The sequence below is a fragment of the Musca domestica genome, unplaced genomic scaffold, assembly GCF_030504385.1.
Source record: "Musca domestica strain aabys unplaced genomic scaffold, Musca_domestica.polishedcontigs.V.1.1 2, whole genome shotgun sequence".
Classification (NCBI taxonomy): Eukaryota; Metazoa; Arthropoda; class Insecta; order Diptera; family Muscidae; genus Musca; species Musca domestica.
Window position 1 is genome coordinate 26645873 of NW_026712249.1, and position 72089 is coordinate 26717961.

At 35.1% G+C, this 72089-nt stretch overlaps 2 protein-coding genes across 2 annotated transcripts; one reads left to right on the forward strand and one right to left on the reverse strand.

Moving 5' to 3' along the window:
• Window positions 1–224: 224 nt before the first annotated feature.
• Window positions 225–18457, reverse strand: LOC101887378 (innexin inx2). Its single transcript, XM_005176291.4, has 2 exons — window positions 16775–18457; window positions 225–1330 (listed from the first exon to the last, which is right to left on the reverse strand). The coding sequence occupies exon 1, from the start codon at window positions 17946–17948 to the stop codon at window positions 16851–16853; it is 1098 nt and encodes a 365-aa protein (XP_005176348.1). The 5' UTR covers window positions 17949–18457; the 3' UTR covers window positions 225–1330; window positions 16775–16850.
• A 34455-nt stretch (window positions 18458–52912) lies between these two features.
• On the forward strand, window positions 52913–61990 carry LOC101887204 (innexin inx7). The gene is made up of 4 exons (XM_005176290.4): window positions 52913–53428; window positions 53493–53673; window positions 60934–61465; window positions 61529–61990. Exons 1-4 carry the CDS (start codon window positions 53195–53197, stop codon window positions 61827–61829), a joined length of 1248 nt encoding a protein of 415 aa, XP_005176347.1. The 5' UTR covers window positions 52913–53194; the 3' UTR covers window positions 61830–61990.
• Window positions 61991–72089: the final 10099 nt, after the last annotated feature.

Consider the following 72089-nt stretch of genomic DNA (forward strand, 5'->3'; position numbering starts at 1 on the left):
GTTGTTTGTTTTTTTTTTTTTGTTTATTAGTTCGTCTTTCTTTATTATTATGATTGTTGTTGTTGTAGATGTTTATTCAAATGTTCGTTTTGTAGTATAAATTTAAAAACTATAAATATATATAAACTAAACTATAAAAAATAAGAAAAAAAATTGTTTGCACTAAAAAATATTGAAATTGTCGTTTAAGAAGTATAGCAGGCAAAATTTAAATTATTTTAAAATAATAATAAAATAAATGACAAAAAAATATATATAAATATTAAAAAAATAAAAATAAAAGAAAGATCCTAAAATTGTGTTATTTTTTCATAGAACTAAGATTTTTGTTAGAAAAAAATTCTCTAAAGTTGTGGGGTTTTTTTGAGTTGGCGCTTAAACTAAATGCAAAATAATTGAAATAAAAAAATTGAAATTAAATAAAAAAATATTAAATGCTTTCTGTCTTGTTTAATTAAATAGCAACTAATGAAAAATGGAAATATAAGTTACAGAAATTAATGTGTTGGAGGAGAGGGTGGATCTAGTTCTGTTTTGACGAATTGCAAATCTGCAGAACTTTTATGTTAAATTCTTTAATGATTGTCTTCAATTCGACTGGCTTGTTTGACATTCGCCATACAGAACCTTATATCTCTAAAATCATTGATTTTATTTTTTTTTTGTATTTTTTTCTTTACTTTTTTCTATTTTTTTCAATAATTTTGTTTTAAATTCTATATAAAAAAAGAACTATATAATAAAATTGCTAAAATTATTTGATTGCTTAATCAATGATCACAACTCTTATTACAAATATAATTATGTAGTTTATTTTTATTATTATTATTAAAAAAATAATATTTTTTTCGTTATATAGATTGTCTTTTTTATGCGTTTTGTTTGTTGCTGTTGTATAAATATGGTAAATATAAATCATGCCGTATATATGTTTATATATTTTTATTTCATTTTTTTGTATTTTCGAAAATATAATAATAATATTTTTTGAATATTTATTATTATCACTTTTCAAAGTGTTTATATCCCTCACAATACTCATATGTTTGTATGTATGTGTGAGTGTCGTTTTCTTGTAATTTACAAAGAAGTAGTTGCTACTCATCTATGATTTACATGGAATTTGTATTTTTGTAAACCTTTTTTTAGAAAATATTGGTCTTATCAAAAATATTTTTCAAAAATTCATTATCATTTTTCAGTTTTTTTTAGTATTATCGCCACACACTTCTAGTTTAAGATTACATTTAAAAAAATATTATCTTTAATGATTGGCAGAGTTTTTTTTTTTTTCAAAGGCAGATACTCTGAAGGCAGCTCACATAGTAATCTGGAAAAAAGAAGAAAGAAAATGTGGAATTTTAGTAACATATTACATCACTGATGAACTTGAAATCAAGGTTTTCAAAAAAATATTGTTATTATACTAGGGTTCATATCTACAAGTGCTACTCAATCATAAAACAAATAAAAAACGGCGGCAAGTCGAAAATTATATAGCCAAATTGACTGGAAAATTCTAAAAAAATTAGGAGTCTCGTTACGACATATCACAAAAAAAAAAACAAAAAGAAATAGATTAAAAAATCCTGATATAGTGCTCAACTCATTTCGAACCCACGAGGGGCTAGGCAAGGACCTTTAAACCTCCAATATCTGGGGTATTGCTTTTAATGGGGAACTATTCCAAAACCTGGACCTATAAGATTGGAGGCCCATTACTTTTTTTGTCTTGAAAAAAAAAAAACAAGTAAAAAAGCTGTAAGTTCGCCCCGGGCCGAACTTTGAATATCCTCCACCATTTGGAACGAATTTGGCAATTCTCAAAAACATTAAAATCTTTTAAAAATTATGTTAAAATCCTAAAAATACCGAATGTAGCTATTATTTTAGGATCTATACGATGACATCGACGTTCATAGATAACTTTTGCCATAAGTCATCACAATATTCAAATGCGAAACTTAAAAAAATCGGTGAAAATGTCGCCAAAATCACAAAAATACCGAATATCGGGAGGTACCGTTATATGGGGGCTATACAAAGACGTGGGCCTGAACAGACAATTTTCTGTCTTAGGCTGTAGTATCCATTTCGAATTTCAAATACCAAATTTGAAACAATTCCGGTGAATAATGTAGCTCAAATCATCAAAATACCGAATATCGGGAGGTACCGTTATATGGGGCTATACGAAGACGCACAGACAATTTTCTGTCTTAGGCCGTAGTATCCATTTCGAATTTCAAATACCAAAATTTGAAACAACTTCGGTTAATAATGGCGATAAAATCATCAAAATACCGAATATCGGGTGGTACCGTTATGTGGGGGCTATACGAAGACGTGGGCCTGAACAGACAATCTCCTGTCATAGGCTGTTGCATCCATTACGAATATCGAATACCAAATTTGAAAGAATTCTGGTGAATAATGTCGCTAAAATCAACAAAATACCGAATATCGGGAGGTACCGTTATATGGGGGCTATACGAAGACGTGGACCAGCACAGGCAATTTTATGTCATAGGTTGTAGCATCCATTACGAACATCAAATTCCAAATTTGAAACAATTTCGGTGAATAATGTCGCTCATAAAAATACCGAATATCGGGAGGTACCGTTATATGGGGGCTATACGAAGACGTAGATCTGCATAGACAATTTTATGTCATAGGTTGTAGCATCCATTACGAACATCAAATTCCAAATTTGAAACAATTTCGGTGAATAATGTCGCTCATAAAAATACCGAATATCGGGAGGTACCGTTATATGGGGGCTATCCCAAAACGTACATCTACATGGCCCATTTTCAATACCAAAAGTCCTGCAGACATAATATAAATTTGAGTAAAATTTTATCAATCTACTTTATTTCATGCGGAAGCTAGAGTGATTTCCACAGATGGACGGACATCGTTACATCGACATAGAATTTTATGCTGATCAAGAATATATATAAAATGTATATTTCGAGGTGTTACAAACGGAATGACAAACTTAATATACCCTCCATACCGGCTACTTACAAGAAGTATCATATATATAAACCTTTGCTTAGAGTTAGCCGGTGTGGGACATACTCAGAGAAGAAAATCTCAAGCCCTAGCCGAAGAACTGCCACTTGCAAAAAGTATCAAATTTAGAAAACTTTGGTTCGTATTAGCCAGGGAAAATCTCAACCCCCGGCTCTCAACCATCATCATTTTAATGAACTAATTAGACAGGTTATGCAGGTTCCAAGACCCATATCTCTGGACCCAGAATACATAATTGTAGCCTTTTGAGAAAGTAAGAGTGTCAACTATAATTTGACATTAATTTTGTAGACTTCCATAATGGGTCCTTTTTTGACTAATTGGGGGTTTAATCTAAAATCCGTGTCCGAAAAATCGATAACTTTGCTATAACTTCCGAATACCTTTAAATAAATCGATCATGTGACATTTTGGATAAGCATATTCATAAGCTTTCAAACGATACCTATTCTAAGCCGGGTATTGCATCCGGAAATTCAGGTAAAAAATCAGGGGTGAATAGTTTCTTCTGGTACACCAAACGCTCGAAGTAAGCCAAAGAAGCTTTCAACTCTCTTCAAACTTCAAGAAACTTCTCCTCTTGTATTAAAGGTAAAGGCTGAAAGACAAGCGTTTTTCTCGATTTTCGTATCATCGATTTTTGTGTGAGGTTACTTAGTGTAAATTTCTTTCAAAATTTTATTTACAGAAGTTCTAATTTTTCATTATCGTGAAATATTTTACAAACAAAATTCTATGCTCTGAGTCATATACATATTTTTACAAATATTTCAAATGTTTGAAATAATTTTAAAAACACAAACACCGACCAATGGTCAAGTTCACTTTCATTAAAAAATGTTTTATAAGACGCTAATTTGATGGTTTCCGAAAAACACTTAGACAACAACAACAGCAGCAAAACATAAAGCAGCGAACGAATTAAAAGAAACTTACAACAACAACAAAAAACTAATAATAACCGCGATAACTAGTCGAGTTTTAATTTATTTTTAATTGAAGCTATATGTGTGCAGGGCAATAGGGATGACATGATTTGAATTGTTTTTAAGATTTTTTAAAATTTTTTTTAAATACCTAATTTTATGCGAATTATAATTTGGAATGACAGCGCCGATATGAGTGTTTTAAAGATTTTTTTTTAAATTTCTAAAATTGTTATTTTTTTAATTTTAAAGATTAAATACCTAAATTTATGCGAATTAAAAAATATATTTTTTGGCAAAATAATAGAGGCAGAATATGTGTCAAACGAACGCGCCCTTCTTATTAGATGTTCTTATGATTCGGAACGTGGTTATGGCACTACTGTAGTCATAATTCATTGCTCTTTTACCTAATTCTCGTGGTTATATTTGTCGCGATTTTTTTTTTTGAAATTTTATTCAATATCCCAAATTTTGTGTTTTTTTTTCTTTTATTGACATCCCTACTGGGGAATCGCCTCCAGTTACCACAAAACACGAAAAAAATATATTTCTCATGGAATTCTTAATGCCGCTATGCCATGCTTATTTTACGGTATTTTTCATTACGAATTAATTATTATTGCTATTGAGCTCAACGTAAACAATTGTTTTTTTTTTTTTTTGTCAAGAAACGACGAGGAAGTTATGTGGTGCTGTTGAATTATGAAATATTTAATAATCGAACGATATTGGCGAGAGAATATTTGTAAAAAGATCGTTGTCATGGAAAATACTCAGAATAGAGGGATATAATTAAGGATTTTCAATAAAAATGAGATAAGGGGAGTATAACAATTTCAGATAACTCACTTATCCCTAAATGTTCTCTCGAGGAGTGAAATTCCTCTTGGACTTAACGCTACAAATAAATAACTATTATAATAAAATTACACTATGCAACACAATAAATAATTACAGGGAAAATTGTGCAAATTATGAAAGTAGAGCTAAAAATAGGAGACACATGTATCGACATTTCGAAAGCATACATCGCAAAAAGTACCCAAAACAATTAACCCTTTCTTCCACATTTTTAAAATAAAATGAAGCTATTGGACCTGGACATATACAGGGTGAGATGAAAAACTGCAACCAACTTCAGACTACTGTCATTTCTAAGCCACTCGTCCGACAGCTGTTAAAATTATTCCAGTGACAGCACATTATATTTTTTAAAAGCGTACAAAAGCATTTTGGTCAGAATTTTCCAGAAAAAAAGTTGTTCGTGATGTAATTCAAGCGTGATAGTGTGATTTCTTTGGACGGAAGAAAACAGCAACACCAGTAGAAATGGTTCGAAAAGTAAAGAAGCGACTTGATCGAAACCCGCGTCGCAGTGGCCGAAAAATGGCTCGTGAGCTGAACATATCTCAATTTTCCGTTCGGCAAATATTCAAAAGTGAGCCATTGAAATTCCAAAAAGTGCAAGAACTTACACCGCAACAGAAAGAAAATAGACACAAAAGAGCTAAAGAGCTGCTTCGCTTAGCCGAAAGTAGTGAACTGCCGAATTTGGTTTTCTCCGATGAGAAAACATTCGTTGTCCAGCAGTTTGTTAACAAACAAAATGATCGTGTTCACTTGCCAAAGAGATCAGCTGAAAATGTGGTGATGGTGTGGGCCGCCATAACAGCCGATGGTCGCTCTCTGCTCGTATTTATCGACCGTGGCATCAGAATAAATGCCGAATATTACCACGAAAATATTCTGGAGGGTGTATCAAAACGTTGGGCACCCAAACATTTTTGCCGCAGACCTTGGACATTCCAACAGGACTCAGCATCATCGCACAATGGCCACCAAAATCTCCGGATACCATTCCTGTGTTTGGAGTATTTTGGAAAGCAAGGTTGACACTAAAAAATGATAAAGTGTCGATCACCTCAAGCAAGCGCTTCGCCGGGAATGGACCAATATACCACAAAACAAAATTCGGGCAGCGTGTGACAGTTTCATTGGCCATTTGTAGGCCATAATTCGTGCCAAAGTTGACCAATTCAAACAAATCTAAACTTATTCTAAAATTTGATGCTATTTCCGACATTTTTTGCTTTTATTCAATAAAATTTAAATTAAAATTATGGCATTTTACTTTGTTGTCAAATTTGTAGGGTGTCATATAGTCGTCCCCTCCCAACTTCTGACCTTTCTTTTTTCTTTTAAAATATTTTTTCGTGAATTAAAGAAATATTTTTCCGAGTATTTTTTTAAGTTATTTTAATTTGGGGAGTTTAAAAAATATTTTTTTATGAATTGTTAATTTTTAGGAATACTTTAATGGCTACCAAGATTATAATTGAACATTTGTTTTAAGGACGACTTTTGAGGGACTATAAGAGCTTCAATCTTAGGTTTTTAGAAATATTTTTGAGGGTCCATCAGAACTATAATCGTTGTTTTTATTAATGTTATTGAGGGATTATCAGAGCTATGTTTTTTAATATTGTTTTGAGGGCCCTTTAAGCGACAATCTCGAGCTATACCGAGCCAACAACCTGAACTTTTAAAGTTTATTTTTCTTACTTTTTTCAATATTAACAGAAGATGTAGACAAGACTATCCGAGCTGCAGCTTCAGCTTCAAAGTTTTTTTAAATTTTTGCCAAAGACTTTTAAAGCCATAGTTCAAGAGATTTTAATTAAGAGTCTCTCCTTCTTATTTTACATTTAATTTACAAGCAACAACCTCAACGTAATATGCAAATGGTGTAACTTTTTTTCTAAGCTACTCGAGGAACAATTAAGAAAATTTATTCTTATCTGAACGAAATCTTATTCATCCGGAAAATAAATTTGTCTATTGAGAGAATAAAAAGCAGCAACAACGACTACAAAAACAATTGTACAAAATTTTCTAAGCATGATAGGCATAAATCGTTTAAATGAGACCATATTCTCAATTAAAGTTTAGCTTAATTGGCAACCTGTGTCCGACTGCTATCCATATGCCGCCGCCAGTGTCTTGTAATAGACAATTTCTCATTTCGTTGAGTTTATCTCGTTTTGAAGATCATTCTGTTGATCAGATGGGAGGATGAGGAAAAATTGAAGATGAAAATGATGATAGCCGTAGCCCAACTGCGGATTCTTGACGACATTTATGAGAAATTAAGACAATGTATGCGACAGTCGATTATGACAGTTTTTTTTTTGTTTGTTTGTTTTTGATGATGACAATAATGATATTTTAATAACAAGCCAAGTTCAGCCGCACAGCCGGCCAAGTGCGTGTCTGAAAGAGGCGTTCGGTAGATATGTGTAAAAATTGTCACTTAATACTGTTCGTCATTGTCATTTTGTTGGTGTTGTTGTTGCTTTTCTTAATAATTTTTAAATAACAATGGAATAACACCGAAGGAAGGGTGGGCGGCAAGGTTTAAGTGAGGCTTTTATGAGCCAAGGTGTTAATTAAGCGGTGCAGTAAATTTAAACTTAAATACGCGGAAGATAAAAGGTAAAAGTGGGTTTTTAAAAAAATTGTTTCTTAATAATATTGTCAGCTTAAATTGTGTCTTGAAGGTTAAATATGATTTGCCAGATCTTCATGAAACGGACAGATGAAGCGGCTGAAGTTAGAGTCCTGAAATGTCTTGGGGCGTGGACCGAGATAAGGCTAATTTTTAAAGATGCGCCCTATATGGGCACCAAAAACAAAACGAAAGTACAAAGATGTACTACAGGCGGCATTGGGAGAACGGAAAGGGGTTTTGAAGAAATTCGAACAAAAAGTTACGAAGTGTACAAAAAGCTACTAATTTAGTACTATGATGATTTTAAACAGATAGAGCTAAAATCTATACAGGGTATGATGAAAATACTACAACCAACTTAAGACTGCTATCATTTCTAAGCCACTCGTCCAACAGCTTTTAAAATTAGTCCTGTGACAGCTCATTATATTGTTTACAAGCGTAGAAAAGCATTTTGATGAGAATTTTTCAGAAAAAAGGTGTGATATTTGGCTGGCCATCGTTAGAGCACTCCAGCATTTAAATGTAAATAAATCTTTTGTGTTTCGCACCATCGCTCTTTACCGCGATACTAGGAGCGTAGACCGACGTCAAGGAAGTGGACGAAAGAAAACACCAACATCAGCAGAAATGGTTCGAAAAGTAAAGAAGCGACATGATCGAAAACCGCGTCGCAGTAGCCGAAAAATGGCTTGTGAGCTGAACATATCGCAATATTCCATTCGGCAAATAAAGGAAAATAAGCTTGGGGTAAAGCCATTGAAATTCCAAAAAGTGCAAGAACTTACACTGCAACAGAAAGAAAATAGACTCAAAAGAGCTAAAGAGTTGATTCGCTTGGCCGAAAGTGGTGGACTGCCGAATTTGATTTTCTCCGCTGAGTCAACATTCGTTGTTCAGCAGTTTGTAAACAAACAAACTGATCGTGGTTACTTGCCAAAGAGGTCAGCTGAAAATGTGCACCTTCGGTTGGCCACCAGAACTCAAGCGCCGGCTATGGTGATGATGTGGGCCGCCATAACAGCCAATGGTCGCTCTCCGCTCGTATTAATCGACCATGGCATCAGAATAAATACCAAATATTATCGCGAAAATATTCCAAAGGGTGCCTTGAACACGCAAACATTTTGGCCGCAGACATTGGACACTCCAACAGGACTCAGCACCGTCGCAATCAGCACGCGCCACCCAAGAATGGTTACAAAATGAGGTTTCTGGCTTCATTTCCAGCGCACAATGGCCACCAAAATCTACGGATACCAATCCGTTGGACTATTGTGTCTGGAGTATTTTGGAAAGCAAGGTTGGCACCTCAAGCAAGCGCTTCGCCGGGAATGGGCCAAAATCCGCAGAGCAACATTCGGGCAGCGTGTGACGGTTTCATTGGCCGTTTGAAGGCTATAATTCGTGCCAAAGGTGACCAATTCGAACAAATCTAAACTTATTCTAGAATTTCATGCTATTTCCGACATAGTTTGCTTTAATTCAATAAAATTTAAAAAAATGTAAATATTATGGCTTTTGGCTTTGTTGCAGCTAGTCCTTGAATATATTTTCCTAAAAAAATCAGAGTTATTGTTCTGACTGTCCTTGATACAAATATTTTTAAAATATTCTGACGGTTTTTGGAGAAATATTTCTTAAAAAAATGAACCATTATGGTTGACTTCAAAAATTCCGAATTGTTGCTATGACAGTCGCCCGAAAATTTTGTCTTAAAAATTTAGTCTTAAAATTGAAGATTAGGATATGATAACGTTAGGTTGCAACAGAACGGTGCTACGTGCCAAACAACTATGTTAAGAAAAAATAATTTTTGGGAAAAAATCATAAAAAAATTATTAAAATTAAATTACTATTCTTAAAAACTTTACTAATATTTAATTTAATTTATCATTCATTTTTGACGGACCTTACCTATACGTCACCCCTACCTCCCCATGATTGACAAGTCGTTGTGTGTTTGTCAAAAGTGAATTTATCTTGTTTTTTAATTGTTATTGTCAGTTAGTTGCACGAGCAACCTCAATATCCATTATCTTTAAGTAAATTTCGAAACACCACATAACGAAGAGGAGAAACACCTTAATTTTTTTTTTCAAACATTTATTGCTCCACTTTTATGTTGAGTTTGAAACATGTCTACTACGAAGCGCTTTCAACATATGTCGTTTGAAGAAGATGTTTTACAATCTCTTTCGATAAGATTAGATATGAAATTGTAAGTGAACAAAACAATAAAAAAAAGAAATTGAAATTGGGTTTGAACTTCTGTTTGACAATAAATTCCAGGGTGGCATAAAATTACAGTGAAATCAAGAAGTATGTATAATAAAATCACGTCACGTAAAGTCTTGGTTATTGAGCGTTGTGGCGAGGTGTAATCATGTTTTAAGGTGTGGAATCTGAAAAATGTATGCAATGAGCCGTATGGAAATTTTAGAGAAAATTGGGAAATTTGTCATAAAACGTGACGTAAATTGTACCAGCCGAGGATTAACCACGTGTTAGAGTGCCGAACCTGGGTAGTGCGCAATATGTCCTCCATTCCAGGAAAAAATGGGAAATTTAAAAAAAATACCGACTAGAAAAGAAGACATATAATTGGTGGGTGAAATTTATGCTAAAATAAGAAAAAAAATATACCATAGAAAAAGCTTTGAATTCTGAGATCTCGTCGTTATGCCAAATACAAAGCTAATATTGAAGATTATTTTTAGAAAGAATTTCTATATCCAGATAATCCCAAATTTTAAATTATCGTACAACATTGTGGTTATAACGCCATGAGGACATAGCTTAGCTGCAATCATCCCATATATATAGAGATATTTATATCACTTCCTTAACGGATCGTAATTAATTGATTATTAACAGAATCACAAACTCTTAAATCCCATTCATGGTGTTGAGGACATGGAAGCATGCTAGTATTTAAAATGTCATTTATCCAACGTTTTCGTATTCTTCGTCCACAGACACTACCTGACAACCTATCAACGTCAGCAGTTGGTCTTATCGCTCTAAACAGATCTTTATCAAAAAGAAAAAGTGATATTTTTGTTTATATTGAACCCATAAAGATTCCGACAATCACTTAGAGACAATTGTTGTGTCTGAAATAAAAAAGTGAAACCTATTTAATTATAGTTTATGGCAACAATTTATTTTTTTTTTTCCTATGGATTTTGTTATTTTGTTTTCTATGCACTTTTTTTTATTTTAGAAATAAAAATAACGTTTTCGGTCCAAATAAAGTGGAAAAAGAACATGTAGAATATTTGGAATTCCAATAAAGCTATTGACAGCAAACTTGCTAGCCAGATGGGCTTACGGGTCGCCTTATATAGGCCTTGGTATAGACCTATGGCAACTGGCAAGCCGAGCATGAAGGTCATGGTTTTTTATATCCTCCACTAGAACTCCGACATAAAAGATGAATAGATATATGTCATTTGCGACGCTTCTTTAATTTTTGGTATTGAAAATGGGATATATGGGTTCAGACTTAGATATAGTCCCTCCTATAATGGTACAATTTCGAACGGAATCAACCCTAATATATAATGGAGAAATATTATTCTGCCTCTGCAAAAAAATTTTCCTTATGAGTCCACCAGCCATATATATTTTCGGCCGATTTCGTATATTTGATGGATAAAATTTGGAATGTGTTATGGAATTTGGTGCAAAAATTAATTTGTCAAATTATATTGGAATTGGTTGTATTTGGATATATTTCGTATTTGATGTAGCAAATCAACTATGTATCTCCAATTTCAATGAAGTTTGGAAAATATAACGGAATTTGGTACAAAAGTAAATTTGTCAAATTATATAGAAATCGGTGCAGATTTGACACACACACAATATGTATGTCCGATTCCAATGAAATCAGAATGTGTAACGGAATTTGGTATAAAAATCAATTTACCAAATTACATTGAAATCGATTCAGATTGGATATGGTTCTCACACATGTTTTCGGTCGATGTCTTGTATTTGGTGAATGAAATTTGGAATCTGTGATGGAATTTGGTCTACATATTTATTTGTCAAATTATATTGAAATCAGATAAGGTTGGATATAGCTCTCATGTATATTTTTGTCCGATTTCGTGTATTTGATGCTCAAAACAAGCTATGAATTTCAAATTCCAACAAAGTTTGGAAAGTATAACGGAATTTGGTACAAAAATAGATTTGTGAAATCGATTCAGATTTGGATATAGCTCTCATATATTTTCTCATTCAATTCAATGTAATTATTTGCTATAAAGGGGCTTTAGCGGCACCTTCAAATGCTCGGTATTTAGAAAGTTTCAGTCGCAATTTTTAACCGAATTCGTTTGAAGTTAGGTATATAGGTATTTATAATTTATTTTTTAGGTATCTAGTTGTTCGAGCTGTTAAACCCATATGGAGGAGGTACCAGAAGTGGTGGACTGATATCTATCCTCTTTAAAATCAAATCTTGTAGTAATATTGGAATGTATGAAATTACGGAAGTATCAGATGCTTATTTCGCATTTTATGACCCTTTTTTGGGGGAGGTACCAGAAGAATTGGATTGATATATATCATCTACATAACAGATCTTGTGAGGTTCTGAAAGGAGTGGGCCGATATATATTCTATATCTTCACACCATATCTTGTGTTAATGAAAATATTAGGATGTCTAAAATTCGAAGAGATTTGAAATTTATAGTTTTTACCCGTTATGGGTATAGGAACAATAAAGAGTCGCCCGTTCAATTCGATCTTTATGTCATGTCTTGTAAAAGTGGAAATTGACGGGAATTCCCGATTCTCTCTTTTTTCTTAGAGATTTGAAAGGCCTATTTTTTCACAAAAGACTATAGGGAAATTATTCGCAAAAATACAATTGAATAATTATATAGACGACCAAGTTTATCTATATACATAAAAAAGAGTAGCGAAATTGCTGACGGACTGAGAATCAACGCCAAGACCAAACGAATGAAGCTAGAATCTTGCACGAGTCTTTTTGTCAATTTTGATACGTAGGCCAGTGATAATACGATTTGGTATTGAGTGAACAGATAGTGCTTGAAATCTGGTATTAGAGCCCCTGTTCATGTGTAACCTGGTGGTGGTTTCGGAAATCTGTACTAAAATTGTACGAAATGTACTGAATTGTACTATATTTGCTATTGGGTGAATGAATAGTGCTGAAATACTCAAATTTGATATTTAGATTACTGATGGTATCTGTGTGTGAGATTTGGAGGTGGTTTGAAAATGTTTCCTAATTTGTACAAAAAGTACTAAATTTTGTATTGGGTGAATGGATAGGGCTGGAATGCTGAAATTTGATATTGACGTCACTTTTGGTATCTGAGGTTGAGATATGGAAATGTGTACTATAATTCACAAAAAGTACTAATTAGTACTAAATTTAGAGCTGAAAGCCTGATATATAGTCACTGTCTGTAGTGAAGATTTTGAGTTGGTTTCGGAAATGTGTGGAGGTGGTTTTGAAAATGAGTGCCATAATTGTTCGAAAAGTGGTAAGTGTAACTAAATTCATTGGCTGGAATCCCAGAATTTAATATCGAGATCACTACTTAAGTCTAAGGTGGAGATAAGGAGCTGGGTTTGGAAATGCGTACTATAGTTGTTCGAAAAGTACAAAATTGAACTAAATTTATCTTCGGGTGTAGGCACAGGACTGGAATACTCAAATTTGATATTGAGATCTCTGTTGGTATCTGAAATTGAGATATGAAGCTGATTTTGGATTTGGCTGGAATCCCGGAATTTAATATCGAGGTCACTGCTTAAGTCTAAGGTGGAGATAAGGAGCTGGGTTTGGAAATGCGTACTATAGTTGTTCGAAGAGTACAAAATTGAACTAAATTTATCATCGGGTGTTGCACACGGCTGGAATACTCAAATTTGATATTGAGGTCTCTGTTGGTATCTGAAATTGAGATATGGAGCTGATTTTGGAAATGTGTACTATAATTGTTCGAAAAGTACTAAATTGTACTAATTTTGTGTCACTGTTGGTGTCTAGGATGAAAAGATGTTTTGAGTGAGTGTATATAGCTGAATTACCGAAATTTGATATTGACGTCAGTGGTTGCTTCTATTGTTTACATATGGAGACGTACAAATAGTTTTGAACAGAACATTTTACTAATATCCTTCACCATAAACTTCAAAATGAAAAAAAAAAAATGTCAAGACTTTTTTGGTGTAAAAGGTAATGATTTTCCTATTATTCTTTCCGAAAAATGGAAAAAAACTTGAATAATATGTAACACCTTGTAAGTCTGAAAATTTAGTACGATCATTAAAAAAAAATGTCAAATCAAACGAATTGTGCTGTTGGAACGAATTTTAAAATTTTCAGCTGGTCTTTTTGCTGACGTAATAGCGAGCTCTTGCTAATAATCAATAAATGAAAAATAAATATGCAGATCGACTTTTAGTAATGAAAGGTCCTCAAGTCGAAATCCACAAAGTCGATCTTCGATATTGATTTTGAGATCATGCATGTTTGGTGGACTTTTTCAATTTCATACAAGCCACATAAAATGAAACCATTTGCGTATTTTTTAGTCCTATATTACATATTTGTAACAGTAAAAATCGAAAATCGTAATTGGATAAATTCGAAATATTAAAAAGTAGAACTTTGAGTTAAAGGTGATATTGGACATACCAATTGAAATTTATTTGAACTAGAGATACCAAAGGCGGCCTTAAATTAATTGTTGGTACTTAAAATTCGAATACGACTATTTGTTAAACCACCAAAATACTTTTATCTTTTGGCGAAAGGACTCCTCAATAATCTAAAATCTACTTTGGTTTGAAAGTCAAAATAGAAAATCGACTTTAGACTAATTCGACAAAGTCCAATTGCATTTTTATACCCTACACCACAAGGAGGTCAGGGTATTATGTCTTTGTGCATTTGTTTGTAATAGGCAGCAGGAAACGATATAGACCCATAGTTCCTTTTGATGATCTGCATAGAATCACCGTCCGTCCGTCTGTTCATGTATTTTGGTAAACAAAGTACAGTTCGCATATATTGCCCTATCCAGATGAAATTTTGCACAACTCAGTTGTTTGGACCAAGGACGAACCCTATTGCAATTGGAGATAATCGGTCAAAATTTAGATATAGCTCCCATATATATCTTCGTCCGATTTGGCTTTTATTGTGCACCAAACGTGTAATGTCAGTCCGAATGGTATGGAATCTTGCATATACACCCAAATTAGTCGGCCCCGCCCGACTTTAAGACTTTCTTTACTGGTTCCAATTTAGAATTTAATTCAAAAAAAAAGAAAATCTTATTTGGATTGCTGTTTTCATTTGGCATTCACTTCTTAACGCCATACAAAAACTGGCTCTGAAAGATCGAATTTTTATTGAAAATCAAGAAAATCTAAATAATATTTTTGACTTCCTTAGCCCATAAAGTTCTCTTAAATCTTTATTCGTCTAGATTGAAATTCTTCTCATTTCTTCTGGATTTTATTTCGATTTTATGGTCAGCTATTTATCTATCTCTCGTTCTCTGCCCATTAATACCAAATTGAATTGAAAACCTGTCTTACGTTGTGTTTCAGTTGAATACAGGTAGCCCTGTGGACAACAACCTGTATTACGTTTCGATGGGTTTCGTTTTTTTGTTTTTCGTTCAATGGGCGGCTGATTGGTCCCGACCAAAGTGTGCTGGTTTTCAGATCTTCTTCCCCCATTGCCCAGCACTTAACAAGAATTTGGAAATGAAAGAAAAGAAACGAAAGAAAATAAATTATGGTCCGGCCAGAAGAAGAAATACCATTATATTAAGATGCAAATAGCCATGAACTTGTTTTAAGATTTCGTTTTGGGCCTTTTGTTTTAATGTTTTTTTTTTTTTTTGGTTTTGGGGGACTAGAGATGAAGAGCTATGTGAAAACAAATCACAGTTAAAGAAATACCTATGGAGAAGTGAGGAGGGAGGGGGAGATATATATAAAGAGAAGCTTGTTAAACCTGTTTTGTGATGAAGACTATCATCGTCGGCACGACAACGACATTGTGTAAAGAAGATCTTTGGCCATAGATAGTTCACCTGGAAACAAGCAGCCAACCTCGTGAAGCCAGCCAAGATCCATTATATTTATGTGAGTCTTTTGTCTCTCTACATATTGTTATGTGAGAGTGTGCGTGTGTGTGTAGAAGATAAATAGGGTTCCATTGTTGTAACTAGTTATTCATTCTGATCAATACAATATGTAGATATGGTTTGGCTTGGCAAGAAGCAGCAGAAGTGTGGCAAGGCGCATGCGCAGCCATATTGAATTTCTTAGTTGGCTTGTGTGTTTTTTTATCTGTGTTATAAGGTAAGAATGCCTGGCCCATGTAATGCCAAGCCAAGCATTATAGGGTTTCTTCGAAACCAAATTCGAAAACAATAACAACAACAACAACCATGGTTTGTGGTTGTTGTTTCTGAATTTCGAAAGAGTTTTTTGTTTTCCACTCTCTCCCTCTCTCTCTCTCTCTGGGGCTAGCTTTCTCTTGCCTTGATATTGCTAGCAAATTGGGAGTAACAATTTTCATGTTGCCTCTGCTTTCTCACTCTCTCTCTCCCTTTTTCCCAGACTATTTTTTATTATTATTTGACTCAAGTGACTTGAGTGAAATTTCTCTCTCTCTCTCTCTCTCTCCGAATTTGGAGTTTAATTTTTGAGTTGTTTTGTGTGGTTTGCATGAGGCCTTCCCTCCTCACAATTTTTTTTAGCATTTTTCTTTGAATTTGAAAAAAAAAATAAAAATTTAGATTTTTTGGATTTTTTTTTAATTTTTTTGTTAAATTTATACAATTTTTATTAGGTTTTTTTTGTTTGGGGGTTGGTATTCTCTTAGCTTAATTTAAAAATTAGGGGTATTTTTGCATGTTTTGTGGCATTTCGATTTTCTAAAAATTATTTTTTTATATAAAAAATATATTTTTTTCGTTTCGTAAAAATTTGTTATCTATAAAAATTGTTGTGTCTTGTGGTCGGTCGTCTTGTCTTACTTAATACTTCTAACAAAAAATAGAAATAATTAAAAAAAACCTCACAGCAATTTTGTGATATTTTCCTTTTTGTCTCGTCGTCATTGTCTTTCCCCAAAAAATTGATGTCTATCTTGTCGTTATAGCTCCCGCCCTTTTTTTCCGAGTTCGATTTTAAAAGTAGTTCGTTTTTTGTAAAATTATTTAAAAAAAATGTCTTTAAATTAATTTAAAAATTACTGATATCAAAGAAATTCATACATATTTCATGTTGTGGTTGGTTGTTAGGTTGGTTGGTGGTGTTCGTTGATGATGGCGTCGTTGCTGGCACACCCACTTAGGGCTCCATGCGTTGCTTGAGACTTGTATTAACACCCAATTCGTGTGAGAGATCAGCTATCACTTCTTTGTAGATCAAGGGATCGATGTTTTTGCCCAACTGATAGAGCAAAAACCAATCGCCAATGTTGCATTGTTTGGCCACAGCCTCCACTTCATCGACTTCGGCCAGGCGGGAACGGGCACGCAACAATAGATGTCTCAATTTGGGACCCATTACAACGGCAATGCGATAGACCAAAGAGATGCCAGACAAAATTGACAAAATGATAAACCAGAACCACAAGAAGACATAGATTTTCTCGTTGACAATGTTGAGGGGCAGCACACAGAGACCATCGAATTTCTGCACCGAACCGGAAGGACCATATTTGTGGAATGTACATTTGGTGACTTTGGGAAAGACTCGGGCCATGGGGTCAATGCGCTCATCCGGCTCCATTTCGGTGAATTTCAAGACATCACTGCCATAGGTGGAGAATTCGCCATCCAAAAAGAAGTCCACAAAATAAATCTGGCCAATGACGTTGATAAAGTTTAGGGCCTCGCACAGGAAGAAACGGAATGCATAGAAGTTGTGGCGATTCAGATTGTCCACAAAGTATTGGACCAAAATACGTTTGCGATCCTTTTTACACTCATCATTGACAATGGGGCTGTTCAGGTCCATGACCAACATTTTCAAACGTCCACCTTCCCAGGACTTCCACAAATAGCGCGGCACATAGAACAATATGGCCTGGAAGAACAGCACAAAACACACCCACTGATAGTATTTGTGGTACTTCACCTCATCCTCGCCCTCAACATGCGAGCCCACACCGGGCTGCACAACATCGCGGCCCGTCACACCCGTCAAACGTTCTGGCACCGTAAATGTGGAGTAAATCCAGCAATAGGTGTCCATAACACCCAAGGGGATCTCGTCCACAATACAATCGATGGGGTCACCAATATACTGGCGGGAGGTCACCAGCAATGAGAAGGCAATCAATATGATTACCGTCGCCTTGTAATGCATGCGGAAGACATTGTTGTCGATGCAGACCTGATCGATCTTCAGCAGCCCCTTGACGGAGCCAAAAACATCAAACATCTTGCCGTTTGGGTTTTAAAACAAAAATCACAGAATAGTTTTTCTTTCTTTCGTTTGCACAATTCTCCTCAAGTCTCAGTCTCTTTTTGCTTGGCGGAACAGTGTTTGTATTCCCTTAGCCACCGGTGGATTCTTTTTCTTTTCCCGAAAACAAAAATTCGAACCAAAAAAAAAATTAAAACGTAAACCGAACAACGTGGGTCTCTCACTTAAACTTCATATTAATAGCGGGTTGGTTTGGCAAATTCCGATATCTTCTTCTCCAGTTTTAGACCGACGCGCTTCGAAAATTTTGAAATTTTTCTTCTCAACAAAACTTCATTTAAAAAACTGCTAAATTATTCTCTAAAACGAGATAATCATTTGATGGAGATAATTTCACTTCTTGTTGTTTCTATTATTATGATTTTTGTTGCTGTTGCTTTTTTGTTTATTAGCGACGACGTTAGACGGACGCTGTCACACCGTCACTTAAACGCTCTGTTCGAATAGAAGATTTCAACTGGTTGACTGGATCTCCAAAGAGTGGTTATGCGGCAATTTTACTTATCACACGAATTGAGTGGATTTTGTTGTTGCTGCCGTCACACACACACTCACTCACAGCTCTCTCGCTCTCTTTGGTGTCTGAAACACACACTCAGGCAAAATGCCTTGGTGTGGGTAAACAGCAGAGAGAAATATAATCTACAAATGTGTTGGTGCGCGTCCAACCTAACTCATGGCTCAGCAAACATGGGCAAACAACAGGTATGCACTCCTTTTTGTTCAAAACACACAGATACAGCATTCGGAGCTGGTATTCTGTGTATGAGTGTGTGTGTTCGCGCTGGCCTGCAACATAAATTCACTCATCCTAATCTCATCTTAATGTACACACTTTTATTGCATTGTCTGAGCCGCGGGTTTTTTCTCACATTCTTTAAGTCCCACACCTCAGGTACCCTAACGAACGAATGGCTTGGGTTATTTTTCATCCATGGTGTACACAAAAATTTCCTCACATCTTTCCCAAAGTACACATACATATGTTGTATGGCTGTGTGTGTGTGTGTGTGATTTTGGTGGGGTGGATCATGTTTAGGCTGCATTCCGTGTTGTTGCTATTTTCAGAGATGCCCAAACCTAAGGTCTTATCTCATAAATATGAATACCTATTACCCGACCAACCAAAGGTAACTCCTTAATCCTGTTATGCTTAATGGTGTGACCGGCCAGGATTTACACTGATTTATTTCACATTAAATTATGTGTGTTCGAGGATTGTTTTTATGACCGACCAGCAAATGCATTTCACAGGAAATAAAAACGCTCAAATAGAAATGGGTTCAAGGTCAAGGACCTACATAACTTTGTCTTCCGAATTATGCTCAATATTTCGGGTGTTACCATATGGGATATCAAAGTAGAGGTTTAAGTGATGGTTTCAGTAAAAATCGATTATATTACCAACAGGAACAAGGCCTTTCGATTGCATCGATTGATTTATGAGTTACTGCCTGTTTCATAAACGGCCAGAAGAAAGGGCTACGATCTTGGTGTAGCACTTAGTACTAAAACGTGTCTACTAACGGGTCTAAGGTCGGTGGGAGGAGCTTTTAATACCCTTAATAGTTTGGTAGGAACTTTGAAAATATTTAAAACAGTTGAAAAATGGCCCTAAAATTATTAAAATACTGAATATGGGTAGGAGAGATATATGGTGAAATATGAAAATGCGAACCTACACAGTCAATTATATACCAGAAGAGAACTCCAAACACGACATTTAATACAATTGCTTCGAATTATGTGACTTAAATGATGAAAATTCCGAATATCGTAAGGTATAGCCAATTATCTGCCAATGAAGGGGGGGGGGGGGGGGGGTGCTTATGGCGGGACCCAAATACTAATGTTAAGATAATACTGTTAAAAATAAATTTTCCAAACAATATTTGTTTGGCCCAAGGACGAACCCTATTGAAATTGGAGATAATCGGTAAAAATTTAGATATAGCTCCCATATATATGTTCGTCCGATTTGCCTTTTATTGTGCACCAAACGTGTAATATCTGCCCGAATAGTATGAAATTTTGCACATACAACCAAATTAGGCCTGAAAATAAGTATGCCAAATTTGATCGAAATCGGTTCAGATATAGCTATAGCTCCCATACAGATTGTTCATCTGATTTGTTATTTTTGTCCTCCGCAGCCGTAATATGCAGCCGCAGCCGTAATATGCACTCTGTAACAACAATATTTGGGGAATATATCAAATGCAGCTCAGAAATACCTTTGCTAAATTTTATCGAGATCGGTTCAGATTTGGATATAGCTCCCATATTATAACTTCGTCCGATTTAAAATTTATTGTGCACCAAACGTCTAATATTTACCCAAATGGGATGAAATTTAGCACATACGACCGAATTGAGTCTAGAAGCTAGTATAGCAAATTTGGTGAAGATCGGTTCAGATATAGCTATAGCTCCCATATATATTGTTCATCCGATTTGTTGTATTTGTTTGGTTAAAATCATTAAAATGCCGAATATTGGGGATACCATTGTATGGTACCGATTCCATGAATGTTTCCTACATATCGGGAACATAAAATGTCAATTTACAACAAATTCGGGTCAAAACTATAACTAAATTCTGATCAATCTAGTGACGTAGGTTAGTTCGGAAGCTAGAATGATTTTCACAGGCAAAGGGATGAGCTTAGCTAAATCGACATTGAATTTTATACTGATCAAGAATATATCTACTTTGTCGGGTCTAAACCTGTTTTTAAGGAGTTGATGAATCAATATTTGGGGTGAAGTACATAAGCAGTTGCCCACTTTTACTCCTGACTTAAGGCAGATATAACAAGTTAAAAAGTATCAGTCGGGTTTACCGACAGATGTATACCCTCAGACTATGTTCGATTATTTAAATATATTTCGACGTTTGTTATGATTATTGAAGGTGTTGACCCTCTATGGCGTAGGTTCCGAAGGAATGGTCCAGTAATAAATACTGGGTGAGATAAAAAAAAGTCACGCGCCATAATTTTTACATTTTTTTTAAAATTTTATTGAATTTAAGCAAAAAATGTCGAAAATAGCATCAAATTTTAGAATAAGTTTAGATCTGTTCTAATTGGTCACCTTTGGCACGAATTATGGACTTCAAACGGCCAATGAAACCGTCACACGCTGCCCGAATGTTGCTCTGCGGTATTTTGGCCCATTGCCGGCTAAGCGCTTGCTTGAGCTGATCGACAATTTGGTATTTTAGGGCTAACCTTGCTTTCCAAAATTCTCCAGACACAATAGTACAACGGATTGCCATCCGGAGATTTTGGTGACCATTGTGCGCTGGAAATGAAGCGAGGAACCTCATTTTGTCACTATTTTTGGGTGGCACGTGCTGAGTGCGATGGTACTGAGTCCTGCTGGAATTTTCTAGGACTGCGGCCAAAATGTTTGCGTGCCCAAGTCTTTAATACACCCTCCAGAATATTTTCACGATAATATTCGGCATTTATTCTGATGCCACGGTCGATTAATACGAGCGGAGAGCGACCATCGGCTGTTATGGCGGCCCACACCATCATTTTAAGCTGACCTCTTTGGCAAGTAAACACAATCATTTTTTTGTTTACAAACTGCTGGACAACGAATGTATTCTCATCGGAGAAAATCAAATTTGGCAGTTCACCACATTCGGCCAAGCGAAGCAACTCTTTAGCTCTTCTGAGTCTATTTTCTGTCCGTTGCGGTGAAAGTTCTTGCACTTTTTGGAATTTCAATGGCTTTACCCCGAGCTAATTTTTCAATACTTGCCGAATGAAATATTACGATATGTTCAGCTCACGTGCCATTTTCGGCCACTGCGTCAGGGGTTTTGATCAAGTCGCCTCTTTACCTTTCGAACCATTTTAGCTGATGTTGCTGTTTTCTTCCGTACACTTCCTTGACGTCGGGCTACGCTACCAGTATCACGGTAACGAGCGATGGTACGAGACAAAAAAGATTTATTCACATTTAAATGCTGGAGTGCTCTAACGATAGTCACTTGTGGTTTTCCAGTCAAATATAAATAAATCACACTATTACGCTTGAATTCCATTACCAATAACTTTTTTCAGGAAAATTCTCACCAAAATGCTTTTGTACGCTTGTAAACAATATAATGGGGTGTCACTGGAATAATTTTAACAGCTGTCGGACGAGTGGCTTACAATTGACAACAGTCTGAAGTTAGTTGCAGGTTTTTCCATCTCACCCTGTATACAGTGACCTCAATATCAAATGTCAAGATTTCAGCTCTATTCCTTTACCAAATACCAAATGTTGTACCTTTTAGTACGTATTTCCAAAACCCCCTTCAAATCTCAAACCTATATACTAACAGTGATCCGAATTCCAGATTTCAGATTTTAAGCAGTATCCGTCCATCTAATATTTAATTGTGTACCATTCATTACCTTTCGTACGCTTGCTGAATACATTTCCACATCCAACTCTTCATCTTAACCCTATCCACCAACATTTTACATTTCCAGATCAGTCCGTTTAACCCAAAAGCAAATATACCGTTTTCAGTACAATTTACCAACCGAGCACATATTTCAAAAAAAAAAAAAACACTTCCGCATAACACCCTTACGTATCAGCTTAATTATGGTACCGTTCTCCATAATGTGCGAAATTTAGGGCGCTTCTAGTTTGAATTTCCAAAAATCCAGACCTTTCTGACCCTACCCACCATCATGCCAAATCTCCTGAGCGTTGATGCGCCTGAGCGTTGATGAATCATTCCGTCAGTCACTAATTTTTTTTATAAGTGAGAGATCGTGCACTCAAAGTTCTATACTACAGCCGAAATGGTTGAAAAATTAAGGAACTGGAAGCTATACTAAATTGTAGACCCAATAGATGTAGCAATTTAGCAATTAATAGCAATTTCAAATTAGGAATTTAAATGGCTATACCACACTCAAGAAAGAACAAATAGGTCGTGTTCATAGATGTTGATAAACCTGCAGGGTTTAGGGGGGTTTAATTTCAATCCTTAGAACTTAATTAGACCCATTCTAACATAGGCATCTGTGGTCTGGCTGGAATTTAAGGAAATAAGGAACATTTTTAAATATTGCAGAAAGTCCAGCAAATGTATGGCTGGAGCATTTGCTGAGCACTGAGGTCAACACAAACTGGGGCATCGGAGACAATTTTTCATATTCATCCAATAGAAATTTGGGTTTGACAAAATCACAGCAGAAATATCTGCAAACCGGTTCTGTCTGCCAAAATAAGGTGATATTGATCGATTCGACATAATGTGAATCAGTTACATTTCGAAATGCACCTCGTATTTATGAGAATTGTTTTTTTTTTTTTTTTTTTTTGTTGAAGTGTATCTTTCTCGTTTGGGTGTACCAATACGATTATGGCTTTTTTGTTTGTCAAAGAGTAGTTTTGATCGCGTGCATCTATGTGCGGATGGATGGATGTACCGATGAATATTGGCATACATATTCTCTTCCCCAAATCTACACACACACGCCCATATCGTGTGGTGTACACCTTTAAATTGAGACCAGTTTTTCGATGACAAACATAGAGACATACAAACACCATAATTTTTATGGATACCAACTAAACTGTATTGTATATAAGCCACCGTTTTTTTTCGAGTTTGGTTTAGTACAAAAGTACAATGGCTTTTGAACGATTTTTCTTCTTTTTCTACTTCGTGTTTGTATTATATATTACAGGTTACACTCGAATTGGAGAGCGTAATGCATGCCACATTGACGGGAAAATGTTGGGTTATTTTGTCGTTGCCAGATTTTCTGCAGGGGGTTACAGTAAACTCACTATTTAATGTATAACATATATTTCACTTTGCTTTATGGTATTCTCATTGCATATTTAAACCATTAAATATTGCAGATCAAAACACAAGGATTGTTTTAATTGAATTAAACAAACGAGATACCAAGTGGGCCTCTTTGGTCCTTTATAGGACGCAATTATAGACCAATCGAAGCGGAAGTTAGCATGGAGCTAGAGCTTAGGGCTGGGTTGATGGTCATCGGGTAGTATTTAGTGGGTGAAATATTTGTGTTAAATAAAAATCAAATTTTCCATTAAACCGCGAATATTTTTAATCCCGGCGAAATCACAAATAGACGAACAGGCCAATTCTGAACGTTACGTAGATGCCAATAGTAAATATACCGGATATATATAGAGAAGATTTTGGTGGTCTTTGTGGAAATGAAGCGAGGAACCTCATTTTGAAACCATTCTTGGGTGGCGCGTGCTGAGTGTGATGGTGCTGAGTCCTGTTGGAATGTCCCAAGGTCTGCGTCCAAAATGTTTGCATGCCCAAGGCTTGATACACCCTAAAGAATATTTTCCCGATAATATTCGGCATTTCTTCTGATCGATTAATACGAGCGGAGAGCGACCATCGGCTTTTATGGCGGACACTGTCCGTCTGTCTGGTTGGTGCGCACGATAACTCTCGAAGGGACTATCCGGGACAAACAAGGTACATAGTAATATTAGTGTCAAACTTAGGTCGAGTTTGGAGATGGGCCACAAAAAGTCGAAATTTTCAAAAACATATTTTACTGCACAGAAAGAGAAAGAATAATCCGATTTTCTCCAACTTTACAAATTCAAATTCTTGCATCACTGATAGGTCAGGTGCGAGAATGGATAATATCGGTCCACTCCATCATAATTTTGAATAATTATGACTCTCATCAAATGTGACGTAAGACACCCATTATCTTAAATTTACACACATCACACTGGAATATATTGGAATGGAATATATATCGGACGGAATATATCGGTCTACTTCTTAGGGTACCTCCCCTTTATATTCATGAAATTAATATCTGATTTAATTCAGACTTGGCACATCTCAATATTTCTATCAACGCAAGATTTGTTATATAGTAGAGATCGGACAATTTCTTGTGGTACCTCCCTCATAAATAGTCAAAGTTTTGAATACCCAAAACGATTATAAAATCCGAAATAAGCATCCGGTTCTCTTCATATTTCACATATCCCATTATTTCTACTAACACAAGATCTGCTGTAAAGATTATATATATCTGCGAACCCCCAGACAATTTGTCAAAATTTTGAATATCCATGAAGCTCATAAAAAGAGAAGATTGACATGGCACATCTCAATATTTCCATCAACACAAGATCTGTCATAAAGATGGTAAAGGTAGCGCCATTTCTTCTGGTACCTCCCCCACAAAGTGTAAAATGTTGAATAACTCAAACGATCGTAAACTGCAAATTGAGCATTTAATTCTCTTAAAAATTCACACATTCCTATATTTCTATGAAAACAAGATCTGGTGTGAAATTGACAGATTTCGGCCCACTCCTTGTGGTACCTCACCCACAAAGGGCTAAAAATTTTGAGTCACCAAAGAACTCATAAAATGCAAAATATAATTCATAATTCCCTGACTTTCCCCCTGGTAAACATTACCATCGTTCTCCACTTATAAACAAACAATGTTTTTATAAAAACAGCAATAATGCGATTAAGCCTTACCATTTTGCAAAAAAAAAAAAAAAAAATAGATTCTCTTCAAATTTTGGATATTTCTTTCGATTCGTAATCAGATGTGAAGATGATAGATGTCGATATCCCCTTCCGGTCCTCCCCCCATAAAGGGTCATACATTTCAATGCTTACATCTCTCATAACTTGTGACACATTTTTTTCAAACTTTGTGAATCTAAATATGTCTCTCATTTGTAGATCCGAATATTTTTATCCGTATTCGGCCCTTTACATCTGGTACCTCAGGCACATTTTAACATTTTTCAAAAAAATATCACATATCTCATATAAACTGAAGGAAGTAGTCAATATCTGACACGTTGTGATATTTATATCAGATATAGATCAGATACGGAATGGATAATATTGGTAAACTCCATCGGAACCCCTCGTTAAGGGTCAAAATTTTGAATAGTCATAATGCAATTCAAATTTAATTTAAATAAACGGACATTGGCTGAGGGTATACATTTGCCAGAAAACCTCGACTGAGATTTTTTAACTTGCTGAAACTTGTTAGCTTACCTTCTATGTAAGCACTTACTAGTGCAAAAATTGATTAATAGACCCATTACATGGTAATGAGTTTATTTTTATCTGGATGTAGCTCTACACATTTGTGCTGGGTGCCTAGGTCAGAACCATACATTGAACTTCTCATACTCAATTACATATCTTGCGACATAAACTATTTCGAAATTCCCATCTCTCTCTCTGGGCGAAATTAACATGTTTTGATTTGTTCAATTTAATATGTAAATTTTCAATTCTGTGATTGAATTCTCTAAATTGGTCGCATACACGAGCAATTATACACCTTTTGAAGAAGAGTTCAATGGCAATCAGCAGATTCTCACGTTGCTTTCAAGTGATTTGCATTCATCAAAAGTATTTTGGAAAACGAGCGAGTCAAGCCAACTGGAATTGCGGAATGGCACAGCTATTGTGTGTCACTTGTTGCGTCATTCATTTTTTTGTGAAAATGATTTATTCTATTTTTTTTATTATTATTAATTTTTTATATCGTTTGTCAAATTTATGGGTAAGCACAAAATTCTAATTATTGCTGATTATGACAAATTTATTACGAAATTCGCTCTATAAAGAGACAATTTACTTGATAATAATAATGACAGACAATTGCGGAACATAACTATTATTTATATACTTTTTAATTTCCTCAGCAATGACGATTTATTGGCCACCATAATCACAAATGAGATCTATCGAAACAAATAGGTTACCCTAAATTAAAATCGAATTAGAATTGAAAGGCAAATTTTTTTTATTATGGCAATCACGTGTTAATTGCTGTTAAAGAGGATTCAAATTTTTATTTATTACCGAAAAAAACCACAAAAAATTTTAGTTTTCGGAAGAATTTAAGGCATACAATCCCTTTTTTTCGAAGCACGTCTGCATGCCATACGCAAGTAAGAGTACTTATCTCATTTACAGGTGCGTCATCAAATTCACAGGTAGATGATGTGACACATTCAGTCCTCGTGTTGTGTCTCACCGATAGTGGAATGTGTTACCAGACAATGTTGACGTCTTCTTCCAAAGAAATCCCAAAATAAAACGTGCGATTTATTTTTAAAATCGTTCACTCACATTCTCGTCAAATCGTTAGAAAAAAAATGGTTAATGATGTTTGTTTTACGATCTCCCCTCATAAAAAATAACTGAAGCCTGGTGTTGATAACAATTGACAAGCAATAAAAAATGTGAAAAGAAATATCAATACAGAGTTTCGACACCATTATTATTTTGAAGATAACATGAGATGGGAGATTGATTTGCAATTAGTGACAATCATTAGTGGAACCACCAAAATTAACTTGGAGAAAGAATATAATTTGAGAAGGTAAAAATCATTTTAATTTTAAAACCAATTAGTGCATTTTGAAGATTTCATCTGAGGACTCGAAAAGGAAATAGATAACATAACAAGTAAAAAGGCAGCTAAGATCGGCGGGTCGAAATTTGATCTACCATTTGCAAGAAACTGGAAAAATTTCAAAAAACAAAAAATCCGAAAAATGACCTTTATACGGGGGCTATACGCAGAAGATTTTATCTGAGGATTCGAAAAGGAAATAGATAACATAACAAGTAAAAAGGCAGCTAAGTTCGGCCGGATCGAAATTTGATCTACCATTTGCAAGAAACTGGAAAAATTTCAAAAAACAAAAAAATCCGGGGGCTATGCGCAGACATTGACCGGCATAAGAACTTTGCTGTCATAGGCTGTAGTGCCCATTAAGATCTTCAAATATGAAATTTGAAACAATTTCGGTGAATAATGTAGCTGAAATAGTCTAAATTTCGAATAATAATGCCTTTGGAAATTTTGCAGATAAACACGCGAGAATTATTTTGGTCAAAAATGTTAACCCTCAAGTCACCAAAGGGGCCTTTTTCGTGTTTTTTTTTTTCAAATAATAATTAAAACAAATTGAAAACCATCAATCGGTTTTGCCGAGAGGTGTATACCGTCAGTCAATGTTCGATTACTTAAATAAATTTTGACTTCTGTTATGAATAGTCAAATTGTTGACCCTCTATGAAGTAAGTTTCGAAGGAATGGGCCAATATTATTTGGACTATATTGGTTCTTCTTCCTTCACTTTTATGACCTAAGTTATAAATTTTAGAAAATGTTGCGTCAGGTACCAGGACCAAAGTATTCAATTTTCATACCTCATCTAAATTTATTACAATTACAAAAAAAAATCGAAGCATACAGGGTGAGATAAAAGAAAACAAAGTCAAACGCCATAATTTTTACTTTTTTTTAAATTTTATTGGATGAAAGCAAAAAAATTTCGGAAATAGCATCAAATTTTAGAATATGTTTAGATTTGTTCGAATTGGTCACCTTTGCCACGAATTATGGCCTTCAAATGGCGAATGAAACCATCACACGCAGTCCGAATGTTGTTCTGTGGTATTTTTGCCCATTTCCGGCGAAGCGCTTGCTTAAGGTGATCGACACTTTGGTATTTTCTTAGTGCCAACCTTGCTTTCCAAAATACTCCAGACACAATAGTCATACGGATTGGTATCCCTATATTTTGGTGGCCATTGTGCGCTGGAAATGAAGTGAGGAACCTCATTTTGTAAGTATTATTGGGTGGCGCGTGTGAGTACGATGGTGCTGAGTTCTGTTGGAATGTCCAAGGTCTCCGGCCAAAATGTTTGCGAGCCCAAGGCTTTACTACACCCTCCAGAATATTTTCGCGATAATATTCGGCATTTATTCTGATGTTATGGTGGCCCACACCATCACCATGGCCGGCGCTTCAGTTCTGGTGGGCAATTGAAGGTTTTGCGGTGTAAGTTCTTGCACTCTTTGGGATTTCAATGGCTTTACCTCGAACTCATTTTTCAATATTTGCCGAATGGAATATTGCGATATGATCAGCTCACGAGAAATTTTTCGGCCTCTTCGATCAATTTTCTGGTTGAAAGCAATATTTAAACATAGCAAGTTGTAAAGATAAAAGTATTGAAAATTTTGCTCCTATGTGGGTGAGGCAACAGAAGGGGTTCGCAGATATATGTCATTTTTACAACATATCTTTTGTTAACAAAAATGAGTGTATGTGTAAAAAATTCAAAATATTGAAACCTGTATGAGTGCGGTACCAGAAGAAATCGTTCGATCTCCACCATCTTCATAATAGATCATGTGTTGATGGAAATACTGTGATGTCCAAGTCTGAATGGAATGGGAAGTTCATTTCGCGTTTTGTGATCTTCATGGATATTAAAATTTATCCTTTGTAGGGGGGGCACCAGAAGGAGTAGACCGAAATATGCCATCTTCACACCAGACCTTGGGCTAATAAAAATATTGTGGTATGTCTAAATTGCAGAGACCTGGATGTTTTTTTTTTTTTTTTTTTTTTTTGAATTTTATCGACGTTTTGGTTATTCAAAACTTTCACCCATTGTGGAGGAGGTGCTAGAAGGAGTATTTTGATCTCTACTATCAATATAACACATCTTGTATTTATGGAAATATATGTGCCAAGTCTATATGGAATCGGATAGTAATTTCTCATTTTATAAGCTTAATGGATATTTAAAATTCCGATCTTTTGTAGAGAAGGTAGCAGAGGAAGTAGACCGATATATTCCACCTTACTACCAGATCTTGGGTTTATAAAAATATTGGGATGAGTGAAATTTAAAGACAATCAGACTCTTACATCACATTTAATAAGAGCTGTAATTATTCAAAATGTTGACCTTTTATAGGGCAGGTACTTGATGGAGTGGACCGATATTGTCATAGCACTGGGGCAAATATCAGGATTTGCAAAGTTGAAGCAAAATCGGATTATCCTTTCTCTTTCTGTGCAGTAAATTATTTCCTTTGTAAATATTGAAATTTTGTGGGGGAGGCACCACAAGGAATGGACCGATACTGTCCATCTCCGAACTCGATTAAAGTTTGACAACAATATTACGATGTACAAAGTTTGGGTCGAATCGTATACTCCCTTCGAGTGTTATCGTGCACACCAGACAGACTGACGGACGGACATCGCTAGATCTACTCCAAATGTCCTGAAACCGATTAGGGTCAAAGAGACCTAGGGTCTAAGACCGTTATTTCGATGAGGCACGTTTAAGCCAAATCAACCCTCTATAGCCATATGGCTGAGTGTATAAATAGCAATATGGCTGAGGGTATAAAAAAAGCTTAACAATCATTTGAAAACTGACTGGCATTTTGACGAGTCACCTTAGTCTACAGGCATATCTGCACAAACTAGAATGTGCCGAAAAAAGCTACATCAGGGGTGAGGAGAAGACAACGAATTGTTGCAACACTTTTTCTGTCATTGCCCAGTGTTTCCGAATTGATACCATACCGGATATTGATCTAATAAGGTTAAAGGTTTATGGGTTTAGGACTATGATAAACACCTCAACGGCAAACAATTCTTTAGAGCACACCACGGGCTTACGTTCAACAACTGTTCTCTTCAACTTCAATTTTTAGTGAAAGTTAAATACCTCTCCTTACAACGGTCTTCTAAATCTATCAACACTGTCGCTTTATACCACTCAGGCGGGTGTTGTTGAACTTTATTTTTTTTTCTTGGCGATTTCATTTCATTCCAATTTTATTTATTCATTCTTTTGTCCTTACCTTGCCTTCTTGTGGAATTTGTTTCGAAATGTGATTTCTGTTTTTTTTTGACTGCGTGATGATCGTCGTGACATTTCTCATGTTTGAATTTGAAATCATAAAACAAAATGCGTTGGTTTTGAGATTTGTTGTTTTTCGTTTCGTTTTTTCAACTGCTTTTCCCATTTGATAAACGCTTTGTTTAATATTTTTTTATTCATATCCATACAAAGTTATTTGTTTATTGTTTTTTGTTTTCTCAGTTCAACATTTCTTATCAGCGTTAAAAAATTCTAAAAAACAGGTTTCGTTTTCTTCTGATTGAGTCTCGGGGTTTCTTTTTTTTGGGTTAAGGTTCGTTCGTATCGTTTAGCCGCCGTCGTTAGAAATCATTCTGTCAATAATGTAAATTTCTTTATCTTTACAAAATGGGACAGATATCTTGTGGCACTTACCTGTCATGCTTGGCGTATTATTGCTTTTATAGTTATTGTTGTCAAACAAATGCCATGTAATGGAATTTCTATTTTCAAAGTAATTGTTGTTTGAAGAGTCCACTTCAAAAAAAAAAAGAAAAAAAAAAAAACATGACACAGTGGGGGTAGAATTCTATTAGCAGGTTAATGGAGATTTTCGAAAATAAAGGGGTGAAATGAAAATGTGCGGACGAAGGCAGTGAGGGACATCAAAGTTGATTTCCTTATTACAAATGCTTATAATTTAATCTTGAAGTTTAATCAATAGTTAATGGTTGGCCGTAGTGATTTGAATAGATTCTCAGATTTCTGGATTCAAATGGTACATTTCGGAATGTACACACCTCAAGGGGTTAAAAAGAAACGAAGAAACGAATTACCGAAGAACCCAAGGGTTTTACGACATCTCAAGGGCTTAATTCTCGAGGAACCCAAAGGCTTTACGACACCTCAAGGGCTTAATTCCCGATAAACCCAAGGGCTTCAACCACCTGAAGGGGTAAACATGAGACGAAGAGACCCGAAGGGCTTTAGACACCTTATGGGGTTAATTACCGAAGAACCGAAGGGCTTTACGACACCTCAAGGGGTAAGAAACGAAGAACCCAAGGGCTTTACGACACCTCAAGGGGTTAAAAGTGAAGAGACCCGAAGAAGCCAAGGGCTTTACGACACCTCAAGGGTTTAAAAACGAAGAGACCCAAATAACTCAAGGGTAACGAAGGCTACATATTTTTTTGAAATTCAACTTGGAACTGGAGATATAGCATCAGAATTGGAGTTACCTCCAATAAATTTAGTTTTTGCATGCACAAATTCGATTATATTGGTTACTTCTTTGAATTTATATGACCTTTTGTGGGGGAGGTACCAGAAGGAGTGGACCGATTCCATCTTGGCACTAGACCTTTGGTTAATAAAATTATTGTGAAATTTGAAGACATTCGAACTCTTACATCACGTTTTATAAGAGTTGTTATTATTCAAAATTTTGACCCTTTATAGGGGAGATACTTGCCCTCGACATATTTAGATTACTTTGCGATTCTGTTTAAAGGAGTACTTTTAATCTGCGATATTGCCAAAAATACGACATACCTAAAATCAATAGATTCCAAGGAATCCAAATCCGAAATTTTTCCAAAAATGTAGAAGAGCGGTGAACTTGCCCTCGACCTATTAAGGTTACTTTGCGATGTAAACTTTCAAAACTCCGATACACGTGTCTTCATTGTTTAGCTCTACTTTCCCAATTATCCCTGTAATTATTGAAAAAACAAAAAAATTGAATTTTGTCGCGCTGTGTTAATAAATCTTCTCATATTGGATCTAAGCTACAGGGTGAGATGAAAAAACTTCAGACTGCTGTCATTTCTAAGCCACTCGTTCGACACAGCAACAGAAAGAAAATAGACTCAAAGGAGCTAAAGAGTTGCCTCGCTTGGCCGAAAGTGGTGAAATTTGGTTTTCTCCGATGAGATAACATTCGTTGTCAAGCAGTTTGTTTGTTTACGAACAAAATGATATTGTTTACTTGCAAAAGAGGTCAGCTGAAAATGTGCACCTTCCACTAGAACTCAAGCGCCGGTCATGGTAATGGTGTGGACCGCCACAACAGCCGATGGTCGCTCTCCGCTCGTATTAATCGACCCTGGCATCAGAATAAATGCCGAATATTATCGCGAAAATAATCTGGAGGTTGTGTTGAAGCCTTGGGCAAGCAAAAATTTTGGCCGCAGGACCTTGGACATTCCAACAGGACTCAGCACCATCGCACTCAGTACGCGCCACCCAAGAATTACCGCCAAAATCCCCGTATACCAATTCGTTGGACTATTGTGTCTGGAGTATTTTGGAAAGCAAGGTTGCCACTAAAAAATACAAAGTGTAGATTACCTCAAGCAAGTGCTTCGCAGGGAATGGGCCACAATACCGCAAAGCAACATTCGGGCAACGTGTGACGGTTTCATTGGCCGTTTGAAGGCCATTATTCGTGCCGAAGGGGACCAATTCGAACAAATCTAAACTTATTCTAAAATTTGTTGCTATTTCCGACATATTTAGCTTCCATTTAATAAAATTTAAAAAAAAATGTAAAAATTATGGCGTTTGACTTTGCTGCTGTTTTTTTTATCTCACCCTGTATTTACGATGCCTGAGCTCCAATAAGCTAAGTATCTATATTTTATTCCTCCAATGGCATGATATATTATTGCTTCCCAATCCCCATTTGCATTCCTTATTGTTTTTATTCTGAGACCTTTTTTACAAGTTTCATTTTCCATTTGCCTTTGGCATATTCTAACTACCCAACTCTCGAAATAACATTGCAAGCGTTTAACTCGTTGATTGGTTTAGGATAACCCAAAATTTTATTTAATTCTTCTTCTACTTCTTCATCATCTGCGTCTTGTCTCTTAGCAAATGACCAGCGCTTAATGATATTTCTGCAATTAAGTGGCAAAGGGAAAAAACGAAAAAGAACCGAAAATTGAAATTGCCTGAAAATCGATCGAATTTCTTGGAATTCATTAAAGATGAGCTACTCATGAGCACACATGATCGCCGGTGCTGTGTTAAATCACGTACCAATTTGATGTTATTTTTGTAATTGTACCAATGACCTTTCTCATACAAAAATGAGTTACAATTTCGTGCATGTACATACATATGACCGACCAATCGACCGGCCACTGTCCATGTAAGTCCATATGATCAATGTCTGGTGTCCGTAAAATTTGACGGTGTGCAGCTACTACCTGAATTTGTTGAAATGCTTCTCCGGTTACGCTTCGAAATTTTGAGTTATTTCTTTCTTTGTTATTGTTTTCATTTTAGGTTTTATTTCAATTTTTTGTTTTGGGTAGATTTTTTTGGAACCAAGAAAAAAGCAATTTCAATCAATAATAACCTAAAAACGCTTAGGGTTACAAAAAATTGTTATTTTTGTTGAGTTTGGAAAATGAAAAGAAAAAACAAAAGAACCTCAGCTCGAAGAGCGTGTTGTTGTTATTAGTATTCCAGGTACTTAAAAGAATCTTTTTGCTGATAAAGCACCTTTTTTTCTTATCTCGTGAAATAGTTATTGTAGTTGACCAGTTTAACACTTTATCACTCGCATATGGGACAAATGTTTGCGTTCAATATTTTTAAATTTTTCAGAGTGGAGGAACTTTTTTTAAGAATAGCATTTAAAAATTCGTTTCTTGTTATAAATATTGTCACCAGAAATATTAAACGGCGTAATCCACAAAAAATCTAAATTTTGATTAAATCTGATACATAAAGCTAAAATTTCAGGATAATAAGAAAAATAGCGATCTTATTTCATTGCAAAAGGCGTAAAAGCATACTCTAATTTTCATAAAACACAAATGGCGTAAACCACATCATTTGGAAGTTAACCAATAATAGTCCAGTCAAAATAGATATTTGAAAGTGCAAAAATTCCCACTGAGCTGAATTTTTATAAGCAGCTAGAAGTATTCGCGGTCAAAGTCCCAACAAAACTCTCCAACACTTTTTTTACAATTGTAAAAATATGATTACTTTGTTTAATTTTCTGAGGACAGTTATCCTCAAATGTCCACGTCAGGACAATATAAAAAGATTCATGTGATCTTAATTAGGAGTTTAATGACTCAGTTGAAGCCGACCTTTATGAGTATGAATCTGATTCTGATGATTTCAGTAAAAATTAATGGGCTCGTTTCATGAATTTTCAAAATGTTCACCCTTTGTGGGAGAGGTACCAGAGGATATATCCCACCGTCACAGCAGATCTTGTTTTACAAGAAATAATGGAATGTGTGAAAAATGAAGGGAACCGGATATATATTTCGGTTTTTATAATCGTTTTGGTTATTCAAAAATTTAACCCCTTGTGGGGGAGGTACCAGAAGGAGTAGACCGACCTTAAGTTATACAAATATTCTGATGTGTGTAATTTGAAGACAATCCGACTCTTAGATCATATTTTATAGGAGTTATAATTATTCCAAACGTTGACCCTTTTTGGGGGAGATACTTGAAGGAGTGGACCGATATTGTCCATTTTCGCATCTGACATAACACAATGAAAATATTAGGATTTGTAAAGTTGGAGCAAAATCGGGTAATCCTTTTTCTTTCTGTGCAGTAAAATATTTTCTTTGAAAATTTCGACCTTTTTGTGGGGGAGGTACCAGAAGGAGTAGATCGATATTGCCCATCTCCGAACACGATCTAAGTTTGATAATAACATTACGATGTACCAAGTTTGGACCAAATCGAATACTCCATTCGAGAGTTATCTTGCGCACCAGGCAGACGGAAGGAAATCGACTCCAAATATTCTGAAACGGATTTGGTCCAAAGAGGCCTAGGGTCTATAACCGTTATTTCGATGAGGCACGTTTTGGCCGTATTAAATGATATATACCCTCTTTAGCCATATAACTGAGGGTATAAATTTATCTCTCATTAAATTCGAAATATTTTTCCGATTCTCGATTCTTTGAAAGAAGGTCTCACATTTCCATACTTACTAATATAAAATATGGTGTGAATATGATAGATATCGGCTCATCCCTTCTGGTACCTAACCCACAAGGGATCACAATTTAAAATACTTACATATCTCATTGAATGAGAAACAGGTCAGCGATATTTTAGAACATTTGAACATTTTCCAAAAATTATATTATGTTATTTTTCCATCCTTTCGAACCTCCCCCAGGAACGCTTGAATATTTTGATTAATAATAACAGACGTAAAAATATATTTAAATAAACGAACATTAGCTGAGGGTATATATCTAATACTTTTGGCCGACTGATACATTTTAAATTGTTCTGTGTTAAACTATTTAAACATCTCCATATGTAAACCATGGGAACCAAAACCTTAATATTAAATTTCAGCCTTCACCCAATACCAAATTTATTAACTTTAAGTACGCATATCTAAAACAATCTAAATACCTCCATCGTAGAAACCAATACTAATCCAACATTAGTGCCATTTACTACTTTTCCAACAATTATAGCACACATTTCCAAAACCACCGCTATTTACAAATCTAGACCACAATATCAAATTTGTGGATTCCACCCCTATCCCTTTTTTCCAATACCAAATTAAGCACCACTTAATACTTTTCGTACAAATATTGAACTCATATCTAAACCGCCAAATCTCGAATACAGATGCCAACAGAGAACTCAATATCAAATTTCTGGATTCCAGCGCATCTCTTCATCCAATGCCAGATTTTGTACCATTTAGTTCTTTTCATACAATTATAGTACACATTTCCGAAACCTCTTCTTTATCATAATCTAGGCCAACAACAGTGACATATCAAATTTCACGATTTCAGCTCTATTCCTTCACAACATACCAAACATAGTACCATTTAGTATTTTTCGTACAATTATATTACACATTTTCAAAAAAACGTCCATATCTCAATTCCAGATATAAATAGAGATCTCAATAACAAATTTGGGTCTTTCAACCCCATCCCTTTTATCCAACATCAAATTTAGTACTATTTAGTATTTTTCGTACAATTATAGCACACATTTCCGAATCACCGTCAAGTCTCAAACGCAGATAACTTTAGTAATCTAAACATCAAATTTCAGAGTTTTATCTCTACCCCTTCATCCAATACCAAATATAGTACCTTTTAGTACTTCTCGTACAAATATAGGACACATTTCCAAACCACCGCTAAATTTTTATCTTAGAAACAATCAGTACTCTAAATTTCAAACTATAGAATTTTTATCTCTATTCCTTCACCTAATACCCAAATTAGTATCACTTAGATCTTTTCTTACAATTAGGGTACACATTTCCGAAACCACCTCCAGGTTGCACAATAGCGACCCCAATACCGAAATTTGAGATTTCAAGCACTATCTGTTCACCCAATACCAAGTTGTACCAAATATAGTACTATTTAGTACTTTCCTTGCTCTTGTAGTATACATTTCCAAAAAACCACCTCTTTGTCAAAAATCTGCCATAAACCAGGACCGCAATACAATATTCCAAAATTCCAGCTTCTTTGGTTCACCCTAAGCCAAACTTTTCAAAATTTAGTACCATTTAGTAGAGGTGGCACACTTAGCAAACATATCCAAACCACTTTTGTATATCAAACTTAATTTCAAACATTGATTTTCATACCAAATTTCAAGTTTTTAGTTCTATCCGTTCATATAATACTAAAATTGTACCATTTTAGACGTTTATTGCTATTTTAGAACTTTTCGTAAAGTGAAAGTTCAAATTTCCAAAAAACCTTTTATCTCTTTCAGTGACTGTCATTCTAAATTTCAGAATTCTAGTTTATTCCGTACAATGTACTCAATTTTTAGTACATTTCGTAGCCTTTTAGTAGGAATTTCCATAAGCCCAGCCATATCAACGCTTATTTCACTACTCTTTTTTATATATCACATAATACCAAATGGTACCATTTTAGAAATGTAATACCATTTTAGAAGTTTTGTACCAATTTAGAACGTTTCGTAACCTTAAAGATCGTCTGTGGAAATAACTTTAGCATCCGAACGAGTTGAAGTAGGGTGGTAACATTTCACTCAAATGTGGATTTGGTGTTGACAATGGGCTACATAGGTCCACATTTAGGTATAGCTTCCATATGACTGTACCTCCCGATATTCGGTATTTTGAATTGTTTAAAATGTCGTATTTGAAGTTCCTAGTGGGTACAGCAGCCTGTCACTAAAAATTGTCTTTTGCAGGTCCACGTCTTTCTATACGTCCCCTATAGTGGTACCTCCCTATATTCAGTATTTTTCTAAATTCAGCGGTATTATTCACTGGTATTGTTTCGTATTTACAGTTTCTAATGGGTACTACAGTCTATGACAGAAAATTGTCTATGCAGGTCTAGGGCTTCGTATAGCCCCCATGTCACGGTACCTCCCTGTATACGGTATTTTGATATTTTTGTGAATTTATTTACAGGAATTGTTTCGCATTTGAATATTATAATGACCTATGACAAAAATTGTATATGCAGGTCAAAGTCTTATTAATACCCTATATAACGCTAACTCGCTATATACGGCAATTTTAAGAATTTTTGACGGATTTAATTTTTTATTTTGAAAATTTCCATATTTTTCAGGGTTATTTTTAAGAATTTAACACAATTTTTAACAGATTAAATTTTTATTTTTTTTTTAAATTTCCAATTTTTTTTTCTAAATTGTGGAGGATAAGATGGGCCTTACTGATTTTGTACTTGTTTAATATAATTACCCAATGGTCCTTTGTAAAAGAATAGGCCTTTTCGATCTTCGAAAAAAAAAAGAAACAATACAAATTACTGAATTTTTCTGGTCTTCTAAATTAGATTCTGTAGACTTAAAATCTCATCAGAACAAGTCCAAGAGTATTGTCCATCTTTAGACCCACAGCGTCGCAATTTTCGATTTGATGAAGTCACACCATCACCAAATGTCACAAAATGCTTCTTTACGCTTCTTTGGATTTGATTTGTGAGCTTCGAGTGCCAATAAACAATACTCTGAATATAAATCTCAGTGATTTATGGTTTATCTTTTTTTTTTGTTTGAAATTTGCCTTAATGCTTCCTAACATCACACACCATATGTTGTCAATTTGCACGCAGGCACGCACGCTCGCTCGCTCGATGTTGTGAAATCTGATCATTACCACGAAGGTCATCAAGACTTTAAAGATCCATGTTATGCAGTTGCAGAACATTTTTTTGAGATGGTGTTGCCAAATAAAATTGGACCTGAGGTAATTATTATGTACACAAGTTTTGTTTTGGATGATATTGAATTTATTTATTTTAGTAAAGTGTTAAGATTTTTTTAAGGATGATGATAGCAAAAAAGAAGAGGAAAAAGGATAATTATTGGGTATATTATATACTCTTAATGTGCAGAACAAAATTTTGATGAGGTGAACAAATAAGAATATTTTATAACAAACTTTTTGCTGGCATAAGTCATCCACCTTGATTTATATTCCATGCCAATCTACCTAACCAAAACAGTCAGGTTTCTTGTACAACAATTAGGTCATAATGAGTTGACAAAACCGAAAAGCGGAAACATTTATTTTTTATACCCTCAATAGGGTATATATTATTTGATACGCCAAAAATCTGCCTCGTCGAAAAAAAAAAACGGATTTAGACCCTAGGTCTCTTTCAGGATATTTGGAGTCGATTAGGACATTTGGAGTCGATCTAGCGATGTCCGTCCGTCTGGCTGGCCTGGTGCGCACGATAACTCTCGATGGGAGTATCCGACCTCCACATAAAGTCGAATTAAAAAAATATATTTTACTGCACAGAAAGAGATCCGATAATCTAATTTTGCTCCAATTTTGCAAATGCTTACATTCGCGTCATTACTACGTCAGGTATGAAAATGGACAATGTCGGTCCACCCCATCAAATACCTGCCCATAAAGGGTTAAATTTTTGTATAATTATAACTCGTATAAAATGTGATGTAGTAGTCCGATTGTCTTCTAATTAAAAAAATCACAATATTTTTATTGACCTAAGGTCTGGTATGAGGATGGAATATATCTGTCCGCTCCTTCTTGCACCTCCTCCTTTGAATATCCACGAAGCTTATAAAACACGAAATTGACATCCGATTGCATACAGACATGGCACATCTAAATATTTCTATGAACACAAGATCTGTTTAAAATATGGTAGTGATCGGAACATTCCTTCTGGTAGCACCCCAACTAAAGGTCAACGTTTTGAATAGCAAAAACGATTATAAAATCTGAAATAAGTAACCGGTTCTCTTCATATTTCACACATCCCATTATTTCTACTAACCTAATATCTGCTTGAATATATCGGTCCACTTCATCTGGTACCTCCCCCGCAACGGGTCAAAATTTTGAATATTCATGAAGCTCATAAAATGCGAAATTAACATCCAATTCCATTCAGACTTTGTACATCTCAATACTTCTATCAACACTAGATCTGTTACAAAGATGGTAGAGATCGGACAATTCCTTCCTATATTTGGCTGGAAAACCACAAGAGGCTATCGTTAGAGCACTTCAGCATTTAAATGTGAATAAATCTTTTGTGTCTAGTACCATCGCTCGTTACCGTAATACTGGTAGCGTAGCCCAACGTCAACATTAGCAGAAATGGTTCGAAAAGTAAAGAAGTGACTTGATCGAAACCCGCGTCGCAGTAGCTGAAAAATGGTTCGTGAGCTGAACATATCGCAATATTCCATTCGGTAAATATTGAAAAATGAACTCCGGGTAAAGCCATTGAAATTCCAAGAAGTGCAAGAACTTACACCGCAACAAAAAGAAAATAGACTCAAAAGAGCTAACGAGTTGCTTCGCTTGGCCAAAAGTGGTGAACTGCCGAATTTTGTTTTCTCCGATGAGAAAACATTCGTTGTCAGCAGTTTGTAAACAAACAAAATGTTCGTGTTTACTTGCCAAAGAGGTCAGCTGAAAAAAAGTGTCGATCACCTCAAGCAAGCGCTTCGCCGGTAATGGGCCAAAATACCAGAGAGCAACATTCGGGCAGCGTGTGACGATTTCATTGGCTGTTTGAAGGTCATAATTCGTGCCAAAGGTGAACAAATCTAAATATGTTCTAAAATTTGATGTTACTTCCGACATATTTTGCTTTCTTTCAATAAAATTTAAAAAAATGTCAAAATTTTGGCGTTTGACTTTGTTGCAGTTTTTTTTGTCTCACCCTGTATATCATTATGACCTAATTGTTGTACAGCAATTAGGTCATAATGAGTTGACAAAACCGAAAGGCGGAAATATTTCTCATTTTATTTTTATTTTAGATATAATTTCTTACGCAATTAGCTTTATTTTTAATTAATAATTCGAATTTATATGACCCAGCTACTTTTGAAATTTACAAGAATTTTTGTTTTTATCAAAAAAATGTCTCACCTGAGGAGGCCGCTACCTGAGTTCTAGCACCTATACACACCATTTGTAATCATTTGGACGTAACGTTTTTTTTTTCGGAAAAATTATAAAACATTTTAAATGGCCAGTTAATCAAAAGTGATAACAGTTTCATTTCATTACAAAAAAAATTCATAGTAAAATTTATGACAAAACCGAAAAAAAACCTTATCACTTCCAAATGGTTGCCAAGATATGACGAGATTGTGAATTCAATTTTAAACTAAAATCTTACAAACAATTTTTAATATTGCTATTCCGAAGGTGTTTGAATGGCGATTCTATATTGTCGTTTTGAAGTGTTTAAGTCACAAACGGTAATGACGTTCAATCAAAATACACGCTGAAATGATAACAATTTGATTTGGCAAAATAATTCACGAAATTATTTTTATAATGAATTATTCACCAGGTCAAAATAGACATATGAGGGTATGTTCACTATATTATTTACCAAGCACTTCCGTTTCCGTTCATTTCTAATGGCCCTTTGAGCATTCATAGGAAATGTATTATGGATTGGAATGGAAAATCGAAAAACTACTGTAAAGTCCGTAGAAGTCCATTCAGCTATTCATTTTTTTCAAATTTTTCCAATTTAAATTTTTTTTTTTCTTTAAAAAAAAATTACGAAAATTTTAATTTTTGAAACTAAAAAAAAGAAATATGAAAATTGTTCTTTTTAAAACATTTTGAAGTTACTTAAATTTACAAAAAAAAAAAAAAATAATAAAAAAACGATGTGTTCAAATATATGATAATTTTTAATTTCGAAAGAAAAAAGTGAGCTGGGTTGAGAGCAAGTAGCCAATAAAACTACAAATTTTTGGTGTGCCAAGCATAATTTCTGGACCATATCCATATTTTAAATCGTTATTTGCTCTTAACCCAGCTCAACATTTTTTTAATTTTTCGAAATTCGATAACACCATTTGGAAAGATTTTGGCAATTTTCAAAAAAAAAAAAAAAATAAATAAAATAAATAAATAAATAAATAAATAAAAGAAAATAAAAAAAATCCGTTAAAAAATTCTGTTAAAATCTTAAAAATTCCGAATGTAGCCGTTATATTGGGGACGTGGACCTGCGTAGGCCACTTTTGTCATAAACCATTATAATACTCAAATGCGAAACTTGAATAAAAAATAATATAGCTGTAATCATCAAAATATCGAATATCGGGGGGGTACCGGTACGAAGACGTGAACCTGCACAGACAATTTTCTGTTATAGGCTGCAGTATCCATTACGAACTTCAAAAGCGAAATTTGAAACAATTCCTGTAAATAATGTCGCTAAAATCGTGAAAATACCGAATATCGGGGGTACCGTTATATGGGGGCTATACGAAGGCGTGGACCTGCACAGAAAATTTTCTGTCATAGGCTGTAGCATCCATTACGAACTTCAAATGCGATATTTGAAACAATTCCTGTAAATAATGTCGCTAGAATCATGAAAATACCGAATATCGGGGGTACCGTTATATGGGGGGTATACGAAGGCGTGGACCTGCACAGACAATTTTATGTCATAGGCTATAGTATTCATTACAAACTTCAAATACCAAAATAGAAACAATTGCGGTAAGTAATGTCGCAAAAATCATCAAAATACCGAATATCGGGGGGTACCGTTACATGGAGGCTATACGAAGACGTGGATCTACATGGCCTATTTTCTGTTTTGTGCTGTAGTATCTATTACAAACTTCAAATACCAAATTTGAAACAATTCCGGTAAATAATGTCGCTAAAATCATCAAAATATCGAATATCGGGGGTACTGTTACATGGGGGCTATACGAAGACGTGGATCTACATGGACCATTTTCTGTTTTGTGCTGTGGTATCTATTACAAACTTCAAATACCAATTTTAAAACAATTCCGGTAAAAAATGTGGCTAGAATCATCAAAATATCGCATATCGGGAGGTACCGTTATATGGGGGCTATACGAAGATGTAGACCTACATGGCCCATTTTCAATACCAAAAGACCTGCAGACATAGTACACATTTGAGTAAAATTTTATCAACCAACTTCATTTCGTTCGGAAGCTAGAGTGATTTCCACAGACGGACAGACGGATAGACAGACAGACGGACGGACATTGATAAATCGACATAGAATCAAGAATATATATACTTTCATGGGTCTAAAATGCATATTTCGTGGTGTTACAAATGGAATGACAAACTTAATATACCCTCCATACTATGGTGGAGGGTATAAAAAAAAAATCGGGGAATAATGTACCTAACCCTAATATGATTTTTAACAGATTTTATTTTTTGTTTTTTTGGTAGAGGACATTCAAGGTTTGGCCCTAGCCGAACTTACAGCTTTTTTACTTGTTGAATTTCGAAAGAAAACGGATAGCTGGGTTGAGAGGAAGTAGCCAATAAAAACACAATTTTTTGGTGTGCCTAGCATAATTTCTCGTCCATATCCTTATTTCAAATCGTTATTTGTTCTTAACCCAGCTCAACTTTTATTTTTTTTTTTTTTCAAAATTCGATATCAAACAAAAAAATAAAATAAAGTAAAAAAAAAACAATTCCCGGCAGATTTCTTTAAAAATTTCAGATTTTGTTGACAAGTTTTTATCTGAATATCTGTAATTTTTCCAATTTTTTGACATTCTAAAATTGATGACCCTTAGAAGGCATTTTATCCATAGAAAACTTCTAGATGGTCCTCATTTCAAAAGGAAAAAAACCTTAGGTCTTCTGTCCTGTCTTTTATCCATAGAAGATCTATATAAGGTCTTCTATCCATAGAAGACCTATATAAGGTCTATCCAGAAGACGTACAGGGTGAGATGAAAAAACTGCAACCAACTTCAGACCGCTGTCATTTTAATGCACTCGTCCGAGCTGTAAAAATTATTCCAGTAACAGCTCATTATAATGTTTACAAGCGTACAAAAGCGTTTTGGCGATATTTTTCCAGTAAAAAAAGTTATTCGTGATGTAATTTAAGCGTGATAGTGTGATTTCTTTATATTTGACTGGTAAACCACAAGTGGCTATCGTTAAAGCACTCCGGCATTTAAATGTGAATAAATTTTTTGTGTCTCGAACCATCGCTCGTTGCCGTAATACTGGTAGCGTAGCCCGACGTCAAGGAAGTGTACGGAAGAAGACAGCAACATCAGCAGAAATGGTTCGAAAAGTAAAGATGCGACTGGATCGAAACCCGCGTCGCAGTGGCCGAAAAATGGCTCATGAGATGAACATATAGCAATATTCCATTCGGCAAATATAGAAAAATGAGCTCGGGGTAAAGCCATTGAAGTTCAAAAAAGTGCAAGAACTTACACCGCAACAGAAAAAAAATAGACTCAAAAGAGCTAAAGAGTTGCTTCGCTTTGCCGAAAGTTTTGAACTGCCGAATTTGGTTTTCTCCGATGAGAAAACATTCGTTGTCCAGCAGTTTGTAAACAAACAAAATTATCGTGTTTACTTGCCAAAGAGGTCAGCTGGAAATGTGCACCTTCGGTTTGCCACCAAAACTCAAGCGCCGGCCATGGTGATGGTGTGGGCCGCCATAACAACCGATGGTCGCTCTCCGCTCGTATTAATCGACCATGGCATTAATCGATCATTCAAAAAAATGTAAAAAAATGTAAAAATTATGACGTTTGACATTGTTGCAGTTTTTTTTTGTCTCACCCTGTATATATAACTTAGCCCGATTTGAGGCTTATTGTGCTCCAAATGGCTAATACAGCCCAAATGAGCCTAATTGTGGAACTTCCGACCGAATTCAGCCTAGATGCATGTACATCAAATGTGATGAAAATCGGTTCGGATATAGCTGTACCTCACATATATGTATTTCATCCGATTTTAAGTTTAAATCCCTCACTTTCGTAACTTGCACTCTACAACAATGGTATTTGTTACCAGATAACTTATGGAGCTCAAAAATACCTCTATCAAATGTTATCGATCAGATTTGGATATAGCTTCCATATATATCTTCGTCCGATTTCAATTTTGATTACGCGACAAATATGTAATATATGTTCCTCACAGGCATATTATGCACTCCACAACAATGGTATTTAATATCGGACATCAGATACAGCTCGAAAATAACTCTGCCAAGTTTTACTGAGATCAATTCAGATTTTTATATTGGTGCGTTATACATCTTCATCCGATTTTACGGTTTTTGTTTATTATACTTGTTATATCAGCCCCAATTGGATAGATTTTTTTTATATTCGACCGAGTTTTTCAATTTGGTAAAATTCGATCCGGTATATCTATTGCTCTAATAAATAGTTTTTAACATAATCCTTATCGAAGTCATAGTTGGTGTGATCTACTTCAAATAAATTCCAATACATTGACCTTCTTTACTAGTTTAGTACGTAGTTTCAAAACCACTTCCGAATCACATATCCAAAAGACAATAATGCCAAACTACAAATTTCAAACGCTGTCCAAATTTGTCAATTCAACATTTGAAGTTTACAGCTCCATAACCAAATTTTATTATTTGCACATAAGTGATGCAAAAGTTATGTAGTTGTCATTATGGTTGACCTACTGGTACGGCAATATGTATGCAGTTGTTATTACTAGTAATTCTTAAAATGACAACCAAATTTTTTGCCCGGGCCTAAGTTTTATAACCTACGTTGCGAGGTCAAATACCAAAAATTATCGTTTCCTTATTATGCTTACGGTCCCTTACCCTATCTACTATCTTATTGTTTAATACCCGGTGAAAAATATTATAGGCTCTTCAGCTAATTAAACACGATTGCATTGTCTTGTTTCTCAACAGAATTTGTTTCACGCAATGTTTGTTCATTCCATTCAGTCAACATCTTCAGGGACATGATTGATAAGTTCTGAGTAACGCTTTTAGTGGTTGTATCTTATCACTGAAAAATAGTGGAGAATGTTTGTTTAGATTGCTGACTGGTGTGATCGTGTGTGTGTGTATCTGTCCCAAATTCCAAACAGGTATTGCAACAGCAACAGCAGCAGATACCCTGAAGAGCCTATTTACAATGATGAATGTGGCGACAGTACAAAACATCACCGATCACATTGGAAGTGTTTTAATTTTTTTGGATATGAAGAAAAAGTTAATATTCTCAAATCGAATGTTTTGTAGAATATAAACTTCATACACAAACGTCAAAAAGTGGTTAATGTCTATGTGGAATAGCCTGATAACCGTTTCTGAATTCAGCCCGATTTTTTTTTTGCGTTTCAATTCAATATCTTGGAAATTTGCTCTAACTAAATCTCTGATAACCTGTTTTGAAATGAATCGCTTATTTATTTTTAACTATCTTTCATAAACGAAATGCGAAAAATTAAATATTCACGATACTATCTAATAATTTATCATAGTTTAAGTAGATGTATTAAAATATTTTCAAAAAAAAAAAAAAAAAAAAAATAACAAAAAAAAAAAACAAGTAAGCAAAGGCTATAGTCTTGCGGGGCCGACTATGTGATACCCTACAACACCACAATATGACAGAAGCCCCCTTATGTCCAAATCCATTTTGGAAGATTTCGTTTTTAAATTATGCTGTTAGTTTTTGTGGTCCATTTTACGGCTAAATATAATCCAATGGTCATCTAAAGTGCTAAAATTGTGTGATCAGGAACATTTTTCTGTTTTTTTGCGATCATATCCAAAAGCAAGAGGCCCCTCTGTATCTCCAAATCTAGAATCATATATGATTTGCTCGTTTACGATATTTGGCTATATTCGTCCACGAAATCAGCATAAAAAAGCCGGAAGTTCGCCTTTTGTGTATTTCGGATATCGCCTGTAAGTAATGTTGGTATTTTTTCACACAAAGGTAGTGGTCCATTATATCCTCTGTTCTAACTCTAACTTCATGCGAGATTTCGTGTCTTTTGGTTTCTATTTGTGACCTTTATAACGGCTGCAAAATCAGGAATATTTTTAGTTGTTGGTCCATTTCAACCTCTAAATATATTGCGGACATCTTTGAAAACGATAGATCTAGTCCTTCTGAGCCTAGTCCTGCCCTTCTGAACATTTTCGTGAGGATCGGACGATAATTGCAATCTGTATATAAAAAATAACCCCAACCTGTGTTGTAAAGTGCAAAAATATTACAAAATGTACACTTCAATATTATAAGTCAAATTGAAAAAATCGCATGCGATAAAAAATATGAAAAAAAAATGTCACAAAATACTACAAAATCTATATTAACGTCATTATTGGCATCTTTTTATGCGATTTTTTTAGATTTTATACTTTTATGCCAAAAGGGCATTTCAAATTTACAAAATTTGTCAAAATCCCTCCAGCCATTCGTGAGATATAAGCATTCTAGCTAACATCCCCTTCCTTTGTATATATACATTGTATCTATTTCGCTATATATATATATATATCCGATATTTTTACTATCGGCATCTACATTACGGTCAGAATTGACCTGTTCGTCTATTTGTGAGTTCGCCGGCATTAAAAATATTCGCGGTTTAATGGAAAATTTGACTTTTATTTATCACAAATGCTATGGTCTATTTCAACCACTAAATATTACCCGATGACCATCAAAATTAGAAGGCTTCTGCCAAACCCAAAGCTCTAGCCCCATGCTAACTTTCGCTTCGATTGGTCTATAATTGAGACCTATAGAGCAACTGCAAAATCAGGAAAGTTTTTGTTTTTGGTCCATTTCAACCCCTAAATATTATGCGATCATCTCCAGAAGAAATAGGGTTCTATTCTGACCTAAACCCCACCTACATTTTAAATTTCGTGAAGATCGGGCCATAATTGCGACCTGTAGAGTGATTATAAATTAACATGGACAGACGGACAGACGGACGGACGGACATACATAGCTAGATCGACTCAGCTCGGCGAGATAGGAAAATCCATATATACTTTCCTATATGGGAAATCAATATTTCGTGGCGTTACATAATTTTTGGCCCAATCAAACTTATAATACCTCCAACACAAAGTGTTGTAGGGTATAAAAAAAAACAATAGCAGTGACAAAAATATTTGCATACCAACAAATATGTGCTAAATGATAATATGGCTGTAAACAAATCTGAGTCATTGACTTTTCGTTGAATTAAAATATTTTATTTTCAAAAAAAAAAGCAGCTCCATTTTCAGTATCAGCAGAAACAAAAGAAAAAAAATAAACGAAGAGATTTTAAAATGTTTTATTGCGACATTTTTTTGTTTTGCAGCCAAGAAAAATATTTATTTTTTGTAATAAATCCATTGTGATTAATTAGGATTTAGTTCTCAATCACATAGGATCAGGGTCTGTGTCATTCGTGGTAGACTGCTTCCAGTTCACGTATATTTATGACTGTTATGGCGACAATATTAATGTTTTAGTTTAGTTATTAACTATTTTTTTTGAAACCCCTAGCAATTGTATGAGGGTGTCGTTCATGTAAGGAGAGGCGTTCCGGGACTCATCTGAAGAGGTGAATTGTTAGATAGATTCTGAAAATTTTTCTTGCAATGGCTCACACTTTGAAGTTTGAATTCGGCACATTAGATTCTGAAAGAAAATGGTTATTATTTCGAATAGAGCCTACATGTAACTGTAGCTCCCGATATTTACAATTATAAAAATTCTATAGTACAAGTTGAATTTAAAGATCGCATGGATACATGTCGTGAAGTGGGATGAAGCTATATTCAGATATGAACCTATTTCGATAAAATTTGGCAAAGGTATTTCTGTACCCTATAAGATATGTGGTACCGAAAACCATTGTTATAAAGTGTATATTACGAAACTGAGGGATTTAAAAATGAAATGGAATAAAACTTATATATGGAAGCTGTAGCTATATCTGAACCGATTTTAGCCAAATTTGAAATACTTGCTTTTGGGTTGAATTCGGCCACAATTCACTTTATTTGGGCTGATATTAGCCATTTGGTGCACAATTAACCTGAAATCGTATATTTGACAGCTATATTCTAATCTGATCCGATCTAGATAAAATGTGACAGAGGTATTTTTGAGCTCCAGAGGTTATCTTGTACCAAATATCATGCCTTTGGAGTGCATATTACGAAAGTGAGGGATTTAAAACCTCAAATCAGATGAAACATATAAATGGGAGCTATAGCTATTTTAGAAGCGATTTTCACCAAATTTGATGTACTTGCTTCTAGGCTGAATTCGATAGGAAGTTCAACAAATCATTCCATTTGGGCTGATATTAGGCATTTGGTGCACAATAAACCTGAAATCGGATAAAGATATATATGGGAGCTATATCCTAATCAGAACCGATCTTGATAAAATTTGGCAGGGGCATTTCTGAGCTCTATTAAATATCTGGTACAAATTTTCTTTGTTAAAGATTGCATATTACGAAGGTAAGGGATTTAAACACCAAATTGGATGAAAATATATATATAATTTGGTATAACTGCTTCTACATTGAATTTGGTAGGATGTGCCAAAATTCAGATCATTTGAATTGATATTGGTTAAAGATATGCAGGGTGAGATAAAAAAAAAACTGAAACAAAGTAAAACGCCATATTTTTTTTAAATTTTATTGAATGAAGCAAAAAATGTCGGAAATAGCATGAAATCTTAGGATAAGTTTAGATTTGTTCGAATTGGTCACCTTTGGCACGAATTATGGCCTTCAAACGGCCAATGAAACAGACACACGCTGCCCGAATGTTGCTCTGTGGAATTTTGTCCCATTTCCGGTAAAGCGCATGCTTGAGGTGATCGACATTTTGGTATTTTTTAGTGCCAACGTTACCTTCCAAAATACTCCAGACACAATAGTCCAACCGATTGGTATCCGGAGATTTTGCTGGCCTTTGTGCGCTGGAAATGAAGCGAGGAACCTCATTTTCTAATCATTCTTAGGTGGCGCGTGCTCAGTGCGATGGTGCTGAGTCCTGTTGGAATGTCCAAGGTCTGCGGCCAAAATGTTTGCGTGCACAAGGCTTTAATACACCCTCCAGAATATTTTCGCGATAATATTCCGAATTTATTCTGATGCCACGGTCGATTAATAGGAGCTGAGAGCGTCCATCGGCTGTTATGGCGGCCCACACCATCACCATGGCCTGCGCTTGAGTTCTGGTGGCCAACCGAAGATGCACATTTTCAGTGTTACTTTAGACGGAGGGGGTATCGAAGGACCAATACTATCCACTATTGGTCCTTCGATACCCCCTCCGTAAAGTGTCAACATTTTGAAAAATCATAATTTACTCTATGTTCGGGCTAACATGTGTATGTCGATATGTTACAAACGGTATGACAAATTTAATATACTCTTAACAGTGGAGGGTTTTAAAAAAAACCTAGGACTCTGAAAATCTTTGGAAAATTATTTCTGAAAAATCCATGTTTATAGCCCTAATATTCCTTCGAAAAATATTATTTAAAAATTCTCAAATATGGTTTCGATATTCCCTGAAAATATTCCTTAAAAATTCAAGATTGTGGCTTCGATAGTCCTTGAAAAATATTTCTTAAAAATTCTTAAATATAGCTTTGATGTTCCCCGAAAATGTTCCTTAAAAATCCTTAATTATTGTTTTGACAATCTATTAAAAATAGTCTTTAAAATCCAGGATTAAGGTACTGATATGGCCCGCTTTTAGCCCTGATAATTCTGTGAAAAATATTATGTGAAAATCCAAAATTATGACTTTAATAGTCCTGGAAATAAATACTCCGAATTATAGCTCTGATAGTTCCTGCAAAAATAATGTTTCAAAAATCCCCAAAAATACAAAATTTAGTTCTAGGGAAATTATTCTTCAAAAAATATTTCTTAAAAATTCATAATTCTAGTTGTGATAATCCTGGAAAAAGGTTCTCAAATGTTGTCATTGAAGAGTCTTATGGCTCTAATAATCCTTAGAAAAATATTATGTGAAAATCTCCAAATTTGAGTCTAATAATACTTGAAACAAAATTGCAACGAATTTCAAACTGCTGTCATTTCTAAGTCACTCGTCCGACAGCTGTTAAAACTATTCCACTGACAGCTTATTATATTGTTTACAAGCGTACAAAAGCATTTTGGCGTACAAAAGCATATGACTTTAATAGTCCTGGAAATAAATACTACGAATTATAGCTCTGATAGTTCCTGCAAAAATAATGTTTCAAAAATCCCCAAAAATACAAAATTTAGTTCTAGGGAAATTATTCTTCAAAAAATATTTCTTAAAAATTCATAATTCTAGTTGTGATAATCCTGGAAAAAGGTTCTCAAATGTTGTCATTGAAGAGTCTTATGGCTCTAATAATCCTTAGAAAAATATTATGTGAAAATCTCCAAATTTGAGTCTAATAATACTTGAAACAAAATTGCAACGAATTTCAAACTGCTGTCATTTCTAAGTCACTCGTCCGACAGCTGTTAAAACTATTCCACTGACAGCTTATTATATTGTTTACAAGCGTACAAAAGCATTTTGGTGAGAATTTTCCCGGAAAAAAGTTATTCGTGGTGGGATTCAAGCATGATAGTGTGAATTATTTATATCTGGCTGGAAAACCACTAGTGGCTATCATTAGAGCACTCCAGCATTTCAATGTGAATAAATCTTTTGTGTCTCGTATCATCGCTTGTTACCGTGATACTGGTAGCCTGACGTCAAAGAAGTGGACGGAAGAAAACAGCAACATCAGCAGAAACGGTTCGAAAAGTAAAAGTTGACCACCAGAACTCAAGCGCCGACCATGGTCTGGTGTGGCAATAGAACGAATGCCGAATGTTATCGCAAAAATATTCTAGAGGGTGTATTAAAAACTTGGGCTCGCAAACATTTTGACCGCAGACCTTGGACATTCCAACAGGACTCAGCACAATCACACGCAACAGGGGCCACCCAGGAATGGTATCACTTTCTAGAAATGAGCTTCCTCGCTTCATTTCTAGAAAGTGATTCTATGGAGATCCTCAAAAGAAACTATGGGTCTATATAGCTTTCTTTTTTAAATGTTACAAGCAAATGGACAAAGGCATACTACCCTTTCACTATGTGGTGTAGGGTATAATATCCATGATTTTGTCTGGAAAATTGTTTATCTTAAAAATTCATTCAATTCAAATTCTGAAAGTCCTTGAAAAAATTTATCTTAAATTTTAAAATTAGAATAATTTCGTAATGAAGTTGCAATACATTTTAACAAATCGAATCCAGTTAAATTTTGTTGTTGCCAAAAATAGTACAACTGCCATATAAATTTAAAGATTTTCGAACTAATTGTTATTGGATCGAATAACCAAAATATATTTACATCACTCAAACAGTTTGACATACGTTTTGCAACAAATTTTGGTTTTGTCATTTTGTGAAAAAAAAAAAAAACTGCTTACACTTGCAGTCCCAGATGTTGAAATAAATCAAACTAAAATAAAAATATTAAAACCCCATCTAGAAATAATGAAGCGTGCTCGAAAAGTGTCAAGTCCTCCGGGTTTTTGACTTGCGTCTTTGCGCTGAGAACCTCACATCACAATGTTCTACTCAAATTTCACTTTGGAAGAAACTTTATCTTATCAAAACAGTTGAAAGAAAAAGAGTTCCAAATATTGTTTAGAAACAATTTTAACTCAAAACTATGTGAAGAAATACGAATCAACAAGTGCTGTGTAGGCATGTCCGTGTATATTTCGATTTTTTGTTTCTTTATCAGAGAAATATTACTGACGAAGTGGTGCTGAAATGAAAAACCGAGTGAAGAAACAGCTACAATTTGCCGCTCTAACTTTTGAGGGACAACGGCGTACTGATATGGACTATATCGAGCATGAGTTCAGTTGACGAAATGTATTACGAACGTTATGAGGACGGCGGAGTAATTTAATGCGCGCTAAAATAACTGCAAGGGCTATAAATTCCATTTGAAATCGAATAAAAAAAATCCGAAATTTTATAGTGACAGAAAAAAAACTCCGAAAGTGTAGAAAGTAATATTCCCTTCCCATTGATGAGTGTGTGAAATCGAAGAAATAATTATTTTTTTTGCAAGTGATTGATCAAAAAATTAAGTGAAAATGCTGAGTACCTTCAGTTCAGTGACACCGTTTTTGAAATTCAACCCCAAACGGGTGACAATCGATAATTTTGTTTTCAAATTACATTACCGTTGGACATTTATTATATTAATAGTTGCCACAATATTGGTATGCTCTCGCCAGTACATTGGTGAGCACATCAAGTGTATATCGGATACCATACCCTCCCATGTGGTCAACACCTATTGCTTTTTTACACCAACATTTACTTTGGTAAGTTATAATATTTCAATACATGATTTGGATTGGAAAACATTGTGATATTTTTAATTTCCAGGTACGACATTTAAATAATAGCGCCTTGGCAGCGGGAGCCATCTTCCAGCCCGGCATTGGACCCTATGAGACACAAGAGGAACCCATAAAACGCCATGCCTACTATCAATGGGTACCTTTTGTGTTATTTGGCCAGGCATTGTTCTTCTATATCCCACATGCCCTATGGAAGTCATGGGAAGGTAAGAGATGTTAGCCGTAGAATCTCTTTTAGAATTATTTTGAAATGTCGCTCTCAATAAGAGTAAATATCGCTCATTTACTCAAAGTGTGTCAAATGGCAAAGAAATCGGCTTCGAAATAAATATTTTAAAGTTATTGATTAAAATTTGACTTCCCGAATCAAATAGAGTATTACAAAAAAAAAAAAAAAAACAAGTAAAAAAGCTGTAAGTTCGGCCGGGCCTAACTTTTAATACCCTCCACCACTTGGTACAAATTTGGCAATCTCCAAAAAATAAAATTCGTTAAAAATTCTGTTAAAATCTTAAAAATACCGAATGCTTATACGACGACTTGGACCTACATAAGCAACTTTTGTCATAAGTTATTACAATATTTAAATGCGAAACTTGAAGAAAAATCTATTTATAATGTAGCTAAAATGATCAAAATACCGAATATGGGGGGTACCGTTATATGGGGGCTACACGAAGACGTGGACCAGCACAGACAATTTTCTGGCATGGACTGAAGTATCCATTACGACCTTCACATGCGAAATTTGAAACAATTCCGGTAAATAATGTCGCTAAAATCATCAAAATACCGAATATCGGGGGGTACGGTATATGGGGGCTATATGAATATGTGGACCTATATGACCCATTTTCTGTTTTATGCTGCAGTATCTATTACGAACTTCAAATACCAAATTTGGAACGATTCCGCTAAATAATGTCGCTAAAATCATCAAAATACCGAATATCGGGGGGTACCGTTATATGGGGGCTACACGAAGACGTGGACCTCCACAGATAATTTTCTGTCTTAGGCTGTAGTATCCATTACGAACTTCAAATGCCAAATTTGAAACAATTCCGGCGAATAATGTCGCTAAAATCATCAAAATACCGAATATCGGGAGGTACCGTTATATGGGGGCTATATGATAATTTGGACCTACATGGCCCATTTAAGAATTTAACCTCCCTACTTGCAAAATATACATGTGTGCAAAAATTTAACCTTCTATCTCAATTTGTTCGAAAGATAGAGTGATTACAACAGACAGACGGACAGACAGACATACAGACGGACATGGCTAAATCGTCTTAGAATTTTACGCTGATCAAGAATATATATACTTTGTTGGGTCTTACATGAGTATTTCGAGGAGTTACAAACGGAATGACAAAATTAATATACCCTTCATAGTATGGTGGAGGGTATAAAAAACACCAAAGAAAGGTCAAAAACACCAAGTCGGGCAGAGCTAATTATGTGAAACCGTCCACAAAAAAAAGTTTATATTGGAAATTTATGTGAAGTAGATCATTCCTAATATGGACCAAAGAACATTGATGCTTTTAGGCTGAATTTCGTCAGTAGTGCCCAAATTCAGTCCATTTGTGCTGATATTAGCCATTTGGTGCGCAAAAAAACCTGAAATCGGATTAAGATTTCTTCCATTTATATCCTTATCCGATTTCAGGGTTTCAGCACAAATGGACTATATCCATATCTGAACCTATCTCGATAAAATTTGGCAGAGGTATTTCTGACCACCATATATATTTTTGGTACCAAAAACTGAATTCGGTCGGAAGTGCCAAATTTTACCCAATCTGGTGCACAATAAACCTGAAATTGGCCGAAGATATTTATGTCCAAATCTGAACCGATCTCGACATAATTTGGCAAAGGTATTTCTGAGCTCTACTAGATATATGGTACCGAATACCATTGTTGTAAAGTGCATATTACGAAAGTGAGGATTTAAACATCAAATCGGGTGAAGCATATATATGCGAGTTCCAACTATATCTAAAACGCCATTAACCATTTTGTGCACAATAAATCTGAAATCGGATGGATGCATATATGGGAGCTATATCCAAAGCTGTAACTCTTTGAGATTTACAGATATCAAAAACTCAAAAAATGAAAGTCTCTTTGAGTAAATGAGCGACATTAAGAGAGACATAGTCAGAAAAGAGTTACAAATTGTTTATAATAACTTTTCCACCAAAAATTATTCGAAAATTTCTTCCGAGAGAATTTTCTCTCTTACGTGCAAATATTTTAAAAAGAGAACCATGAACGAAATTTAATTTATACGAAATTTGAGCACAATTCTGGAGGATAATGTCGCTAAAATCATCTAATAATGGAATATTGGAAGACGTGGGCCTACATTTTGATTTTTTGTCATGGGCTGTAGTACCTAACTCTAAATAGGAAATTTGAAACAACTCCGATGAATAATGTCCCAAAAAAACAGAAAATGCCGAATATCGGGGAGTACCGTTTTATGGGGGCTATACGATATGGTGGACCTATATAAACAATTTTCTTCCAGGGGGTAAAGTGCTTAGAAAGAACTTCATGTGTGGATTTCAGATAATTCCATTGAAAATTTTTTGCTAAAATCATCAAAATACTGACTATAGATATGTACCCGTTAAAGTAGGGGACCCGGAGCTGTTTAGACAATTTTCTGTCACATTCTATATTTCCACAACCCACATCTCCATATCTTAATCTCAAATAATGCAGAAACCTCAATGTGAAATTCCGGTATTCCATGTCTATTCCACCAACCACCCATCACCAAATTTAGTACTTTTCGTAAAATTATAGCACGCATTTTCAAAATAGTCTCTACATCTCAATCTCAGATACCAACAGTGACCTTAATATCAAATTTCAGTATTCCAGCTCTGTAATTTCCCCCATTGCTAAATTTAACAACATTTAGTACAACCATAGTACATATTTCCAAAACTACAAGACCAGATACCAAGAGACATACAGTGGTGGCCATATCATATGCAACTAAGATTCATCTACGTTAAAAGGCTATATAAATTTGTAAATTTCACAACGAAGTATATAAAGATGGGTTAATTATAGTCAATACGTTCTTACGATTTCAAATTATTATCAAAATGTGCAGCTTTTGTTTATATCTCTATGTTCACAGGTGTTTTGTTGACAAATATGAAATTTGGTGTGGTCAAAACATATGCAACTTTATATATTTGGTTTAAATAACGGCATTTTTACAATTTCCTTTGTTCTATTGTTCTTCTTATTATTAGCTAGAGACACTGCGTAAAGAGATTTAAAGCTACCTTCACATTTTTATTGCGTTGTTTTTTCACAAAGCTACAATAGAGTTTGGTCAAAAATGGCACGCGATAAATTTGGATTTGAGCTCAGACAACGAATTGTGACTGCGTATTCTTCTGGATTATCACAGAAATGTATTGCCGAGAAATATACCGTTCATAAAAGCTCCATATCGCGCATCATTAATAATTACAAAAAAAATTCACAAGTCTCTGTTGTACACCGTGGTGGTCGAAGTCGAAAAACAAGCGATCGGACGGACAAATTAATAATCAGACACGTGAAAAAAGACCCATTTATATCTTCCTCTAAGATAGTGGAAAGATTTCAGTTGCCAGTTTCTGCTCGCACCATCCGTAGAAGACTTTTACAAGCCTCCCTGTGCGCAAGACGTCCTGCAAAAAAACCACTGATATCGAAGCGAAACCAGAAAAAGCGTTTGGAATTTGCTAAAGCTCATATAAATTGGACAGAGAGTAAATGGAGAACTATATTATTTAGTGATGAGTCCAAATTTAACATCATTGGTAGCGATGGCATGTGCTATGTAAGGCGACCAGAAGGAAAACGACTCGAAGCACGTTACTGTAAAAAAACGGTCAAGCATGGAGGGGGCAATATAATGGTGTGGGGTTGTTTTTCTGGTGCTGGAGTTGGCCCCCTACATAGAATTGTTGGTATTATGGATAGATTTATGTATAAAGACATATTGCAAAGGGTAATGCTCCCATTCGCAGAATATAATATGCCATTGCGGTGGGTCTTTCAACAGGACAACGACCCCAAACACGCTTCGAAGGTGGTCAAATCGTGGTTTGCCGATAATAGAGTTACGGTAATGGAATGGCCACCCCAATCCCCAGATTTAAACCCAATAGAGAACCTGTGGGAAATCGTAAACAAAAAAATTGATCGAGAAAATTGTACAAGTTTAGATGTTTTATTTTGCCGGCTGGAAGATGCCTGGAAATCAATCCCAAAAAGCGTCATTGACAATCTTATAGCGTCAATGCCTCGAAGATGTCAGGCTGTAATCGACAACAACGGATTTGCAACAAAATATTAACTTTATTTGCACTTTACTGAGCTCGATTTAATTAGTTGCATATGTTTTGGCCACTTCATAATAAGACTGAATATCTTTTTCTAATTTTTTTTATAAATGAATTGAATATCTATGGAGTATATGTTTTTTTCTTAAACTACAAGCAATAAAAAATAATATTTAAAAAAATAATTGCATAATTTTGTTTTCAGAAAAATTTTTCACGGTTTTTGGTAAAGGTTAGATTTCAGTTGCATATGATATGGCCACCACTGTACCTCAATATAAAATTTCGGGATACCAGCTCTATTGATTCACTGAATACCAAATATAGCACCATTCAATACTTTCATTCCTGCAATTATAGTACAGATTAAAGCATTATCTGTTCACCCAAAGGCAAATTGTACCAAATATAGTACTATTTAGTACATTTCGTGCACTTGTAGTACATATTTCCTCTTTGTTACGAACCTACTACCAAGAGATGCCCCAATACAAAATTTCAACATTTCAGCTTCAAAATTTCCAATAGCCCTATTCCAATAACCCTATGGTGCATCTATCCTGCACTCCATCAGTGACTCGCATTTCAAATTTTTCAAAGTCCGAATATCCAATAACCCTATGGTGGGTGCATCTATCCTGCACTCCATCAGTGACTCGCATTTCAAATTTTCGAATTCCAGCTCCATCGGTTCATCACAATTTAGTACCATTTAGTACACATAAGAACGAATTTTCAAAGCTTTCTACATACCCCAATCCTATATTCCCACATTTATCCCAATTCCAAATTTTAGGATTCCACCCCTGTTAGTTCGCCAAAATACAAATTGTACTTTATTTTGTACATTATAGTGCATATAATTATGAATTTCCAAGACCACCTGCATATCCCAATCCTACACCCCGACAGTAATGTTATTTGCAATTTTCAGGATACAAGCGCTATTGGTTTACCCAAATCCTAATTGTATCAAAATTAGTACCATTTAGTACACTTGAGTACAAACTACCTACATAACTACCTACATCATGCACACATAGAAATCTTATTTTTATACCCTCCGTCTGTCTGTCGTAATCACGCTATCTTCCGAACAAATTGAGATAGAAGGCTAAAATTTTGTACACATATATATTTTGCCAGTAGGCAGGTTAAGTTCGTAAATGGGCCATGTAGGTCCAAATTATCATATAGCCCCCATATAACGGTACCTCCCGATATTCGGTATTTTGATGATTTTAGCGACATTATTCACCGGAATTGTTTCAAATTTGGCATTTGAAGTTCGCAATGGATACTACAGCCTAAGACAGAAAATTATCTGTGCAGGTCCACGTCTTCGTGTAGCCCCCATATAACAGTACCCCCCGATATTCGGTATTTTGATGATTTTAGCGACATTGTTTACCGGAATCGTTTCAAATTTGGTATTTGAAGTTCGTAATGGATACTACATCCTAAGTCAAAAAATAAGCCATGTAGATCCACGTCTTCATATAGCCCCCATATAACGGTACCCCCCGATATTCGGTATTTTGATGATTTTAGCGACATTATTTAACGGAATCGTTCCAAATTTGGTATTTGAAGTTCGTAATGGAAAAGTCAAAAAATGAGCCATGTATGTCCACGTCTTCGTGTAGTCCCCATATAAAGGTACCCCCCGATATTCGGTATTTTGATGAGTTTAGCGACATTATTTAACGGAATCGTTCCAAATTTGGTATTTGGAGTTCGTAATAGATACTGTAGCATAAAACAGAAAATGGGCCATGTAGGCCCACGTCTTCATATAGCCCCCATATAACGGTACCCCCCGATATTCGGTATTTTGATGATTTTAGCGACATTATTTACCGGGATTGTTTCAAATTTCGCATGTGAAGTTCGTAATGGATACTTCAGCCCATGCCAGAAAATTGTCTGTGCAAGTCCACGTCTTCGTATAGCCCCCATATAACGGTACCCCCCATATTCGGTATTTTGATGATTTTAGGTACATTATAAACAGATTTTTCTTCAAGTTTCGCATTTTAATGTTGTAATGTTGTTGCCTGTGCAGGTCCACGTCGTTGTATAAGCATTTGGTATTTTTAAGATTTTAACAGAATTTTTAACGGATTTTATTTTTTGGAAATTGTCAAATTTGTACCAAATGGTGGAGGGTATTTAAAGTTCGGCCCGGCCGAACTTACTGCTTTTTTACTAGTTAAATATCAGGATCCCACTTCCAATGGTTTACCCAAAATTTAAATTGTGCCATTTAGTACACATAAGTACGAATTTCCTTTATTTGTCAGTCCTTTCAGCATTCCAATTCTATCAGTTTATCCAAATCCAAATTGTCCCAAATTTAGTACCATTTTGTAGTTTTCGTGTACATAGGTACACAATTCGAAAACTACCTGCGTATCCCAATTCTACACTCCACCAGTAATGTTAATTTCAAATTTCAGGACTCCTGCTCCATCCGTTCCGTCAAATTCATCGACTCTATTCCTCAACCTTGATTCCCATTCCAAATTTCAAGTTTTTAGCTCTAACCGTTTACATGATACGAAATGTTACCTAATGTGGTACATTTGGTACTTTTCGTACACTTATATTGCGAATTTTCAAAAAGCCTTTGGTACATCTATATACCATATACTCCATTAGTGACCCTCATTCTAGAACAAAAAGGGTTCTAGCTCAACTGGTCCCTCAAATACAAAGGGAACCATATTTAGTACCTTTTAACACTTTTCGTACCATTCTAGTACGAATTTTCAAAAACCCAGTCTTATCTGACCACTCCGGACCAAGAGTGACCCTCACCCAAAATTTCAAGTTTCTTGCCTCAGTCATTTCATCCGGGCGTTGATTAATCGTTAAATCAGTCAGCCAATCAGTCAATCGGTAATAGATAGATCGGAATCGGTAATAGATAGATCTGTTACGGTTCGGATTCGTGAAAGCCGAAGTATGTTGCCGTTTTGTATTGTATTGAATTCTTACTTTCCACATTACTCTCCTTTTGTGAAGACTAGAATACCACCGGATCCGATCTACGGCCTAAAACTTATTTTACCCATTTTTTTCAATTTCTTCCAGGTGGTCGCATCAAGGCTCTCGTCTTCGGTTTGCGCATGGTTGGTCTTTCGAAATATTTGAAGAACAAAAGCATGCAAATTGGCAAATTGAATATTCCATCGGAAGAGGAGACGGAAATGCGTGTCAAAGATATACGCCGCACAATGATCGATCGCATGCGACTGAATCAATCGTGGGGTGCACATTTGGTGTTCACGGAAATTCTCAACCTCTTGAATTTGATTTTACAAATCTATTGGACGAATTTATTTTTGGGTGGTGCTTTCCTGTCGCTGGGACCCAAAGTGTGGAACGAACGTTGGAACAATCAAATGGATGCCTTGGATGTGGTATTTCCCAAAGTGACCAAATGTCATTTCCATAAATATGGTCCCAGTGGTTCGCTGCAAATGCACGATACGCTGTGTGTGATGGCCCTGAATATTATCAACGAGAAGATTTATACGATTTTGTGGTTTTGGTATGCTTTCGTTTTTGCCGCCACCGTTTTGGGGCTGATTTGGCGAGTTTTTACATTGTTCTTTTACAAGAGGTAAGGAAGATTTGATTTTTTAAAGACATATTTGATTATTTCAATTTTGGATTTTAATTCCAGCACCAGATTCACCCGTTACTGCCTCTACTGGGCCAAACCGGGTCGCCTCGATGACAAGGAAATCTCACTGGTTGTGCGCAAATGTAACTTCTCCAATTGGATGTTTTTGTTCTTTTTGCGTAAAAACCTCTCGGAATTCCTCTTCAACAAGGTTATAACACATTTGGCCAGCGAATTTCCTGACGAACAGCAGGAAAATAACTTCAATGCCGCCATCGATCCAAGCCACACACAAACAATGCGCATCGATGAGGTTGACAGACCGTTGATTGTCAAGCCAAGTGGAAGTAAAATAGATTAAGACAATTGATTTTTTTTTCATTTTTTTCTTGGAAAATGCAAATTGTTTTTTAAAACATATTTTAAGTACGAATATTATGTAGTTAAGTTTTATTATTATTATTATTAATTGTCGGTTTTTTATAGTCTTGCCAAAGAAAAATATACATAATTAAAAATGTTTTTGTTTTTTTTTCAATTGTCTTTGTTTTTAAAGTGGGATTTTGCAAATTTAAGGTCATGGAAATTATTTAAAGAAACATTTTTGAGTGATCAAAATGTCATTACAATTATGACCAAGTTAATTGAGGCCATATTATGGTTCAAGTGAAATATACTTTATGGCCATTATATAGGAAAATGTTATTAATATTTTTTGGAAATTATTTTATATATTTTATCTCAAAAACAATAAAATCCGTTAAAACTTCTGTTAAAATCTTAAAAATGCCGAATGTAGCTGTTATATTAGGGTCTATACGACGACATGGACCTGCGTAGGTAACATTTGTCATAAACCATTACAATATTCAAATGCGAAACTTAAAAAAGCGGTTATAATGTCGATAAAATCAAAATACCGAATATCAGGAGGTACCGTTATATGGGGGCTTTACGAAGAGGTGGAACTGCACAGACAATTTTCTGTCTTAGGCTGTAGTATCCATTACGAACTTTAAATACCAAATTTGAAACAATTCCGCTGAATAAATTCGATTAAATCATTAAAATACCGGATATCGGGAGGTACCGTTATATGGGGGCTATACGAAGACGTGAACCTGCACAGACCATTTTTTGTCTATTACGAACTTCAAATCCAAAATATGAAACTATTCGGGTGGAAAATGTCGCTATAATCATCAAACTACCGAATATCGGGAGGTACAGTTATATGGGGGCTATACCGAAACGTGGACCTACATGGCCCATTTTCAATACCAATTTTCAATCCTGCAGACATAACATACATTTGAGCAAAATTTTGTCAATCTACTTCAAATCCTTGATTTCCACAGACGGACAGTCGGACGCTAAATCGACATAGAATTTTAAGCTGATCAAGATTATATATGGTGAAGGGTATAAAAACAAGTTAAGAAGTATCAGTCAATTTTGCCGACCGATTTATACCCTCAGCAAATGTTCGATTATTTAAATATATTTTAATTTTTATTGAATTTGCATGGAGTACATTCCGATGGAATGAGCCAATATTGTCCATTTCGTAAAGGACCTAAATAATTATGATATAAATATTGCGACGTGCCAGGATTGAACTAAATCACTTCACTTTAGAAAATTTTAAAATATACGTGAGATACCAGCTATAATCGACCGAAAAATTCCATTTTCATACTTTATCTAATACCGATAAAAGGAAAATTTAACATTTTTATCCAATTTTATGCGAAATTATAAATTCTATATTTATCTTAGGTACCTGGTTGAAAGAAATACTTAAATACAGAAAGTTGTGAAGAATCGCTCACTTGTTTCGCAAGTGAGTAAAAGTATTGTGACCCATTGTGGGTGAAATACTAGAAGGGGTCGCAGATATATATCATTTTCACAACATATCTTGTGTTAACAGAGAGAGTTGGAATGCCTATTTCGCTTTCTTTGAGCGTTTGGTTTTTCAAAATCTTAAACCCTGTGGAGGGGGAGGTACCAGAGGAAATGGTCCGATGTCTTCCATCTTCATGACAGATTTTGTGTTGATGGAAGTATTGAGATGTACCAAGTCTGAATGGAATCGCATGTTAGTTTTGAGTTTTATGAGCACCACTGATATTGAAAATGTTTAGGGGGAGGTACCAGAAGAAATGGTCCTATGTTTTCCATCTTGATAATATGTCTTTTGTTGATGGAAGTATTGAGATGTAGAAAGTCTGAATGGAATCGGATGTTAATTTTGCGTTTTATGAGCACCATTCATATTGAAAATGTTGACCCTTTGTGGGGGAGGTTCCAGAGGGAATATACCGATATATCCCATCTTCACAGCATATCTGGTGTTAGTAGAACTAATGGGATGTGTGAAATATGAAGATAACCAATTGCTTATTTTGAATTTTATGATCGTTTTGGTTATTCAAAATTTTGACCCTTTGTAAGGAAGGTATCAGAATGAGTGGATCGATATGTTCCATACTCAGACCAGACCTTGGGTGAATAAAAATATTGTGATGTGTTGAATATGAAGAGAACCGGATACTTATTTCGGATTTTATAACCGTTTTGGTTATTCAAAACGTTGACCCTTTGTTGTCTGAATGGAATCGGATGTTAGTTTCGAATTTTATGAGCTTCATGGAAATTCAAATTTTTTGTATGGTGGAGGTACCAGAAGAAGTTGCAATATTAGGATATGCAAAATAAAGGATATGCAGAGCAAAATCGGATTATCATTTTCCTTTCTGTGTTTGTCCTTTTATTTTCTTAGAAAATTTTGACATTTTATGGGGGTGGTTGGTACTAGAAGGAGTGAACCGATATTGCCATCTCCGAACTCGTTCTAAGTCAAATCGGATACTCCTTTCGGAAGCTATCGTGCACACCAGCCAGACAATCAGACAGACGGATGGACGGACGGACATAGCTAGATCGACTCCAAATGTCCTGAAGCGGCTTTGGTCCAAAGAGACCTAGGGTCTAAAACCGTTATTTCGATTAGACACGTTTTGGCCGTATCAAATGATAAATAACCATATGGCTGAGGGTATAATAATCTTGGAGTTTTGCTTTTCTGACTTCCCACAAAAAATTGTTGTCACACACCATACCAAATCGGTGGGGAACGTATACTTGGGATGTACCTTAAAAAAGGGGTATGAAATCAGGAGCATCCTATATATGGGCGCTGCTCCGAAACATGAACACTGTCCAAGTACATTTTAATTAAAATTAGTAAAAATACAACCTTTTGTTATTCTCCTACGATTTTTATACCCTCTACCATAATATGAAGAGTATATTAAGTTTGTCATTCCGTTTGTAACACCTCGAAATATGCATTTTAGACCCCACAAAGTATATATATTCTTGATCCGAATAAAATTCTATGTCGATTTAGAAATGTTCGTCCGTCTATCCGTCTGTGGAAATCAATCTAGCTTCCGAACAAAATGAAGTAGGTTGATAAAATTTTACTCAAATGTTTATTTTGTCTGCAGTACTTTTGGTATTGAAAATGGGCCATGTAGGTCCACGTGTTCGTATAGCGACCATATAACGGTACCCCCCGATATTCGGTATTTTGATAATTTTAGCGACATTATTTACCGGAATTGTTTCAAATTCGGCATTTGAAGTTCGTAATGGATACTACAGCCTAAGACAGAAAATTGTCTGTACAGGTCCACCTCTTCGTAACGGTACCTCCCGATATTCGGCATTATGATGATTTTAGCGACATTATTTACCGGAATTGTTTCAAATTCGGCATTTGAAGTTCGTAATGGATACTACAGCCTATAACAGAAAATTGTCTGTGCAGCTCCACGTCTTCGTGTAGCCCATATTACGGTACCTCCCGATATTGGGTATTTTAATGATTTAGAGACGTTATTTACCGGAACTATTTCAAATTTAGTATTTGAATTTTGTAATGAATACTACAGCCTATGACAGAAAAGGGACCATGTAGGTCCACGTCTTCGTATAGCCCCCATATAACGGTACACCCCGATATTCATTATTTTGATGATTTTAGCGACATTATATACCGGAACTATTTAAAATTTGATATTTGAATTTCGTAATGAAAACTACAGCCTATGACTGAAAATTGTCTGGGCAGGTCCATTTATAACCTCCATAGTACCACCCTATATTCGGTATTTTGATGATTTTATGTACATTCTAAACAGATTTTTTTTCAACTTTCGCATTAGTATATTGTAATAGCTTGTGACAAAAGTTGCCTATGCAGGTCCACATCGTCGTATAGACCCTAATATACGGCTACATTCGATATTTTTAAGATTTTAATAGAATTTTTAACGGATTTCATTTTTTTGAAAATTGTCAAATTTGTACCAAATGGTGGAGGTTATTCAATGTTCGGCCCGGCCGAACTTACAACTTTTTTACTTGTTCAAATATTATTTCATTTAAAATTGTGCTTTGATTCAAAATTAGTGATTACAAATTATAACGAGTAATGATTGTTAATCTGTCTCTCCCTCTCTTGTGACATCCAGGTTAGTTCACTACTTCTTATTCCTTCGTGATATTCAAATTTTTATCCAAACTACATTGTCAAGCAATAACCATTCTTAAAATTCTCAATAAAAATGCCAATTTTTAATTTGAAAAAAAAAAAAAAAAATTTGTGTGTATATTTGCCTTTTTCCACCGCTCCGCAACAGTCCTGGCTGTAAATATTTTCTCAATATATATTGGAAATTGAGATTTGTTTGTCCCGGCTGTAAATATTTTCTCAATATATATTGGAAATTGAGATTTGTTGTCTTTTGTAACTTATAGTATAATTTGATGGAGATTGTTTTCTTGGGAGCCATTCCTTTGAAATTATGTTTTGGAGAAGAATTTAGCATAAACTCACATGGAGTACGGCTTTTAAAAGATTCCATTATTTTGAAGCTTATTAGATATTTTATTGTTGTTCAGTAGTGTTCCAAAATCTTCATATTCCTAATATTTTTATGCTAATGTACATCATTGATTATTCACCCCGATTTTTTTTTTGCATAATATGTAAAAATATGTATATGATTGTGTGTCGGCTAGCTGCTATTTAACCTTTCTGCAAGTGTTCTCAATTAAACAAATTAGACTAAAAGTGACTAATTAAAATAGCATAAATTTATTTCAATTTGTTACTAATTTCCAACTATAACACCCACATGCAGTGAATTAAGAAAATGTTTTCAATTAAATCCGGACATTTGCAGATACAACTGAAAAAAAAAAAACTGACATATTTGCATATCGCTGCTCACTTTTGTGATAAATGGGATATTGGAGGTGGTGGACTATAAAGCGCACTATCGAACAATAATATTTGGAAAACTTATTTTTTAAAATTATATCAGGATACTTATATGCGTTTACAGTGTTACAGCATTTGGAGAGGATTATTAAAATCCATCTAAAATATTTTCGATTTTCGTTGTATTTGTTTTTATTTATTTTTTATTTTTATTTTTTTGAAAAATTAGTGATTAGTTTTTAAATACAGGGTGAGATAAAAACAAGTAAAAAAGCTGTAAGTTCGGCTGGGCCGAACTTTGAATACCCTCCACCATTTGGAACGAATTTGGCTATTCTCAAAAACAATAAAATCCGTTAAAAATTCTGTTAAAATCTTAAAAATACCTAATGTAGCTATTATATTAGGGTCTATACGACGACATGGACCGCATAGGTAACATTTGTCATAAGCCATTACAATATTCAAAGGCGAAACTTAAAAAAAAAATCGGTAACAATGTAGCTAAAATCATTAAAATATCGAATATCGGTAGGTACCGTTTTATGGGAGCTATACGAAGACGTAGACCGGCACAGACAATTTTCTGTCTTAGGCTGTAGTATCCATTACCAAATATCAAATTTGAAAGAATTCCGTTGAATAATGTCGCAAAAATCATGAAAATACCGACTATCGAGAGGTATCGTTATATGGGGGCTGTACGAAGACCTGGACCGGCACAGACAATTTTCCAAACGCCATAACTCTTTTTTTAATTTTATTGAATGAAAGCAAACAATTTCGCGAAATAGCATCACATTGTAGAATAAATTTAGATTTGTTCGAATTGGTCACCTTTGCAACGAAATACGGCCTTCAAACGGCTAATGAAACTGTCACACGCTGCCCGAATGTTGCTCCGTGGTGTTTTGGCCCATTCCCGGCGAAGCGCTTGCTTGAGGTGATCGACACTTTAGTACATTTTAGTGCCAACCTTGCTTTCCAAATACTCCAGACACAATGGTCCAACGGATTGGCATCCGGAGATTTTGGTGGCCATTGTGCACTGAAAATGAAGAGGGGAACCTCATTTTGTTACCATTCTTGGGTGGTGCGTACTGAGTGCGATGGTGCTAAATCCTGTTAAAATGTCTAAGGTCTGCGGCCAAAATGTTTGCGTTTTTCGGTATTTATTCTGATGCCACGGTCGATTAATACGAGCGGGGAGCGACATCGGCTGTTATGGCGGCCCACACCATCACCATGGCCGGCGCTTGAGTTCTGGTGGCCAAACAAAGGTGCACGATAATTTTGTTTCTTTACAAACTGTTGGACAACGGATGTTTTCTCACAGAAGAAAACCAAATTCGGCAGTTCACCACTTTCGGCCAAGCGAAGCAACTCTTTAGCTCGTTTGAGTCTATTTTTTTCTGCTGCGGTGTAAGTTCTTGCACTTTTTGGATTTTCAGTGGCTATATTTGCCGAATGAAACATTGCGATATGTTCAGCTCACGAGCCACTGCGACGCGGGTTTCAAGTCGCAGGTCGCTTCGTTACTTTTCGAAATTTTTCTGCTGATGTTGCTGTTTTCTTCCGTCCACTTCCTTGACGTCGGGCTACGCTACCAGTATCACGGTAACGAGCGATGGTACGAGACACAAAAGATTTATTCACATTTAAATGCTGGAGTGCTCTAACGATAGCCACTTGTGGTTTTCCAGTCAAATATAAAGAAATCACACTATCACGCTTAAATTCTATCACGACTAACTTTTTTTCTGGAAAATTCTCACCAAAATGCTTTTGTCGGCTTGTAAACAATGTAATGAGCTATTACTGGAATAATAGAATAATAATTTAAAAGCTGTCGGACGAGTGGCTTAGAAATGACAGCAGCCTAAAGTTGGGTGCAGTTTTTTCATATCACCCTGTGTGTGGCACGTCACGCACATTTCAATATTTTCTAAAAATTTAAATTTCATATAAAGTGAAGGAAGTAGTCGATATAGTTCAAACCTGGCAAGTCCCAATATTTAAATCACATTTATTCAGGATCCTACTCCATAGAGGGTCAACAGTTCGAATAACCAAACAGAAGTTAAAATATTTTTAAATAATCGAATATTAGCTGAGTGACTTTTATTTTTTTATTTATTTATTATTAGTAATTGAAAAACTTCAGACTCCAGTCCAGAAAATTCAATATGAAGGTGGGTGTGGTTAAAACGCTAATTCATTCGTGGATAAAAATGGTTTTGGTACCATTTTTCAGGTATCATATTCTTCCAAGTTCACTAGTACATCAATAATATTTATTATTTATGGTAGCGTACCCCTAAGTCTAGCTTAAGATCTAAATTACATAAATAAATTCACTTGAAATGCATTACAACAACCGTATTGTCGTTGTTGCTGTTTATTGATTTTAATTGCTGTATTAGAGCCTTTAATCTTCAATTACTTATAATTCATGTGCACTTCTTTTTTTGTTTTCTTTTGCTCTAGGCATTCTCTGGCGAAACAAAAAGGTCATAAGGTAAGTGGCTTATTTCATATCCAAGCTACATTCAATTGCATATTTAGAACGTATATTTTATTGACGTCGACATAGACTGGTATTAGGCCAAGGTAATAAATTCTAATTTAAAATGTCTTAACTAGTTTACAATGTCTTAAATATATGAATATTAATAGGTGAACTTTAAATACAGCTAAGAATACTATTTTTTTTATAATTAACTAGAAATTACTTACATGCGGTAATAACTGTTTAAGGGGGAAATATTGGGAATTTTATTGGTTATTTGTTCTCAATACACTTAGGGTCCATTCAATAAATGTAATAAGGTATGCCATCTAGAAATTGACTTATGAACTAGTGTTTGCCTATCGAGATATCTACGACGGCCCCAAGGTGAAAAATGTCCAAGACAATATTGGATATAAATTTCAAACTGAAACCAGTATGGAAAGGTCAAAAGTCGGGGTGGGACTACTATATGATACCCTACACAATTATGGGTGTTTAGTAGAGCTCCCGTAACACAAAAGTTTTTGTATTGGGAATTTATGTAAAGTAAATCATACCAACTATTAACCGTATTTGAATGCGTATCATGAATTTAGAGTAGTCACAATTTGGGAATTATATCCAATTCAGAATCGATTTTAAATAAAATTGATGGAGGCTTTTACAACCCTATTACCAAAAAAAAAATTAAATAGCGCATGATTGTATAAACAAAATTGTTGCTGCAAAAATTGGTTGAATATAAAACCAGTAAAAAACATTAAGTTCGGCCGGGCCGAACTTTTAATACCATCCACCTTAGAGTAATGGAAACACTAGAACCAATTATGACCCACAAATACCAATTTTTAGAAATATTCGTGGTAAAATGTGGCAAAAATGATCAAAATATGGAATAATAGGGCTATACAAAAACGTGGCCCTATACATACAATATCGAAGCTAGAACTCATTATGACCAACAAAATTCAATTTTTAGACAAATCCATGAAATAATGTTGCAAAATCCATCAAAATACCGAATATCTGAAAATACCGTTATGCATACAATGTTTCGCCAACGGAGCTAGATCTCATTATGACCAACAAATTCCAACTTTTAGACAAATCCGTGATAAAATGTGACAAAAACCATCCAAATACCGAATATCGGGAGGTACCGTTATATGGAAGCTATACCAAAGCGTGAACCTATACATACAATGTTTCGCCACCGGAGCTAGAACCCATTATGACCAACAAATTCCAATTTTTAGACAAATCCATGAAAAAATTTTGCAAAAATCCTCAAAATACCGAATATCAGGAGGTACCTTTATATGGAGGCTATACCAAAACATGGAACTATACACGCAATTTTTTGCCACACGACCTGGGACCCGTTATGACCTACAAATACTAATTTTCAGACAAATCCGTGAAAAAATGTGGCTTAAATCATCAAAATACCGAATATCGGGATGTATCGTTATATGGGGACTATACCAGAACGTGGACCGATATATCTCAATTTCAATACCAACCATACTAGACACAATACAAATTGCTCTGCTAAATTTTGGCGCTCTACGTCAAATAATGTGGGCTGTATCGTGATTTCAACAGACAGACGGACAGACAGACAGAATTTTATGCTGATTACGAATATATATACTTTATGGGGTCTACAACGAATATTTAAGGATGTTACAAACGGAATGAAAAAGTTAATATACCCTCCTTCCAAGGTGGAGGGTATAAAAATATCGAATATCTACAAGTACCGTTATATGGAGGCCAGAAAAAATCGTGGACCTATATGGACAACTGGCAAGTTCCTGCTACTTCCATCAGCGAAAAGTCCACCTTAGAATTTTGATTTCGTTCCAAAAGTTAGTGTTAGGCCTTTTTAGTACTCAAAATGCACAATTTATTTATTTTGAAAATTTTTTTAATCAAAGCTTCATACACTGTACTCAGACTTTCAAGGTTTTATATACAGGATGAGATAAAAAAAAACTGCAACAAAGTCAAACGCCGTAATTTTTAAGTTTATTGTCGGAAATAGCATCAAATTTTAGAATAATTTTAGATTTGTTCGAATTGGTCACCTTTGGCATGAATTATGGCCTTCAAATGGCCAATGAAACCGTCACACGCTGCCCGAATGTTACGCTGTGGTATTTTGTCCCATTACTGGTGAAGCGCTTGCTTGAAATGATCGGTGATCGACACTTTGGTATTTTTGTAGTGCCAATCTTGCTTTCGAAAATACTCCAGACACAATAGTGCAACGGATTGGTATCAGGAGATTTTGGTGAGCATTGTGCGCTGGAAATGATGCGAGGAACCTCATTTTGTAACCATTCTTGGGTGGCGGTTTAATACACCCTCCCGAATATTTTCGCGGTAATATTCGGCATTTATTCTGATGCCACGGTCCATTAATACGAGCGGAGAACGACCAGCGGCTGTTATGGCGCCTTGGTTGGTGGCCAACCGAAAGTGCACATTTTCAGCGGACCTATTTGGCAAGTAAACACGATCATTTTGTTTGTTTACAAACTGCTGGACAACGAATGTTTTTACATCGGAGAAAACCAAATTCGGCAGTTCACCACTTTCGGCCAAGCGAAGCAATTCTTTAGCTCTTTTGTGTCTATTTTCTTTTTGTTGCGGTGTAAGTTCTTTCATTTTTTTTTTTTTTTTGGATTTTAATACCTTTACCCCGAGCTAATTTTTTTAATATTTGCTGAATGGAATATTGTTTTTCTTCAAGAATACTTAAATTAGAGCATATATATCGGAACTATAGCTATATCTTAACCGATATT

Coding starts and splice junctions, on each gene's coding strand:
- LOC101887378 (XM_005176291.4), bottom strand. CDS start 17,948: ATGTTTGATGTTTTTGGCTCCGTCAAGGGGCTGCTGAAGATCGATCAG.
- LOC101887204 (XM_005176290.4), top strand. CDS start 53,195: ATGCTGAGTACCTTCAGTTCAGTGACACCGTTTTTGAAATTCAACCCC. Junction 53,674..60,933: donor CCTATGGAAGTCATGGGAAG/GTAAGAGATGTT, acceptor AATTTCTTCCAG/GTGGTCGCATCAAGGCTCTC. Junction 61,466..61,528: donor ACATTGTTCTTTTACAAGAG/GTAAGGAAGATT, acceptor TTTTAATTCCAG/CACCAGATTCACCCGTTACT.